The 72,089-nt window shown below is 32.0% G+C and overlaps 1 protein-coding gene and 1 long non-coding RNA gene across 2 annotated transcripts; one reads left to right on the forward strand and one right to left on the reverse strand.

The window, feature by feature from the left end:
- The first annotated feature begins 7,770 nt into the window (after positions 1-7,770).
- On the forward strand, positions 7,771-9,953 carry LOC114714744 (uncharacterized). Its single transcript, XM_028899512.1, has 4 exons — positions 7,771-7,792; positions 7,882-8,838; positions 9,560-9,620; positions 9,710-9,953. Exons 1-4 carry the CDS (start codon positions 7,771-7,773, stop codon positions 9,951-9,953), a joined length of 1,284 nt encoding a protein of 427 aa, XP_028755345.1.
- A 13,276-nt stretch (positions 9,954-23,229) lies between these two features.
- LOC114714761 (uncharacterized) lies at positions 23,230-50,781 on the reverse strand. Its single transcript, XR_003737477.1, has 3 exons — positions 50,700-50,781; positions 50,249-50,347; positions 23,230-23,278 (listed from the first exon to the last, which is right to left on the reverse strand). It is a non-coding gene; the product is annotated as an uncharacterized LOC114714761 (long non-coding RNA).
- Positions 50,782-72,089: the final 21,308 nt, after the last annotated feature.

Consider the following 72,089-nt stretch of genomic DNA (forward strand, 5'->3'; position numbering starts at 1 on the left):
CTACCAAAATGGCGTCGCCAAGGTATCTACTCATCCCCATCTTTCTAATTTCTCAAATCATCATTAGGTGTTTTACTGTGTCTGTATAAATATAGAAACATGCACGGGTGCATAACTGCACGTGTGTGTGCGTGTGTGTTTTTTTTTTAAGAGATTAGTGTTGGGTATTAGTTTGTCAATGCCCATATATATAAGATAGGATTTTTGAATGATATAACCTTATCAAAAAGGTTACGTTAAATTATTGTTAAATGAATCTTGAGGATGAGGAGATTTACATGTTTATAATGTATTGGTTAAAATAATAAAAAGCAACTATCCAAAGTGAGAACTTCATTATGATGCACTACTAGTAAAGAAAGAAAGAAATCCTACGTGAAATTTTAATTAAGAGGCAATGCTCCATTGGAAGAATCTCAAGTTTTCTTGATTATGTAAATTATTTAAATTTAATTAAGTAAATATTGCAACACCTTACTTTTATATACTATAGGATCATTTTTAATGTCTGTGAATCACTAACGCTAGGTTTCCTACTTGGGAAAAGACAGGAATTTTTTTTCCCCTAACATTGGAATTCGTCGATCAACAATTTCAACCCTTAGAATAATTAAAGAGTGATCCTGATTCAACTCTGCTTTCCACTTAATCTATTATCCCCTAGAATGATTTCATATTGTGCAATCTTATAATATTATATTAAAAATATAGCAACCATTTTGGTTGACTACACATATCGGCAGTGCTCTTCCGCTTATGAAGGATATAAAATAATATTTACACAAAGCAAGTAAAGTTACTTGCCCATACATTTTGCTATACAATTTACAGAATTATAATAGGTATCTCTGCTCTTCAACCAACCCACCTTCTTCTTAAACAACTTCCTTGTCCTTCGAGCTACTAGCCTTCACTATTCATCATAAATTGGAGGGTGAGATTCTGAAGAATTCCTGTAGTAGTAATTTCCATCAAACACATATGCAGATCACATAAAGCATGCAAAACAAGCCAAGGTGGAACATAACCTTGCAAGCTAATACAATTAAGCATTTATGCACAATGACAGATAGACAAGCTGAATAAATAATGCATAAATAATTGGCAAATACTGCTCTATGTCTATCAGCTACACGTGATCACGGCTAAATAATCCATGCAAGGAATTAAGGATTACATGTTCTCATACTTTAGAAAAGCAATATGGCACAAACAGACATGCAGCAATCATACATAAGTGTAAAGTAGGAAAGAACTACTACCTGGGCCGCTTCCCTCCAAATCAAACCTTACTGTTCTCCTTTCTTTCTGCTTCTTGGTGGGTTTGAGCAGACATATAAACCTATCATATTGGTAAAGGTAGATCAATACTTGATCCAATTGTATCTCATAAATTAAGTAACTCTTTAAATCTCAAATCTTCTTTAATCTCTATCCTTTTGTAGTAGCCAGTCATCCTGAACAATTTTTCTTGTTTAAACCATTTTCTTTGGAACGCTCCCTCCCTTATCTTAACCCATTCTCAACCCATGGTGTTACTTTACTTAGTAACTGGTCATCTTGGTCAAATATAATATATATTAGTTATTGTATTCAAGGACCATGTCGCATCCTTAAACCATACCAGCACCACTTCATCTGAAGTTTCTAAACTCAATTTAATAACTTAAAATACTTGTTTACCATTTAGAGATACTAAACAGGAACTATATATATTGAGTTTTCATAACAGCACATGCCTATATACACATATATAATTATTCTTTATGTTCTTAATCGTTCTTTCCATTAAACTCCATGGCTTTACTCCTTCTCCAGCAAATTTCCAGACTTTAATAAAATTTATTCACTAATTATTCCTTAATCCCCAAGCATGTTAGAATAATTAGGACAATTTTTTTCCCATAAAATATCAATGGAAATTATTACCAGCCATGATCTCCATAATCTTCTAAGTCCTAGCACACAAATATTCTATTTCCAACACATCTTTAATTACCCATGAATGTCTCGGGTAGCTAGCCTTATACCTTAAATCTCAAAAAGAATTTTCAGATTTGAAAATAGACTTCAACCGTTCACAATCTCCATAATTCTCACGGTTCACACTCATATGATATTCACATATCCTAAATCACTTTTGCTTTTCCAATCCCTTACAACCTTAAAGTTAAATCTGGAAAAATTTTCAGATTTAAGATTAATGCTTAAATCTTCCTCCCGTTAGCAATCAACTTAAACTTTCTATTCTTAAACTTACATCCCAACTTCTAAACTTAATTTTCATTGCCGTATGATTTAGCCTCTTAAAATTTAGTTCATATCATTGACATCTTCCTAATGTTTACCTTTGAAATAATTTCCAAACACTATAACTACGAATTTACCCATTTAAAATTTCTTTATATTTCCATCTCTTAAGTTCATAAAAATCACTTTTCATTGTATTAATTCGTTTCTAACTTCCTTCTTAACCCTTTCTTAATACCTTTTTTTTAAAGTGCTTTCAACAATCAATCAGCACCCTCGAACATCTTCCAAATCCTTACTTAATATTTATAACAGCAACAATATGTCTTCCATCCTTCCCTGAAATTCTAGCTTCATAAACATCTCTCCAACCATTACTTTAGTGCCCAAATCTTGACTTAAACATCTCAAATCAGTATTTAACATTTAAATGCATTAAGGGATGAGTTCTAAATTAACTCCAACAACTCTTCCTAATCTATATAATTTTCCAAGGTTCAATTTCCTCTATTCCTTCGCTACGTGCATAAGCATTTGGACATGTATATCAAATCTATAAACTAAGATTATCTCCCATGCTTCAAACGGTTTACATCCAAATATTACATGTATAAAGCACTTATATATATATGTATGTATGTATGTATGTATGTATGTAGAACCCAAAACTTCCACACTTGAAATAAAGCCACGGTTAACATAGCTTGGAGAAAAATATACACCTATCACACTAAAATATAAGGACTTGGTTTTACAATTTATCATACAAGGAAGTTAGATTACGTGCAGCACCATTCTCTTTCTTCTCTCTCTTCCTTTAACCATAACCGACGCCATATCATGGGGAAGAATAAGCTCTGTTTCAGACAACCAAAATAGAGCAGCAACCGAAGGTGTGTGTATATATATACACACATACATACACACTACACCGGATACCAAACTCTAGCTCTACAGATTCAACAGCAAGAAGGATCAGTCAAACCATCACATGAAATGAGATTTTCACTGCAATGGATCTTTGTTTAATTAAATACAGAGCTGCAAAATTGAACAGCAACCTTCCCTCTGTTTTAGCCATCAAAATCAGAGCAAATAACCAACGACCATGGCTAAACAATATACATACATATATATATATATATATATCAGTTCGGTTTTTCCCCATTTGGCTTCACGAATCCAAATTCCAAGTACCACTACCCATGCGCATTCAGTTCTGAAAGTAAAACAGAGGCAAAGAAAGAGACATGCAACTCAAAAACTACCACCACACACTTCAATCTTGCCATAGAACAATAACCAAGCGGTCCTCCTCTTCTTTCCTCCATTTTCTCTCACTAGAACTCCAACTCCAGCGACTCAAAACTTGATATCTAACCATCATTTGCAGAAAACAACAATAGAAGAGTGCTTAGGAGGCTCACCTTAGGCAGATTCGCTGATTGCATGCAAGAAAACTACCTCCGATCACCACCTCCGTCGCCCCCTCCTTCTCTCGGTCTCCCCCTCTCTCGGGCTCTCTCTCTCTCCTCTTTGAATGGCAGTGGAAATGAAGACAGGAAGATGAATCAGATGATTAATGAGGGAGGCAGCACGGGTGACTTGTGTAAGAAAAATTTCTAGACCATTTTGCCCCCAACATATTTATTTCTCCAATCTTATCCCTCTCCTATTTTTCTGAAATATGAGATATATTCAGAAATTAAACCAAAGTATCATGAATGGATTTTTCTTATCCATTAGCTTCTTTGACCCATAAAATAATTTTCCTAAAAATTTCAGATTAAATATAAATCTCTAAGTATTTCTCCATAATTTTCAGAGAAAATAAACCATTTTTCTCTTAAAATTATCTATTAAAGTTATTTAAGCCACTTTTTGGGGAATGAAATTTTCCAAAATATTTCTAAACCTTGAAAAATCAATATTCCATAATTTTCCCCAATTGTGATTGAGCTATTAAATAATTTTAATGAACTTTCTTTTTTCTGCTCATCCTAAGTCAGCAAATTCGGGGTATTACAAATATGCCTATTTTTAAGACTTCTTGACAAAATTCCATCACTAGCGTGATTTCCCGAACAATAATTTTGATTTTTCCATTTACAGGTTTAAATTGAACTCGAAAATTTACTTACAAAAAATATTGAGTTCTTTTTCTCTGACCACACCTTTGTTAACACATTGCTACAGTACTTATTTTTTCACAGCTCTTGATCGAAATGACACGCAAATAAGAAGAGCTTTTTTACTCATTCATCTGATTCTTCGTTTGGCCCTAGTGAGGATTGTTCTATCTCAACTAATTGTTCTCCAAACGTCAATGGTGAGTCAGGCGAACGATGATTTGCCGTTGCTTCCAATTTCTGAGTAAACCATTAAAACATAAAAGAAACTATGTAAAGCAGTTTTGATATACAAAACTAATTAAATGACTCATTTATACAACCAAATCAAGAAATAGCGTGAAAACCTCACTCCAGTTGAGGACTATAACAGATTGAGCAACAAGCATGGACACACAATCCATGAGGGCAAGTAACCATCAAGCGCCGTTGAAACCACGACTACAAGCATGGGGATAGTGCCCACGAATTTCAAGCGAGCTTGGTGTTAACCATGACGTACCAATACAAGCGCAGCTGAAGCCACGAATAACAAGCGCGACTGAAGTCATGAATAATAAGCACGCATGCATGGGATCAGTTTACTAGTGTTCTGTATCTCTCAAAAACATTTCCAAGCATGCATGGGATCAGTTTACCATTGACAAATAGAAAGGATCTTTTTCTAATGATAAAATCTCAAAAGCAATACCTTATAACAAAAGATCCCAGATGTAAGTTTTAAAATAACATAAACTTTTCTTTCCACGTCCAGGCATGAATGTTCATAAAAATAAAATATTGAAGAGGAAATATTCTCAAGTAAAGTTCTTGTTCTACGTAAGCAATAAATAATATCTTCCGAGAGATAAAACATTAAAAGTATCCAATAAATGAAAAGGAAAAGTGATGAAATTAAAAGAATTATTTGATAACTATTTTGTAAGAAAGCTGATAATTCAATTAAATTGGTATAGAACAAGCAGTAAAAATATCATTTGTGAAAAATATTATTGGACGCTATTCATCACTTGTTGCATAACCAAAAGTATAACCTACTCCTATTAAACAGCTTCTGGCTCATATGCACTCCTAATCTCCAGATACCCAGAACAAAACTATTATTTTTCTTCTTTATAAACCTATTGAATTCATAACATTATTCACGTCGTCCAGGTCTTAATTTCAATAATAAATAATTCTTACACCATAGGTATCTTAATTTCAATAATAAATAATTCTTACACCATAGGTGATTCAATGTTACCATTAACATGCTCAAGCAAGCAAAACCAAGTTCTTCATAATTTATAGAACATTTAATGATCCTCTCTTTCACCTAATCCATCAAACGCTTTATGGGCATTCAAAAATTAAATTATAAACAAATGTCTTAATTCATAAACTGCCATTCATGCACTCCCAAGCAATAATATTAATATAGTCTATTAAGCTTACTCAATCCAATTTCTTCACAAGGCTTATTTGAGTTCTTGAATTATCATCCAACTTCATTCCAAAACATCATAAAATTTCACTGCTTCCAACCTTATCTTTAAGCAAGATTTAAATGAAACTCCTTTGAAGACAATTGAAATTATGCTCCGCCGTGAAAATGCTGTAGAAACATATATTCAAGTAGGTCTCTTTCATTTAAACATTTTATTGAATACTTTAAGGGCATTCCAAGGCCAACACAAAGTAAATAACTACTTTAAAATTTCCCCCAATTGCTCTTTCTTATTTTCACACAGCAAATGGAGAAAAAGAGGAAGGAATGAATGACCAAAGCTTCAAATCACCTAGCATGCATCAACACAACCCAAAAAGAAGAAAGATTCAACTATACCACAGCAGCGCACTTAGACAAGCAAGGATAAAGGTTGACGGTTTTAGCATAGAACAGAGGAAGAAGGGAGACAGATATGGAAGCGGTCATCAAGAGAGAAACTTCTATAATCTGGGCAAGGCAGTACCAAAGGAGAAGAAAAAAATCAATGCTGAACAAGGGAGAGAAAATAGTAAAAATGGAACCTTGAACAGCAGAGGAGATGGCAATTGTGAACACTGGCGACGACCAGGACAAACGAAGGTGAAGGACTGGAACTGAATGACAGCTAGAGTCCCTCATTTGAGAGTCTCGAAACTTCCCTCTTCTCTGCTCCCCCCTTGTCTGCCCCGAGATCCCGCCTCCAAAAAAATCTCCCCTCCCCCTCCCCTTCTCTTCTGATTATATATTTTTGGGAAAATTATTCTTTTAATCATTTAACTTTTAACTCACTTATAACTCAGTCCCTCAACTATGACTTGCTGCGACTCAGTCCTTCAACTTTTGACTTGCTTATAACTTAGTCCCTCATCTTTCTTATTTTTTAGAAAATGATTTTTATCATTAATAAATCAGCCCTACTCGTCCAACCTGTAAGAAAACGTTATTTACTCCATTACTGATTGCTTATGTGGGTGCCAAGTCAGAGACATGTGGAATGTATTTAAGATTAAAAAAAATAATTTCAGTTAAGGTAGGGTTTTTGAAAAAAACAAGAAGGTGAAATAGAGGTGACCGAACAAAGACTAAAAGCAGAGGAACAAAGAAAAAGGAGACGGGCAGAGGAAATACTAATTGAGACAAAGTGTAGTGTAGACGCCAAGAAGACGAAAACTCCACACAACGAAAAAGACGTACGGACGCAGAGAACAATGAAGAAGAGAGAGCCAGAAAAGAAGAAGATTAGATGAAGAAGGAGATAAGACTTTAGAAGATTGTAAAGGAATATCAGCAGGTGAAAATTATTTACTTTGTAGCAGTTTATCTGTGTGCTTTATATGTTATAAGGGCCCGCTTGAAGCTCTCTTGTTTGGTGTGTCAGATGCATGTGCTCCTGGAATTTTTTGCAATATATACACATAACAAAAGTATTTCTGTTTCACATGGTAGAAGGCTTTAGTGGTCCCACTGGTTTATTTAAGTAATACTTGTTATATTCATCGATTTTGGCTCTATCTTGACTCTATTTGGTGGTCCCCTTTGTCTAATTTGACTGTATCAATTGTTTATCTAGATTAATGAGAAGAAAATATATATAGAAAAACACTGATGTGCAATACATATAAATAAAGCCTTTTGGATGATCATATGTTAGAGAAAAAATTGATGAATAATTCATTTAGCATCAGCATTGTCAATAGAGTCTAATAACACCATCCTATATTTTATGGTATTAACACAAAAAAATTGGTCATTAGTTTTTGTTAGTTCTTGGCTAAGATACTAGAGTGTAAGATGCCTACTTTGTGTCCCTTGGTTTATGTGATCCAAATTCGAGTTATATCGTTTTTGCACTGTAACTATTTTATTAATTTTTCTGTTTTCTTTTTTTTTTTTTTTGTGAATATATAGATTTTCAAATACATGGATGTTTCAACTAGCAACGGTAAGTGATGGGTACTTTTGATTTATGTTAATATTATAATACAATTTGTGTCACTTATGTGAGGCCTAACCATATGAAATGAAAAATAGGGGGTCATGAATGGAGTAGTGATGAAGACGACGAGTTAAGTATTGAGGAAGATGATGAAACTTATTTGGAAGAAGATAACATGTCATTAGATAATGTGGATACCTTAACATTGGTTGATGAAGATATGGGCTCTTTGTCATCTAATCTTAAAACTGATTCATTGAAATCTATAGATGAATCTGACTTGGATTTGGAAGAGGGTGTTGTGACTAGTAGTTACAAAAGATATAATCCATATGAGATGTGTAAAGACTTTATCTTCAAACTTGGAATGGAGTTCACCTCGATTGATCAATTTAGGGAAGCTGTTAGAGATTATTCACTTATGAATGGATATGAAACAATATATGTTAAAAATGATAGTGTCAGGTGTCGTATAAAGTGTGTACGTTGTAATTGGCTAATATTTGTAAGTAAAGAGAGGGATTCGATGACATATCATGTGAAGACTTATAATTCAAGACACACTTGTGGTGTGACCTTTAGTTCTAGGAATGTTTCTTCTAAATGGGTGTCAAGAAAGATTAAAAATAGAATGAAGATAAATAAGAATATGAGTCTTGGAGATGCGATATCTACAATTAAGGAGGATTACATGGTAGAGGTGTCAGTGCCTAAGGCTTATTGGGCAAGAAGAAGGGCAAAGCAAGATATTGAAGGTGATTTTGTGGATGAGTACAAGAGATTATGGGATTACAACAATGAGATCTTCTCTAAAAGTCCTGGAACTTCATTTACAATTTTGACAGATCGTCCTTTTATTGATAGACCACCAAGATTTAAAAGATTATATCTTTGTTTGGATGCTGTCAAGATAGGATTTTTAGCAGCATGTAGACCTATTATTGGCTTAGATGGATGCTTCTTAAAGGGGCCTTATGGTGGAATATTACTAGTAGCAGTGGGACATGATGCAAATGAGCAATATTTTCCTTTAGAAATCGCTGTAGTTGAAGGTGAAAATCGAGATTCATGGTCATGGTTTCTTGAGCATATTCTAAATGACATAGGAAGAACACAAAGATGAGTCTTTATTTATGATCAGCAAAAGGTACTTAATATGCATTTTTTTCCTTTTACTTAAATAGCATTTATCTTTAATTCCTTAACAGATTTTCTTTTTGTCATGGGGATTAATGCCAACATTTGAGTCACTTCTTCCTAAAGTTGAGCATCGCTTGTGTGTTAGGCATTTATATGCCAACATTAAGAGTAGATATGGTGCTGGAACTGTGATTAGAGATTTGGTATTACAAGCTGCAAAAGCAACACATGTCAATGGATTGAAGCAAAAAATGCATGAGTTGAAAAATAGATCAAAAGAGGCATAAGACCATTTGATGAAGTTCCCTCCTCAATGTTGGACAAAATCTCATTTCACTGAATATCCAAAGTGTGATATGATTATGAATAACATATCAGAATCATTTAATGGTAGGCTTTTAGAAGCTCGAGAACTTCCAATCATTGGTTTGTTAGAATGGATTCACACTTATATCATTACAAGATTTCAAGCAAATAAAAGAAAGGCGGAGAAATTTAAAAGTCGTGGAAGTCATGTATGCCCAAATCCAAGGCGAAGGTTGGATAAAGAAGTTCGTGAATCAAGAAAATGGGTTGCTTGACAAGCAGGAGAATTTGAATTTGAGGTCTCTTGTTACTCACATAAATTTTCAGTTGACCTTGCTTCTAAGAGCTGTGCTTGCAGATGGTGGAACTTGACTGGGATACCTTGTAGGTTTGTTACAATTTTTAAAGTTATGTTGGAGTTTTGAATCATAAGTCTATTTTAGATTTTACTAACATACTATTGATTATCTATTTCAGGCATGCGGTTAGTTCTATTTATGTAAAACGAGAAGACCGTTATGATTATGTACATTCCTACTTGAAGATAGATGCTTATGTTGAGTGTTACTCCCCCGTGGTGAAGCCGATTAATGGACAAGAAATGTGGGAAGCAACAAATAGGGAGGAGATAGACCCTCTGTCTTATCACAGAAGACTAAGAAGACCTCCAAAATTAAGAAGAAGAGTATCTGATGAGCCTTCACAACCTAATAAGATTTGAAGGACAAATGCACGACTTCGGTGTACTTCTTGCAAAAACTATGGGCATAATAGAAGAACATGTACTATTGGAAGAAACTCACAACAAGAGTCTACTAGTACAATACCTCCACCATAAACCTAGCAGTGCAAAATCAAGTACATGATGAAGTGGATGTTGTTTGCAAAGTTTCTTGTTGGATGACTTTATATCTTAACATATGGCGTAGGCCTTTTTGGATGTATTTGAAATATTATTTTGGGTGACATGTCAATGTTTTTTTATGTCAAACTATGGTCCAATTTAATTACAGTAGATGTTTTGGTATTGTCACTGGTATGATACAAATTATGCTAAATTTCACACTATAATTTAGTTTCGTGTTACACAAAAATGGCATCTTGCTTTATTGTTCACTTATTGATTGTTGCCAACTTGCTGAGGGTTTGAACCCTAGTACCATATATGTCTATGTGTGTGAATCTATATAGTCCTATCATATGAAAATGGCAAGCATTTAAGTAAATAGACACTGATGTAAGTATGCTAAATTGCTAATTTATTAATTTCAAATAACGTTCACATATGATATAGTACACCTTATCAATTTTACAATCCTAAATAATTGAGTTCTCTGTCTCTTGAAACAATTATTCAATGCTCGGGTGCAAATGGTGGTCTCAAGGTCAACTAATTCTTGGCAGACACCTTTAATGCTTCCCACTTCCTCTTTGATCCTCCCCCTTTCACTCTTCTTGCTCTTTGATCTTCACCAATGAAGCCTCTTCTTGTGAATGCTAAGTAGCCTCAGATAGTATTCCAATGATCATTCTTTTGCAAAAGATTTGGAACTTGTCCTATTGTACAGAATAAGCAAGATCACAAATCCAGCACGGTCATATAAACAGGGCAACAATTTTATATGAACACTTGTATATGCAAGTATTTCATCTCTCCAGTAATAAATATTTGATTAGAGAACATCTAGATACCCAAATGTAAAAGCCCGAATAGGTTGTGTATAGTAGCCTCTTGACGTAGAACCTTTCCATTTAGAATTGCTTCCTTCGACTTCCTCAATTTTTAAGGGAAATGAATTGCTTCCTTAACCCAATTCAAGAATTAATAAGAAATCTTTTGAAACACTATGTGACCAAAAAAATTGTTCCACACAAACCATACTATAATTCCGCTAGCTAATCTCATTTAGATGCATAAAAACACATTATAACTGATTCTTAAAAGTCATTACAGCAGAAAAAGTGAAGTACCCAAATTTTTCAGAGAACAACGCAAATCTCACCAAATCAATTAGAAATTAATTTAGAAAAAGAAAATTTTAATGAATCATTCCTATAGAAGATGCCAAGAAGGAATTTTCATGTCCATTTCCTTGATGCCTCAATCAGTCGAATGAATAGGATGATTTTTCAATACCCAGGTGAATAATAGAACCCACAGCTTACTTAACCCAACTATTGTGAGAGGCCATCAATAGAGAGAAGAGGACGACGTTCTATATATGCAAGTAGACGACCATAAGGAGGTGAGCCCTTTTCGACCCTCCGAACAACATGATGAAGACACAAGGGGATGAGAACGGTGTGAGATCTGGAACTTTCTCTCAACAAACAAAATTGAAATTTAAATAATATTAAAGAATATTAAATTAGTCTTTTTCTAAAAAAATAAAATTTAATTATGCTGATGTGGTATCTGATGTGGCAGTTACATGGATGTGAGATATGATGTGGCAGTTAAATAGGATAACAGATGTGATAGCAAAGGACAAACTTTATTAACGGACAAAAGATAAGGGACTGAGTTATAGACAAGTTAAAAGTTGAGGGACTGAGTCGCAGGGAGTCATAGTTGAGGGACTGAGTTATAAGTGAATTAAAAGTTGAAGGATCAAAAGAATAATTTTCCCTATATTTTTTTCCTTTAAACTATACGGTTAGTGTTACACCTCCTTTATTACTATATTATACATCAAATGGAACCATCATAACACATTTTCTAACCTTTACGATTGAAAAATTACAATTTTTTAAATATTTTTTTGACGTTTTATGCCTTTTATTAGTAATTTTATTGCTTTGTTTTCATTTTTTTTAATGAAAATATGAAAAATATAAAAAAAATGTATTTTTTTAAAATGGATCGAAAGCCCACGGGCAGGTCTTGAGCTTTCAAGCTTAAAAGCTGGATCTAGCAAAATAGGACATTTTTAAAATTTTGGCCATTTAGAACCAACCCGTTTAAGAAAAAAATAGAATTTTTTTCCAAAAAATCTCTGGGATCCCCCCTCCAAAAAAATCTCTCCCCCCCTCTTTTGATTATATATTTTTTTCCTTTAAACTACATGGTTAGTGTCATACTTTCTCTATTACCATATTATACATCAAATGAAACCATCATAACACATTTTCTAATGTTTATGAGTAAAAAATTACAATTTTTTTACTTTTTCATATTTTTATGCCTTTTTAGTAATTTTATTGCTTTGTTTTCATTTTTTTAATAAAAATATGTAAAATATTTTTAAAAATTGTATTTTTTTCCCCCTTAAATAGGCCTTGAGCTTTCAAGCTTAAAGGCCAGATCTAGTAAAATGGGACATTTTCGAAATTTTGGCCATTTAGAGCTAACCCGTTTTCCAAAAAAATCTCCCCCCTCCCCCTCCCCCTCTCTTTTGATTATATATATTTTTCCTCCATAAGGGTATTTAAGGAATTTAGAGAGGGCAAAAAGTTTAAAAAGTAAAACCCTCCTGATGCTAAGACTGGGTTCGAATCGGGCGCCCTATGATACCCAAAAAAGCCGTCAATGCCACCCATTCACTAACTTCTCTCGGTGACCGAGTTACCATCAATAGTAAGAGATATTAATTAACTCATAACTATTATTTTTTTCTCCATTCATTTTTTTCACTACTGTTTTGTATTTTTTTTCCACGGCCATTACAGGTTAATTGCACAAAAAAAGAAGTATAGATATTGAATTCAAAGGTAAAACAAGAATGAAATAATGCGTTAATTACCAGTCGATTTTGAGCCTTGGATGGATCCAACAAGCTAGATATGAGCGGAGATTGAGCAGAGTAGCAACAGTAAATATGCAACATTACATATTTGGAATATATGCTTGCTTGTGAACGTTTCCAACGAAACAACTCAAAATATGTTTTGACTCGAAAATCAGTACATTACACTGGAAAGGGGGGGGGGAGAACAAGGAACGAAAGAGAGTCTAAATTAACAATGCTTTGTCCCGCTAGCTTCATTTTAACTTGCATTCATAGGTGTCGCTCACTTTTCAAGTCATTAAACTCAGTATTAGTGGCGTTTCGTTTTCTCTTGATTTGTTTTTCTTCCTTTGGATTATGTTAAAAAGGATCAATCTTAATAGCCTAGAAGCAAAGAGAAATTGAATCCGTGATCAGGGCCACAAACAAGGAGAATACAATGCCACTAGGCCTATATTTATTCGTTAGAAAACATAACGATGCATACTGATGTTGCTGCAAATGCAATGGCAAGCTATAACCAATTATTCTTATAAAGCACAAATATCTATTATCTCTTGTCTTGAATATAAGACCTAACTTTTAGTGTAATTGTACTACAAGCTAAGTCTTATATTTAGGACTAGAGGTAGTACAATATTTCTCCATCAATTATTATTACTATTATTGTGTTGATAATAAACTACCTATCGGTATTAAATGCTACTAGTTTATACAAATTCAATCATTGAACGTTAGGTTTAGTAGAATGACCTAGTTTTTTACAACATACCATTTCAAATTCTTAATAAGCGATGTACCTATATTTAGTACCCGATAATGCTTTGAACATGCCTCCAATAAGAGTATATATACCTATGCTTAATGAAAAAGAGAGAGAGAATTAATACAAATTCAAGAAAGATAAAACTCTAGTTGGGAGAAAGCTAATAGTCTAATACTAACTGTATACACGTTGATCATCTTGTTTTGCTATGATTCATGGGGTCTTATTTAATGGGTGTTAGACTCCCATACTATATTTAACCTAACCATCATTAGTGATAAAATATCCTTACTATATGAGCCAAAAAAAAATGCAACTGTTATTACTCCTCCGATTCTTAATATAGGACCCAATTGTTGAGTTAGTTTTGGTCCTAAATATAAGACCCATTTCTTATATTTATCAATTTTCTCTAAATTATCTCTATGGATATTCCCTCAACTATAATCAAGTAGAAGAGGGAGAGGGGGTATTAAGAAAGATGATTACGGTGTTTTGGAAAAAACGTGTCACATTTCTTATAATTAACTAACTTACCTAACTTTCTTAATCTAATCAAATTAGTTAAATGAGTTTTATATTAAGGACCGGAGGAGTATTATTTTATATATGTGTGTGTTTATTTCTATATATGAAAAAACGAAATGCACTTACCATTCCTTTCCTTGCTTGGATCCTCCGCAAAAGCCCATCTCACCAGCAATATAATATTGCAGTGAAGGAATGTGTGTGTGTGTGTAATAAGCTTGCTTGCGTTACTTTCCAAGGAATCGTCTGTCACGTTATTTAACTAGAGAAATAGAGTTTACATGATCATCTTATGGGAGTGAGTTTGGGTGCTCCTCAAGTGATGAACACTTCAAACTTATCAAATCTTGATCATTCAAATTTGACCTAGACAGTCCCAATTTAGTATTTATTTTTATTTTTTAAAATATTTATTTTAATGGGTACAGCTAGAATAAAAAATAAAGATAATCTCTCTATCATCATTTTTTTAAAATAACTAATTAATTAAAAATATTAAATTTGGACCATCCATATCTAATTTGGATGGTCTAGATTCCTTATCAAGTGATAAACAACACCCAGCACTCATCACTTGATAAGCACCAAAACCCAGTCCTCATCTCATCTCTATGAATATAGCCTCTTTGTATGTAAACACACATATATCATGGGAACATCTTCAATCTATCGTATAAGAATCACATTCTCCCCGCTTAAAACAACAATGTAACCGATAGTATTCATAGTATACATGAATCCTATGATCGATCTTTGGAGAGAAGAGTAGTTATCAACATATCTTGAAAAAGGACAATGACAGAAGAAAAGAAAAAGAAAAAAGAAGGGAAAATTCAAGAAAAATAATAGTTGAATTTTAAAAATCTCAAAAGGTGACATGGATTTGAAAAATTCCAAATCAGTCATAAAAATTAAATTAGAATTTTAAAATATTGATGAATTTATAATGTTGCTCTTTATTTTATTAAACAAAAAAAAATCAAGTCACCCTCACAGATCAACTGAATGCCCATGATTGGTGTCGAAGCTCTGATGGGCTATAGAGTTATTATCTTGGTATTAGTTTTGTCTTATTCTTATTAACGGGATGCTATTCACCCGTAAAATTTATTTTGGCCTTAGATAGTACCGCTAACCTTGCACCTTCAACTGAACAGGGAAGGGGGGAAAAAAAACTCTCATTATTAATCAAAGCTTAAAACAACTGCTAATTGATGTAAAACTAAGTTACATTTATGTAATTATTTATTTATGGGTTTTAGATCCTCCACATAAACCCTTGCCTGTATTTGTTATTCTAAATGTATGAATATATGTTCGTATTGTTGTTAAGGGAAGCTCCTTATTGTGTTGTGCCTACGAGTTATTTGCAGAGTTCTATTAATGACCTTATATTTTGATTACAAGAGATATATAATATATTCTATATGAATGGTATCGTAATTATTATGGCAAGTGTTTATTCATACGTTTTAAGGATTTAGGAATATAAGTTCTCTCATATTTTGTGCTAGTCACCCCTAAATTTTTGGGGTGTGACATTAATGATATTTTAAATATTTAGTTATTATTATTTTGAAATTAAATTTCATAAAATAGTTTGATTTATTTTATTTTAGACAATAATTTGTTCAATTAAATTTTAAAAAAAAAGGGTTTGTTTGGTCTTTTATAATGATTTGATTTATATCATGTGTTGATACTTTTAAACTATACATATTTGATAAGAGAGTGTTTTTGTACTTATATAACTTATGATTCTATAGTTTGAATTAGAAACTCATGAGTTTCAACAATAACATATTTCAAACTAAAGTAAAATAATAGTTAGGCTGTAAAATTTAAAAGTGAAATTTTTATAAAGAAAAAAAAAACTTGATATTTTCGCCCCTAAAGAAGAAGATACTCATAAAAAAAAACAATTGATGATAGTCATAACAAAATTTCAGAAAAATGATGATAGTATTTTCCTATTTTACATTTGCAATGCTGATGAAACTTTTGAATGATATTCTCTTGTTAATAGATATTCTAGATGTTCTTGGATATTGATCGATATTTAGATATGATAATGTTTTGTGTTTGTGACTTAACTTTATTCATACTTTTTTATATTTATGCCTTTTATTAGTAATTTTATTCCTTTGTTTTCATTTTTTTTATAAAAATATGAAAAAAATTAAAAAAAAAATTTTTCTTAAATGGATCGAAAGCCCACAAGCAAACCTTAAGCTTTCAAGCTTAAAGGCTGGATCTAGCAAAATGAGACATTTTTGAAATTTTGGCCATTTAGAGCCGACCCTTTTAAGCTCACACTCCTGTATTTGTAGGGCCAGCCCATATTCCTAACTCGAAACAATAGTAGTGTTCATGGCTGCGATGTATTGAATTGGTGTCTGCCCTTGTCATCGGCCGGCATTAAAAGCTATTCTTCACATCTATCTGCGTATATCTATATATAGTCACGCCATATGACTTGATAAGAGCATCAAATTTGAAAAATATTGAGAAACAAGATATATCATGTTAACTAATTTAACTAATATCCTTAACCTACTCAAATTAGGTTTTATATTAACAATAAGAAAAGTAAAATATATAATTAATCCTACCTTGAGTCCTTAATATAAGAACTAGATAATTAATTTGAAGAGATTAAGAAAATTAGTTAAGTTGATTATTTGTAATAAATATATGTTGACTTTCCTAAATTATAACCTATTTAATCTTGTATATTGCAACCATCCTTAGCTTGATGGCAACCCATTGCAATCAATAAGGATATTTTGGAGAAGACATTATAAATTTAGGAGACAAAGTAGATTGAGATATTATTAGGAATGAATTTAACCCCTAACTAATTCTTATATTTAGAACCAGAGGTAGTATAATAGTAGATAACATGCCGAAACGTTGTGCATGGAAACAAAAAGGAAGAAGCTTGGAACCCCAACGGCCTGTGAGGCATTTTAATAGAGTGAAAGAATAAAGATAACGCCCGTCTCTTGCTAACCATTTGCAAAAGCGAATTTTGGGGAATGCGAACTATGTGGCTACTCTTATTTATGAGGCATTTTGTAACTTGGGTGATTCCAGTAAACCGACTAGCCAGCATAAGTGCTGTATCGCCGAACCAATCGAGAGTTTCAAGGAATTGTGGAGGCAGGAATAGTGACGTGCCCAAGCATTGCAGCCACATGAAGTGTTTGTTAACACATATTGCATGGCGCAAGTCCTCCTTCTATCCTCTTTCCTCTCCTGTAATAATCCACACAATATAAGCATGCAAGCATCAAGACGAGTACCAAACATCATGTTTGACTTATAACTACTCCAAAATCACTTTTTTCAAGCAAAACCACTTCTTAAAAACCTTATGTTCAATTAATTTTTAAATGCACCTTGAGGATGCGGAGATTCAACTTACGTGTTTATAATGCATTATACTGGTTAAAATAACGAAAAGCAATTAACCAAAGTGAAAACTTCAATTTGATGCACTAATAGCATAGAAAGAAAGAAAACCTTCCCGAATTTTTAATTAGGTTAATATAATCTTCGGTTCCTCATTGACATAAATTTTGATTTTAGTTTCTTAAGTTTCAAACCATAGGTTTTGACTTCTCAAAAAGCAGAATGATCCACATTTTTACTAAATTATAGGGAGGTTAATGTTTTAAATGAAAAGAAACTCAAAGGACTATAGGTACTCAAGAGACAAGAATCAAAATGAGAACAAACATAAGGGACCAAAAATTATATTAATTCTTTTAATTAAGCAAATATGCATATTAATTATTGTACCCAGCAAAAATTGGGGAAAAACCTTCCGTAACTTTTGCTCAGGCGCTAAACAAGATTCCATTTTTGTTTTCGGGAAAAACAAACAGTGTGATTTCCCAAACAGTATGGATTTTTCTTTTGCAACATTAAATTGAACTTAGCTAACAGAACGCTACGATATTTTTTCTTATTTACAGATATTGATCCAAAAATGACACAAAAATAAAAAAGAGCCATTGAAGTCATTCACCTGATTCCTCGTGTGGCCCTGGTGAGCATTGTTCTATGTCGCCTCATTGTTCTCCAAATGCCAATGGTGTGTCAAGTTTTGACCTTGCGGCTGCGCCGCCCTGGGAAGGGGAGAGCCAGCATGCGAAAGACGGTGCAGCACCTCGTGAGGGTCAAAGTCAATAGGTGAGTTCTATTCCAAGTCACCTCGAAATGTTGACATTTTAGGGATCTATATAATACAATGACTATGAGAGACATCTGGATGATCAATCGTGTTAAAGTTCTAATTAATTAGTCGCAAGAAAAGATGGAAGTATATATAATGAATTAAAATAGAAACAAGAAGAATGACATGCAGTTACCACTCGACCTTAAGCATAGGATCCAACAAGTTACGGCTGCAAATCAAACAGAGGAGCAACAGCAAATAATAAAAATTAAAGTTTCTGCAGCATGACATTTTTAGTCTTTTCTTTTCTGTGGCAGTGTGCCACCATATCGAAATTTAGAAACCAATTGTATTTTAGGTTGAATAACAAATATTTCATGAAACAGGGGATTCCAAGGTCTGCTTATTGAACTTAAAAAGAAAAAGAAGTTCATTAGAATATCAGCTTTTTTGGGAAAAAGAAAATGAAACTCAAAATCAGAGCAAGTCATCTACCTCACAACTCACCACCAACGAAGAGCAGAGAAATCCTTGTGTTTTGTTTATGGTTTTGCTAAAAGGCTGAGACTTTTTGTAACAACCCCCACAATTAAGGATAAATAAATATTTTTTTTCTTTTAAAACGATAATTACTTCAGAAGGCTAACCATGGTAGGAAGGACAAACAACCTAATCAAATAGAAATCTACCATAGGGAATAACAATCCAAATCTTTAACAAAGTAGTAGTTACTGTTCTAGAATAGTAAAGATAGTTAATCAAATAAAAATGGATCAATATTTGATTTTTCATGTATATATCAAATCCATCAACAATACTCTGGAATCTCAACTACAATTAAGCCCAATTATAAATGGGCTAGGACATTCGAAATCCACCAAAATAACTACCACTGCTGCCCGTTATCAATTGCAATCAAAATAACAATCACATATGTCCAAAAAGGGCTCCGCCAAATAGTACAAGTCTAGAATGCAACGGAAAGGCTATGATTATGTTAAGTATAACAAAAAGGCCCTAAAGTTTGGTAATATACACCAGTCAAATCATGTATACCAAAACAGAGGCTATACAGAGTCGAAAGAGTAACTCAAGCCTTGGACAACTTCCCCTTAGGATCAACACCTGAACCCTCACCTGAAAAATGTTAAATAACCACGGGGTGAGTCAAATTGACCCAATAACCACAATTCCAATTCAACAAGTATACAAGGAGTGATTACAAGATAGTTAAGCAGACAAAGTACAATTTCAAATAACATATAAGTTCAACATCTTTACAGAAAACAATATATAATAATTCGAAAAGTAACTTGCATGCCCAGGACTTCATCATCCATCCTTATAACCTCCTTGTAACCTCTGACAGAACCCATGGGCTATCCACACATAACAAGATTCGTCTCTTTTACAAGACTGCACCAAGCTCTCCAATAATGAGATGTAACTCGGCCAAAATTTACAGAGCTCATATCAGATCATGTGTTCCCTTTCCTTGGAATATGAAAATGTGTCATGTCTCTTGGACTGACCCTTGACCTGGCAAAAGGAAGGGTGATACCGAGGGCCCTAAGAATGTTAATGCCAACCACTGGACGTCAAGTGGCGGCTATACCACGTGGTATAAATAATCAAACCTCTCACAATTACATTTTAGCACAACCAATAGAGCACAATCCAACCATCCAATTCCACACAATTCAATATCCATAAAGTATTCTTAGATTCAATAATCAAATTCGCTCAATATCAACAAGATATTTATAAGATGAAATAATTCATGCCTACTTAACTAATAAATTTATCAAAACATAAATCTTGATATAGATATATAAATTACTTTTCATACAAAAACCACCATAACACATATTGATAACATTTATAATATCAACACATGCTTATAATCACATCAACAAGCATATAAGGTAAATTAGAAAGTGGTTACCTTAAGTTCTTGACACAAGAACTAAAAGTAGGAGAATTCAAGACCCAAGACCCCAAACCAAGCTCACTCTACAATAATAAATTGATAAACATATATTAATATAAAAAGACTAAATAATATAGCATTAAAATAGTTTATTAACTAAATCCCCATAATTGGCTTACCTTAAAAAAATTATCTTTAGGAAAAATAATAATTCATCTATTCTTCCAAGTGACAACTTCTAGTACTTCCCAACTCTATTTCTCTCATTCACATTATTAATAAGAATAATCCCTTCAAATCATCTAAAAATCTCCAAAAAGTGCTTACTTTAACTCTTAGAAAAATAACCATATATCAACTATGCCTTCAATCATTACTAAAATCCTATATGAAAGCTAAGAAAGCTAAGATATGTTCCAATTATGTCCAATAGAAGATAATAACAATAACAACAAGGACAACAACTAATGAATCTATAAATCATAATTATTCAAATAACACGACCAGGGAAATCAAGGGCTTGTTTGGTTTCTTGTTTTGAAAACAATTTTTTGTTTTTAAAAACCGAAAAACAAAAAAAGTTGTTTGGCAATTTGTTTTTAGTTGATTGTTTTAAAAAACAATAATATGTTTTTAAAAATTGAAAAAACCAAAACAACTTTTACATGTTTTCTTGTTTTTGCTTTTGTGTTTTTTATTTTTTTTTTTGTTTTGAAAAATTGGAGAACTCTTCTTCTCTTCTCCTCTACTACCGACTACTCATCACTACCGGTGATAACTACCGCTGGTCAAAGTGTAATTTTTTATATATTTTTTTCAAATATGATTTTTTTAAAAATTATTTTCCAGACAAAGTGTTTTGTTTTCTGTTTCCAAAATTTGTTCTTAAAAACAATTTTATAAAATTGTTTTGAGAATAAGAAAGCAAAGAACAAAAACAAACAGGCCCCAAATCACTAATTCCAAATACTATTCATGGCCACGTCCCGAGTTTCTCGCTGGAGATACTGACACATGTCACAAAAACAGAATGACGAAGAAGGGGGAATTGTGAGAGCACGAAGAGAAATATAGGAACACTTACAAGCATAATAACAGGGAGGAGACTCCATTAGTAGTTTGTATGATTCAACATGAGATAAATGGTGGAAAGAAAGGCGACCGTACGTCATGCCACTATGGAGATGAAAAGTGAGGAAAGACCCAAAATCAACTTTGTGGGTAGGGATTTGAGAAATTTTTCCTGTGAGTAGTGAGAGGTAAGAATTGCTAGAAACATCAGAACCGTAGTTGAAGAGAGGAGCGATAATATAGTTGAGAATATGAAAACCTTAAAATAAGTTTGTTTGATGAGTAACGGTAACCCAAAATCCTAATTATTTCCTCCTGGCACAGTAAAAGCTGCGGTAAACATAATGGTGATGATCAAAGTTCCAACGGCAGAACAATAAGGAGCTTTGTCTTTTATCCATCTTTCTCCTTCCTTCATTAAGTCTTTGTGGTTTTCTTTGAATAATTCTTCAGCCGTAATGCCATAGTTGTTTTGACCTATCCTAATAGTAGTAGGTGTTACTTTCTCCACCGCCTGCATGCATTGCAGTAGACAACTAATTTCGTTTTTGTTTTTCCGCAAAGCTAGACTAAAATAGACACAGCAACTAATTCAACATATGATTGAAATTCATCAAATGTCAACATTATTTTTGAAAAATTAAATCAATACTCCTCCTGTCTTTAATCTAAGACCCATTTAACTAATTTGATTATATTAATAATGTTGGTTAAGTTAGTTAATTATAAGAAATGATATATTTTTTCTAAAATACCATAATCATCTTCCTTAATATCCTTCTCTTCCTACTTTATTATGATTAAGAGAGTATTTATAGAAATAATTTAGGAAAAACTGATAAATATAAGAAATAAGCCCAATATTTATAACTATATTCAACTTTACAAGATCCCATATCAAGAATCAGAGGAGTAACTTCCTAACACCCTATATATTTGACTAATTTAAGCATCTTGCTCTACCTAGCTCCCTTTTAGAGAGAAAGAAATGGCCGTGCCAGCCCCAGATTAGCTATGACTCTCTCTCTCTCTCTCTCTCTGAAACATGTGCTTCTAGAACAAAATGAATTGATCCAATTATTTTTTTACAAAGAAAAAGTTTGTTTTTCCCTCTAACCTTGAACCATTGCAGTTCTCTTTGCATCTGTAATGTTGGCCCATAGATGCGATTAAGAAGGGAAGCAGAAGCTTGGCTAGCTGCAGCATGTAGCAAGCTATTTCCATTTCTATCTCTGCTTGAAGCAAAAACGTTCTTGAAGCGAAGTCCATGAGTAAGGTTGAAAACCCTAACCTGTCGATGCTTGATGGCATGGTGGAAAATGTTTTGATACGAGTTATCTCCAATAAGCAAGATTTCAGGATTTGCTTTTGATATTTGGACCAGAAACTCAACGTTCCCTTCTTTCGCTGCACGAAATAACGCATCTGCAAAAGTACTCACTTGATCTCTTCTTCTTGCATTCTCACAAACAAGCCCAACAATTTCATTTGCTTCTGCTTACAATAACTTGAGCTCTTTTATTTTCTCGGTCCCCACAATGATACGTAACACGTCTTTTTTGTTAGCTGAGTTGATGGGAATTGATTTCAGTACATATATATCAATAATATCAATCATCATTGTCGTCAATATCAAATGTGAGATATATATTAAGTTATACTGTTCATATGACATAAACAATGCAGTTCTTTTACTAGACTCCATCAAGTATACGGAATTTAATAAAAAGCTTCAGAGAGGTATGTAATTTTTGGAACAATGATGTATTATTTAGCAGATATGCATGCCTACCTATAAGATTATAGGAAGAGGAAACGAGCCATTGAAGCAAACGATGTCCTGCTGAAACTTGAAAAAGAAAGGGAAAAAGGGACCATTAATGCTTTTGTTTCGTGTCTTCTTCTGTAAGAATGTTTAATTAAAGATGAAGACACCTTGAATCCCCAAAAAAATTTTAAAAAAAAAATAAAAAAAGACGCATTTTGCTACGCATTCTTCTGTAAGTTTTCCCTGTGCTCTTTCCCTTGTGTCTTCACGTTGGATGGGTAAAGAAGCACGTTGGAGGCTTGGAGGTGAATTCGTATCTATATCTAACATTAGCAAATCAAGCAGGTAAAAGAATAAACTTCATTAAATAGATATATGAAATGAATCAAACAAGAAAACAAAAGGAGTATAGTCTCATGAATTTTTTTGCAATATCATTCTGTAACATCCCAAATTTTCTAACTTAGGAAAAGCAGAAAAGAGAAAATTTATAAAATTATCTAAAGCCTAAATGAAAATGGGGAAAATTATAGGAAATTATTTTGGAGGGTTTGTAAATTTTATGGAAAAGCCTATTTCCCCAAAAATGACTTAAATAATTTTAAAGTTAATTTTTGGAGTAGAAATGGCTTATTTTTCTAGAAAATTTAAGCAGAAATACGTAGAGGCTTAGTTTTGAGCTGAAAATTTTAGGATAATTATTTTATGAAGTAAAGAAGCTAATTGGGTATAAAATCCTTAAAATGGGTTGAGGATTAATTTATAAAATTAAGGGTTATTTTCTTAGAAAATTCAAGCAAAATAGTTAGGAGTTGACTTTTGATCCAAAATTTTTAGAGAAACTATTTTATGAGTCAAAGAAGCTAATGGATAATATAAATCCATATAAAAGATTATGGATTAATTTGAGTTTATCTTATATTTCAGAAAAATAGAGAAAGGGATGAAATTCAGAATAAGGGAAGGAAATGAAGGGCATAGTTGTCATTTAGCTTCACCACTTCCCTCTCACGTGCCATGCCCTTTTAATCTTCAGAAACTCTCCCCACCTCATTTGCATCCGAAGGCAAAGGTTGTGATCGGAGGTGCTTGGGTCACATGCAAACCGATTGACTTTGGAAGGTGAACTTCCTGATCAATCTCCTGTCTTTTTCTTTTCTGTTTTCAGTGTATTCTAGCTGTAATGGATGGGGGAGAGAGAGAGTTGGGGTAGGGAGAGAAAGTGAAGAAACGAGGAGGAGGACCGATGGGTTCGTGTCTTGTGGCTAGATTGAGGTATTTGACACTGATTTTTGAGCTTGCGTGTGGGTTTGAAGACTGCATGTCAGTCTGAAAATTTCATGCGCCTCTTTCGGTCTGAAGGTTTCTCTCTTCGTCTCTGTTTTCTGAATCCGAAACAGGGGAGAGTTTGGGAGCTACAGATGTCGGGATTATGGGAGAACAAGATAATAATGAAGGTTTGCTGTTTCATGTCGATTCTTGCTCCGTTCGAACTCGGCCGAACAGAGGAGTGTGTTCCTCTAAGTTTTAATTCTGAATCTTGTTCAGGTGGATGGATTAATGTTTGCTTAAGTTAGATATGGCCCTGCATGTGAAAGTACGAAAGAGGGATGCTATTTAATGTGCTTATCTTGCTTTGATTGTTGCTGGCCGAGAGTAACCGAATCTAGAAACTAAAACGTTGGCTTTAAGGCGTTGGATTGTATTGATGTTGGCTTGGTTTTGGTTGAAGGATAAGAATGAAGTGTGGTGTGTATATATTCGATTGCTTGTGTATACTGAACATGGGAACTGATAGTTAATGACATATAAATCTGGAAAATTTTCAGATTTGTCATATAGGAACGTTTGGAGTGCTTGGGTTTATATATGTATGTATATGCTCGGTCTCTAGGTGTAGTTGCTGCCCCTATGTGTTAGAAATTGATTCCTCAAATGCCGGGATAATTGTAAAGATCTGGAATTTCTAGATTTGAAGAGTGGGCCGAGGGATTGTTTGATTTCGGGTTCTTTGGGATTAAAAGTTAAGAAATGGGAGAGAGTTAGATAGTAAACTATGTGAAGCTTAATGTTCAGGTTCTAAATACTTAATGATTATTTTGTGAGACTAAACTATGCTTACAGATTTAAAATAAAGATTCTGATGCGGTTTTGGAAAGTGAATATAATTTTTGAACCTGTGATCATGCGTTAATATATAAGCATATATGTATATGATTTTGCAGGTTGCATAAGTGCATATGTGGTTGGATTAATTGGGTGGTGATGGCCGAACGATTAAGGGAAAAATTTACGTTTGAAATTTAGAAAGAACTGAACTTGGCTTGTGACTTGAAGTTATTGGGGAAAAAGGAGAAGAGAAATCAAATCGGAAAATAGCTACATAATAGGTACAAGATGTGAATGTGATAATAGAAAGATATTTGTTGTCAATTGATGAAGAGAAGAAACTGTCTTTGTTTCTTTAGAATATAAGTGTTAATTGAAGTTAAATGAGGGTTAAATTAATATATATAAATATGTATATATGTATATATCTCTTTAGTTTTTTCATGACGACCAACCACTTGATAAAAGTGGAGCCAGATTTGGAGAGGAGGAAGACACGACTTTGTCCTTAAAATATAATAAATAAAAATAATAGTTTTTTTACTAAGATGACCAGTTACTAAGTAAAGTAACTCTATAGGTTGAGATAAGTAAGAAAACCTTCCAAAGAGAACAGTTTGAATAAAAAAAATTATCCAAGATGACCAACTACTAAGTAAAGATAAAGATTAAAGAAGATTTGGGATTTAAAGAGTTATTTAATTTATGAATTACAGCTGAATCAAGTATTGAATGACCCTTATGAATATGATAAGTTTTGATATCTTCTCAAGCCCACAAAGGAAGCAAAGGAAGAAGAAATTTGTAAGGTTTGATTTGGAGAGAAGTGGATTAGGTAGTAATTCTTTCCTACCTTACACTTTTGTATGATTATTGCATCTCTGTTTGTACCATAATGTTGTTTTAAAGCATGAGAACATGTAATCCTTAATTCATTGTATGGATTATTTAGTTGTGATCACGTATAGCTAATAGACATGGAGTAGTATCTGTCAATTATTTGTGCATTATTTATTTAGCTTGTCTACTTGTTATTACGCATAAATGCTTAATCACATTAGCTTGCAAGGTTATGTTTGACTTTGGCTAATTGTGCATGCTTTATGTAATCTGCATTTGTGTTTGCTGGAAATTACTGCTACGATGATTCTTTAGAATCTTATCCTCCCCTCCATGATACACAGCAAAGGCAAGCAACTCTAAAGAAAAGAAGATTGTAAGAGAAAAAAGTGGGCAATTATGAAGAGCAGGAATGCTTGCATTATTCTGTACTTATATAGTTGCTTATTTTATTAGCAAAGTTAATTATACTGTTGTACATATAATCACAACAAGTAACCAATACTTGCTTTGTGTAGATATTCTCTTGTACCCTTTATAAGGATATTTGCATAAATTGAGCACAAGTAAGTGCCATCAATCGAGATGGCTTTGGTATAGCTATATATAATTTATATTCATTGCTAACCTTTGATCCCTGTTTCTACCTAGGGATAGTGACCTGTTAATTAATTAAGGCTTCAGGTCTCTTATTAAGCTACAAAAGAATAGAGTTTGATTGTAGGTCACTAGTCGGGGTTTTTGAAAGTTTTGAATTTCTTTAACAATGAATTTCAATGTCATTTATAGGTTCAATCTTGCATTCAAATTTTGTTTTCAAATGGTTCATGTTTTAAATGGAAAAAAAAAAAAGTATCCCACTTTTCTTAGGAGAGAAACCTGGCTTAGTGATTCACATGACCCTATTAGTATATAAAAGTTAGGTGTCGCACGTTCAATATATATTATTTTAGGTATAATTAGTCCTTTGTTGAGTGACAAAACTTTATCTATAATTAGTTTTCATACTATTCTTAGCGATTCTGTGCATATTTTGTGCCATATAATGCTGCACCCTAGAATCTAGACAAAAGAGAGCATATAATATAAACCAGTAAAAAATGTAAATGTAACAGTATAATAAGAAAGAAAAATTAGATCCTAGAAATATCCAAGTGGTGATAATACTGTTAGTCATGGATCCATCGTTACGTGCCGTGAATCGACGCAAAAAGCAATTCTTGGCATTGATCAAGCAAGTGGCGAGCAATATCTGTGTATCAATATCACTTAATGAACTGACAATCATTATTGGCAAAAAAAATATCCTAATCCATAATGTAAGAACTAATTAACAAATTTGGGTAAATTGAGAAAGCTAAATAAATTACTTAATTCTAGTAAATGTAATTAATATGGTCTTCCAAAAATACCTTTATGAGACATTAGATTTTAAATATATATATTTATATATATCATTTTATAAGTTAGATAGAGTAGTTTAGGAAACAAGTAATAAATAATTAAATATAAAGGATAAAATGGTCTGAGATCTTATATTTAGGATAAAAATCAACTTCTTAACTAGCTTGTACATTTAAAATCGAATGAGTGCTAAATATATAAGGGAAAATGACAAATAAAGAAGGCTGAATATATGACATATCAATTTGGGAAGATAAGGATTTCTTATCATAAAGAGGGAAATCCTTCCCAAATTAGAATTTTGAAATTCAGTGAAATGACAAACATGACCTTTTTTTTTTTTTAAAGGCCTCATACTAGTGGTTGGGCACCAGCTGCTGGTGTGTTGTCAGCCGGTGGATTTTTTTTTTTTTGTCATAGATTTTTTGTTGGCCATGTGATAATATTTCAAGTAGGGGTGAGCAACAAACCCATTACCCGCTAGCCCGCCCATAACCCATGAAATTTTTACCCATTTAAGCCCGCCCAATTAGCCCAAATAAGAGATTATAAACGGGCGGGCTTAAATGGGCGGGGTAGCCCATTAAACGACTTGGGCTATGGGCAAGGTATTGGGTTGCCCATACCCGCCCATTTAAGTTTTAAGTTTTTAAAATATTTTTATTCTTCATCTAATTGATGATATTGTTTCTCATTCATATTTTATCAAACCTTCATACTTGTCTAAGTTTTTATTTTATCCCTTAGGTAAAAGTTGGAACTTTCAAAGTTTATGAGACTTTATGATTGGTGACTATTTTTATGATTTTATCAGACTTTAATTGTTTGCGAATCTAAGTGAGGTTATGTGATTGAATATGGTTGATGTTATTTCATATTTGATTTGCTATTTAACATGCAAAATTTATTTACAGCTTTATAAGGTTACATATATAAAATAATTATACTGAAAAAAATTTTTTTTAAATAAATGGGTTACCCCATAACCCGGTCAGCCCAAACGAGCTGCCCCGTAGCCCATTTAATATGGGCTAAATGGGCTACTACCGGGTTATGGGTTAGCCCATGCCCATTTATGAATAAATGGGCGGGCTATGGGCTAACCTTCGGGTTAGCCCACCCCGCCCATTACTCAACCCTAATTTCAAGAAAGTGGTGGGAGTAAGATTTGATCCTACTACCCCCTGGTTATTTGGGCCAATAAAAAGGAAAATGACCATTGGGCCACTAAAGATTTATTAGCTTTATAATGCAAATAAAAATATAAGTTGACTTTTCTATTGTGACTCCAACTTGTGACAACAATTTATCTAGGGATAACAAGTCTAAATTTGATATTAACAAAACAACTTTTCTTGATACATAATAGGAAATAACATGTATATTAATTAAAAATGATGATATTTATTTGGAAATGACAAGTCTAAATTTAAGATTAACAATATGTTTTTTTCCTGATACATAGCAGGAAATAATAGGTGTATTAATTAAAAATGATAACAATTTATTTGAGAATGACAAGTCTTGATTATAAAATAACAAGTCTTAACTATAACTAAACTAGCTATTCCTGTCACACACATAAATAGGATTTTTAATATTTACACCAAAATGACTATGAGGGAAAGGACACATCAAAATAAGGTCAGATATAATCTTTTAAAGATAATTAAATAAATTTGGCACATACAATTCATTTAGGGAAGAAAAAAGAAATAGCACAAATTCAAAAAAAAAAAATTGTAATCAAGCAATCAAGACTTGTCATTTTCCAATTAAGACATGTCATTCCCAAATAAATTGTTGTCATTTTTAATTAATGTACATGTTATTTTCTGTCATGTATCAAGAAAAAACATGTTGTTAATCTCAAGTTTAGACTTGTTATTTTCCAATCGAGACATGTCATTTCCAAATAAATTATTGTCATTTTTAATTAATGTACATGTTATTTCTTATTATGTATCAAGAAAGGTTATTTTGTTAATATCAAATTTAAATGACTTGTTTCTCAATTAATACTTGTCATCCCCAGATAAATTGTTATCATAGGTTGGAGTCATAGTAAAAAATCAACTTATATTTTTGTTTGCATTATAAGGTTAACAAATTTTTGGTGGCTCAATAGTCATCTTTCTTTTTGCTGACCTAAATGACTAAGAGGTAGTGAGATCAAATCTCACTCCCACCACTTTCTTGAAATATTATTACATGGCCAAAAAATATCTATGACAAAAAAAATCCATTAGCAGCCACCCCATCGGTGGCCGGTGCCAGTACTCAGCGGCGGTGGCTAGCCACTGACGAGGGGTTGAGCCTTTAAAAAAAAACCCAAAAAAAACAAAAGGTATTTTTGTCATTTCACTAAATTTCAAAATTTAAATTTGTGAAGGACTTCTCTCCCTGTCATGAGAAATCTGTAGCTTTCCAAATTAAGATATCATATATTCAGCTTTCTTCATTTGTCATTTTCCCCATATATAATCCTCTATGCAAAGGAATATATAAAACTACAAAAATAAAAAGAAATAAAATATAAGCTTGAGAGAGGAGTGCTTGGATAATATTCTCTCTAGACAGTTATTAAGACCCTTATGATTTGATATTCCCTAACTAAATAAACAATTTCATCTAACTCATGAATTTGATCGAGATAATTTTAAATTTTTTAAAATTTTAACTAATTTTCTGAACCAATATAAAGTTATTAATACGTACCGAAACATTTTGTTTGCAAGCAACACCGAAGAAGAGCAGGACCAAGAGGTTGTTTGTTGCTTGGTTGGAGGTATTGCAATGGAGTTTTCTTATAAAGATAATGTCCCATTTCATGATGACCATTGAGAAAAGCCAATGTAATCGGAAGTTCATTGGTCGGATTTGGAATGCCAAATAGCATGGAATTCTTGTTCACTAGGCATTTGTCAACTTCAGTCATTCCAGTGACGGTGGCAATTAAGAGCGGCGTATTGCCAAAATTATCAACAATTTCTAGGAATTCTGGATTCTCTTACAATTTCAGTAACTCCTCTACTATGTGGGCATGCCCAAACAAGGCAGCCACATGAAATCGTGTTTTGCCTGAAGCAGTAATTTTTGAGGTTAAGGCATTTGGGTCTTTCTCTAACAATGCTTTTGCACCTTCCCATTTGGCATCACATATAGCTTTATATAATATATCCTCCTCTGCAATTTTCCCTGCCTCAACAGCACGTCCTTCTTCCTCTGTTGTCCCAACCGCATGTGATGTATCCTCCTCTGTAATCTCCTCCTCATCAACCAGGTCTCCTTCTTCCTCATCAGTCTCAGATGCCTCTGCACATTCTTCTTCCTCGTCCCTAGCCTTAGCCCTAGCTTTCTTTGCAAGTCCTTTCCTGGCCCAAGCACGTCTTGCTTTCCATCCAGTTTTTTCATCTGCAATATTTATGGAGGATCTAATGAGTACTTTTGTTTTGGGGGGATAGTGGGTGGAATCATAGAGAGATGGTGGTGGAACCCTTGTTTTATACTACCTCCAATTCTTAATATAAAACCAAATTGATTAAAGCTTTGATTGCGTGAGCATTTGGCACTTATTAAGCACGTTTTGAAGCCATAAGCACGATTGGCCTCTCAATGGGATGTTTGATATATTTGTCAACCAATCTCACTTATGGCCAAAAGTTACAATTTTTAAGCCCAATTGAAGAAGTAGGATCCCCTAATTTAAATCCTCTTAGTCGCCTCGGGGGTTAAATCAAGATAAAACCAAACATAAATACAATATAGTGCACAATCCGGATTGTCTCTCTTACGGAGTCTTTTTATTTGAAAACCTAAGCTAAAGTAAGTACCAAAAACATTGAAAGGGTTTTAAAACTGATTTTTATTAATAAAACTACTTCGTAAACAATGCAAATTAGATAAATCCTAATTACTATTTTTTTGGGGCTTTTTAATAAAATGATAAATGAAAATATTAATTCAGATTTTAAGAAATTTAATGATGAGATGCTCTTTGGAAATGAACCAATGATTATCCTAGCTTGATTACTGACGTGAAAGTAAATTAAGTGATAAGGATTGGTTTTGAGAAATTATTCCTTTTAAATTAATGCTCAGCTAGAATATTAATTATTTGTTAAATTCACTTAAAGCATAAACTAGCATAAAAATCATATTAATAATGAATTAACAAAGGCATAAACATATAATTAAATATATATTCATAAACCCAAGTACTCAAACTTAAAATTATCAATCCAAATATCAACAATTCCAATCCAAACCAATAATTACAACTAGCAATTCCAAGTTTTAAACTATACATAACAAATTTCAAGCCAGAAATTATCAATATATAGTTTAAACTAAAGATTAGAACTAGACTCCCTTTTGTCGCTCCCAAGCTTAAAGCCATTAAATTAAATTCAATCCCAAAAAGCACATTGAAACTCAGCCACTCATTGCTTTGAATACAGTCACAACGACCTCCCCAGATTCAGCAGCCATAAAGAAGCGGTGACAGCAAATCGGTGAAGCCAAAGAAAATCTGAACAGAACGACGGAGGAAGAAAGAAGTCTGGGTGAAGGAATAAGGGACGTCGACGTCGACGGTGAAGAGGTTAAACAGTGGAGATCGCCGATGGTAAAGATGAAGGGAAGAGAAGACGGGATTGATCAAGGGAACGTGCAGATTGGAGAAGAAGTCGAAGGCTTGTGCACCGCCTTCAGGGTCTGTGTGTGCGGCGTCCTACCTCCGTTCAATCCTCCATTCCCCTCATAATCCGGTGTCCCCAATGTTCTCGTGTTCAAAATGGTGAGCTTCACTGTCGATGATTCCATGGGGCTTTACTGCAATTTTGAAATCTTAGGTCCGTCTTTGCAATTCTTTTAGTTCTCAACAATAATAACTCATCTTTTCTTTCTTTTTTCCCAATTTCCCAGAATAACCTACAAATAATTTAACAAATTGTAGTATCAAAAATCTCAAAATGTATTAATTAAAGCCAAGCACAAAAATATGAACAAAAAAAAATCCTTTTTGCTCCATTTAATAAAATCATTTATTAATTGAAAATGATAATATAAATGCAAGTTAATTCGTTTTAGTTGTTAAAACCCCCCCAAAAGGCACAAAATAACAAGACAAATTAGAGGTTTATCATCCTCCATGCTTATAGCTTATGAAATCATGCTTTTAAGGTGATTTTGAGCATGAATGAGAGCGAGGACATCATGTAACTAATCCTCTTTTTCCAGCCAAAGGAATTTGTCAGTGGACTCAACATTGTCATCACAATACTATAACTTTTACTTTAAATATATTTTATTTATTAAATTTAAGGGTTAAGGTGTATTGAACATCCTAAAATATTTTATCGGGTGTATCTAGCACTCTCAAGTCTTTTGTAGTGTATCTAGTACCCTAAAGTATTTTTTTTTTGGACGCATCCAATACCATAAAATTTTATTTTGTGCATTCAATACCTTAAAATTTTTTTTTTCGTGCGTCTAGCACTCAAAAATATTTTTGGTGCATATAGCAACGAGGCAAAAAAAAGTTCAAATTGTTGGATGCACCTAAAAAATACTTTGAGATGTTGCATGTACCACAAAATTCTTTGGGATAGTAGATACATCTGAGAAAATATTTCGAAGTACTGGATGCATTTTAACCCTAAATTTAAAGTTAACTGCTTCCTATTAAAATAATTTAAAATTATTATATTATGTAAATTGATTTTTTTATTATTTAATAAAAGTCATAGCCATTTTGATAATTTTACAAACTAAACTTGTTTATTCATTTATAATCCAAATAATTTCTATTTTTACCCCATCTAATTTTTTCAAAAGCCAATCCAAGCATTAATCTCATTACCCAATCTATTTTTTTAAAAGCCAAATTAAAAATAAGCTACTTTTTCTAGTACTAATTCAAACGGGTACTAAATTGTGAAAATTAAGGATGTTACTAAATTACTTAATTATAACACATATTGCATGATCTCTTTAAAATACTTTCATGTATTATTAGACTACATATCAATTTGCAAATGAAGCAAATTAGCTGGGAGAAAAAGTGATAAATATATATAAATACATTAAAATAATTTATTAACTTTTTTAATCTCTCCGAATCAGTCAATTATGTGTTATATTAAGGACCAGAGCTACTGTTGCCTCCTCCTTTCCTAGGGTGACATGAGGTGGTTGATCTATTAATTAAATATATAGCCAAAATCATACGACGGTTTATTAAAATTCAAAGAAAATTAGTGGATTAATTTATGTAGTTTAAAGACTTCACGGAAAGTGATATCCTAAATAAATATTTTATAAACTGTTCAAAAAATAAATAAATATTTTATTAAAGGCAGAAAAAAAATTTATATTTTGTTACAATTATAAAAATTATTATTTAGTTATTTTTTTCATTATAATGTGTATTTCTTTTTTTTATATATATATTATACCATTAAACAAATGCAAGCAATGTCTGAAACCGAGGACCTTATCCAAGCATGATGAGTAGCGTTGTTGCTAGCCTTTGACCTATAATGTGTATTTCTATATTTTTATGATAAATAATCGGAAATCAGATATCAGATATCTGCTTTTTGTGTTAAGAAAAATAGTGCGGTTTTTTAAAAAGAGTAATGGTTGAGCAAAGCAGCCATCGCTCTTTCAAATAAGTTGAAAACCATTTTTTAAAAAAATTTTCCCTTAAAACAAACATCATAAAATTTTTCAAATATATTTTTTATTAAAATATTTAAACGAACAAGCCCTAAACATTTAACTGACTAATTAAGACTAGCAATCTTTCTATATTGGGATATTGTAAAATAATTTACAATAGTAAACAAACCAGTAAGAATAGAAACAAAAGCTATATATATACGTGCAGTCCCATGGAAAACAAAATAAATGAATAAAAATAAAGGAAGAAGAAGAAAATTCTTGACATGAGTCAGCTTTAAAACTAAACAATTATTATGATCAATTAATTAACTCTTTGTGTATATTGGCCATTCACAGCTGAAAAATAAAAAGCTTAATAATGTAAAGATTGATTTATTGGCAAGGAAAGAGAAAATTAAAAGGTTTTGTATAGAGTGATCTCACCCGGCTAAGGGTAATTGAGCCTCGACGCTGAAGCGAATAGCGGCATTTTGGCTATTGGCTATTACATTATTATTTTGTAACAAAGTTTTTATTGGAAGAAATGGGTCGCACAAATAATATGTAATGAATGGGCTTAGCATTAAGAAAGATTTGGGCCATGAGCATAGGACTATTGGGCCATATGCTTATTTGAATGGGCCCGAGAGAGGTGGAATAGGTTAAGATGAAAGTGTATATAGATGGGGGGCGAAAGACTGCTGAGTGTGAAGAATTTTGCTGAAGAATCTAGTCTCTCTAGCGTCTGCTTCTTCCCCTTTGCTTCTCTCTGAGTTATTTTCTACTGTCATTTCTTTTTCTGCTACTTTTTTTTTTTGTCATTGCTTCATCCCTAATTCATTGTCATGTACCCCAGTATATATATATATATATACACACACACACCTCAAGTGGCAGTTGGTCTTTGAATCTGATTTTGAGCCCTACGAATATACTGTTTTTGCTGTCTCTTTGTAAGGGTTCATAACATAATATCACTACATATACACTGAAAAACGCGATTACTTCTTATTCTTAATATAAGACCCAATTAATTTATTTGGGAATATTAAATAAGCTCTCTTTCAAAGAATCCCCATAGTAGCAATTTTCATCATATAATCATGCGAGGCCACTATAAGCACATAAAACAAGCCATAGAGAAACAAAACCTTGCAAGCTGTGTTATAAAACAAACGATGCATAAAAATGAGATAGAGAAACTAGAATAACTTATGCATAAATAAATGGCAAAGAATGCCCCATGTCCATCAGCTACCCATGATCATGCCTAAATAATCCATGCAAGGAAATGATTACATATTATGATGCTTAATTACAGCACTATGGCACAAACAAACATATGCAGCAATCCAAACACAAGCATATGATAAGAAACAGCCACTACCTGGTATGCTTTCTTCCAATTCAATCATGATTGAACCTCAATTTCCTTTTCTATGGCATCCTTTATTCCTAAATATATGCCACGTCAGCTCATGACATTCCTACTTTCCTTATCTCAATTTTTCACTTTATTCTTCTTTGATGTAAAAATTCTTGAAACGTTATTCCCCCACTCATTTTCTTTATAAGGAATTCTTTTTGAGCTCAAATTGAGTAAAAGGATTCTCCTTCCCTTTCAACTAATCAAAACCGAAACACAAGCTCCTTGTTACATAAAAATTTCATTTCGATTTCTAATGCTTCTAAACTTATTTTTCCACTTAAAACTTATATAATTTTCCATTTTAAACTCAAGGAAAGCATCAAAATTAACAAGGTCCAACTCTACACTCATGCCCCACGCTGGCTGAACTGCATCAAGAGAGGGAATAAAATGGTTTTTCAACTTTCCCTTCCATCAACCGCTAAGTTTCTACCATTTATCCACTTCTTGACCTTGACTAAGTCTTAAATCATGCTTTCTATAATTCCCAAAGATTTTGACAGAACCTCCCCTTATGTTTCTTGCTCTCCATAATTACAAAACTCATCAACAATCCAATCCAGCAACAACAACATCAATATTATCACTAACACCAACAAAACCACCACCTAGTCACCTATCTTAAGCTGAGCTTGACTTTCTTGCAATTTCCACTCTTAAACCCTAAGCTTCAACTTTCTTCCTTGCTAAATACAACATAAGAGAGATTAGAGACCAGGGATGGCTTCAAACACTGGAACTAGAGGAAGGAATGAAATCTAGGGCATCAACTTACCTATTTTCACTTGGTCTTCTTTCTCCTTCCTTCTTCTCCCTCCTTTCCCTTCTGCCCTCTTTGCTTTTGGTTTTTTCCCCTCTCTTTTTCTCACTTGGACGAAATTGATGAGGAAATGAGAGAGCTAAATGGCTTTTAGATGGTCTTCACCTCATTTCTTTAATCCATTTAATAATGTTTCAAATCCCCCTCCTTCAAAAATATTAATTTGATGCCCTCTTATGATCTAATGGCCACAAATGCCTCTTTATATTTATTTTCCCTGATATTAGGCCACTTGGGTTCCCAAGAAACCATGTAATTTTCTTCCCACATGCTTTATTGGATCATATAAGCTTAATTCCTCCATTTAAGTGAATTTAATTATTACAAATGCTTTTTGACTATCTTTTAAGCAGAGGACCAATGAGATATAATCGAAAATGCACATTTATTAGGGAGCAACTTCCTAATTTTTCTCAAGCTCAAATTTGGTCCTTAAATATTTTTGTCATAATTTCCAAAAAAATGCCCCTTTTGAGGGGGAAATTCCACCTTAAATATTGCTAAATATATATTCCTCGTATCTTTGGGACCAAAACAATTTTATAAATTCATCCCACTTTACAATAATTATTTCATATTTTTCATGAATTTTTGGAGGCCTTATAGCAATTTAAATAATTAAATCAAGCCAAATACCCCTTTATGTCACTAAATCTAGAAAATTAAATAAAAATTCATTCTAGGGTTATTTCTGTCATTAAAACTTGCATTCATTCTTCTATACATCATTTTTCATTTTGTAGAAATTTACAGAATTTTGGGCTTATTTTTTAAAATTATCCTTTTAGCCCGATGCTTTTCATAAGTACACTTTTGACCCTCATATAACTTGTCATTCATCAAATCATCTTAACTACCTCTTGAGTGTCTCAAATGGCTCATGATCTTTTCTTTTTGGCCCTTTTACCTTTTCTAGGGTCTCCCAAAATATTTCTACTCATACTTTTGTTTAAGAAAATAATTTAATTTGCAATTTAGTCTCTATAAACTATTCTATCTTTTCAGGATATTTTTGAAACTTTTGATTAAAAGGTGGTTTGGTAGTATACTATTTTAGACTTATTCTTAAGCTTCTAAATCTAAAATTTGGGGTGTTACATAGAACATAGCCAGTAGGCTAAAATGGAAAGGGTATATTAATTATAGTTATGGGTTCATCTTCAGCTAATAAAAAATAGGAAAAACTAATAATTGAGTTTTGAATGAATTGCCTTGTTAATTAGGCCCGTATCCTTTGTTCTGTTACGTCCATCCATCCTTAAGAGTTTAAACCATTATAAAACCATCAATGTTAATGAGTTGGAGGCTGACTTTAGCAGCCAGTTGGATTAATCTGGAATACCAATGTTTTAAGGGAGAATTTCAGTTAAGGATCATTGTAACAACAACAAAAAATTCCATCTGCCCCCCAAAATATTTTGAATCTTCACTGCAGCCTTGTAGAGGCTATGTGAAATTAATTTCTATAGCCAAAAGACAAAAATAACCATAGAGGAAGAAAGAAGAAATAGACTACAAATGAGTGAATGAGCAAATAAGAGCCAAATGGATACACTCCCCATGAACTCTGCCATGTCCCATCTCTATGAGTTGGTAATCAATGCAATGAGTGATGATTAGTTTGAAATCAAGTCACTTTATCATCTCTCTGAAACATCCTTCCTTTAACCTCTCAGAGTACGTACCTGGAACCGTTATGGTTCAAGTGATTCCCAAAACAAGCCTATAAATTGAACTTGGAATTTGTTCTCGGGTTACTGTTTACTAGGTATTTTTCAGATTACAGGTCCAACTTTGAGCAATCATAACTCTTAGCACACACATCCATTTTAAGTGGTCCACACTTATTTTAAAGCTTAGGATGTATACTTTATCATGTCAAATTTTATGAGCAGAGTCAATCATTTGCCGTACTTCTACTCTATCACTATTTTGTTACTCAATTAGGGATAGCTTATCCCTTGATTTGCACTAATAGTTCATGATTAAGACTTTCCATATATAATACCATTCCATTCATACACTAACCACTCCCATACATTATCATAGCTAATTACACAAGCCAACATCATCATTTATTATCATATACCATTAATGGCACATTTACAACATACATCGGTATATACAGTGTACAATATAATACAACAAATTTCCCTAAATCTTTTCTTCTTTCCTTGCTTCCACTTCATGCCTCCTTTGTTTGATCATATCACCTATTATGGTTGGTTAAGAGAGGGTGAGATTCTGGAGAATCTTAGTAGCAAAAATAACCACCCAAACATACATGGCAAGCTTAGCATTTATAACATGCTTGCAATTTAACATCTTTATAACATAATGACATGTTTGGCAATCATCATGTATTTATCATAAAACACATAGGCCTATGGCATATTTCAAATACATTCACAGTCACAACACACAAGTTCATAAAATCATATAACATGGAAACATGTCATAAATACAAGCAAATACCAAGCACATAAGAATAAGGTCACGTTTGCTACCTTGTGTCCTTAAGCTTTCTTCTTACTCCCTTTTGCTTCCAACCATTAAGGTTGCTTCCTCAACCACATCTAAACCTTGTCTTGGATGCCTCAAGGTCTTAATCACAGCTACAAGGGTCACATTACTCATTAGACCAAGAATTACACAATATGGATGACTTAAGTCCTTAAACTTAATCTCTTTTTCTTTAATTTATAATGTAGTGTTCTAGCTTTGTAAAAATTGTTCCCTTAGACCAATCCTACACAATTTTGCCCAAGAAATCCAAATATGAGCTTAGATTCATCAAAATCCAACTCCTTCCCTTGATTCTAGGCCAAAACTGAAATCTGTCACTTAATTTTCAGTTTTGATTCCAACGCTTCCAACTTCATTCTTTCATCTTATCCCTACACAATTTTTCATTTTAAACATATTGGAAGTATCAAAATCATCAAAATCACATCCTAGGTATAAGAACCAGGTCTGGCCGAAATATTTCCTCAAGTTACACAATCATGAAATTCAACCAATTTCAACATAAAACCACTTGATTCGTGTTCCTTTCAAGCCATTGAACATTAATTTAACATCAATTTCATCATATCGTAACCCAATCAAATTCGTGCAGCACCTCCCCCAAGGGTTCCAAGCTCCCAAAAATCATTAAAATCTATAACCAAGCTCAACAACAACAATAGTAGTGAAAACTACATCAGAAACCATAAACATACCTTGTTTTAGAACTTGATCTTGCCTGGGACTACTTGGCCTTTCTTTCTCCCTCTTCTTTCTCTCTCTAGAACCTATCTTGCCAGAGCTTCCCCAAGGTTTCCATGAGCTTGGACGAAATGAGATGGAGGGGAGGGGTATTTATGGAAAATAAGACTGAATCTGGGTCGTTGATCTTAAAAATGTGTGGTTCAATCTGGATCGTCCATTTTCCCTTTTGATCTTGCGGTGACAAGTGTCCTATGACATCATGCCTACCTCATCATGATGACATCATGCTTACATGTCTTTCTACCAATTCACAACTCTGAGAATCTATCTCCAGGTACCAATACTATTCATTCATCACGGGAAATTCCTCTAATTTTTCTTAAATCAAGAGTCAACCTCTAGACATTTGACTTTGACTTTCCCCATATAGTATGTAAATAGGCTTTAAATTCCATTAAAGCCAACCTCTTCGCTTTTTGAGGACGAAATTATTTTTAAAACCTGTGATAATTCCTCAAGTATTTCCCCCATTTTCTTTCCAATTATCTGAGACCTCTGTATACTTTAAATAATTTATTTTTAATAATATTCAAAATTAGTCAAAATCTTGGGAATTCCATAATTTCCTTCCAGGGGCATTTTTGTCATTTTTAGCCATACAGGCCTCTGAACCTTATTTTTATTTTTCTGAAATTTTTCTAAGCTATTTAGGCCTTAACCTACCATTTTCCATTTTCTGGGATTTTTGGGCATAATTTTCATTTTTACCCCTACCAACCCAAAACTTTACAAAATTACAAGTTTATCCCTGGTTTGGCTTAACCTCAAAATCCACCTCATTAAAGCCTCCAACATAACGATTGACCTACATTTATCTCTATTTCTCATTCCTGGGTCTTGAGACTTCTTCTGAATCTCTAACTTCCTCTTTTCTCAATCTCAGAAAACTTTCCTTTTGCGATTTAGTCCCTGGGAATCCCTCTGTCCCTCCAGGGAATCTTTGGGACCTCTGCCAAAAAGGGTCTAGTAGTCTACCTATTTCTAGCTAATTCTGGTACTTCTAGGCTCAAAATTTGGGATATGACACTCTCCATCTGAATCTGAGTTTTACGGGCAGTCCGTAATCGTGTTGCTCTGTCGTTAGGAGTCTTGTTGTCATTAAGCTCTGCAACTAGTTAGAATCGCATCGAGGTTGAGGCAAAGTCTACTCTTCCCTTTTAGATAGTCTCATCTTCTGCATCTAAACTGTCAAATGGGTGATATTAGTGTGCTGAATGGGTGAATGTGCTGACATGGTTGATGTTAGTGTGCTGAAGAAAGGGAGAAGAATTTGATACTACAAAAATCCATATTTGATGTTGTGAAAATCCACATTTGTATTGTAGGTTTGCAAATTCAAGTTGTCTAGGGAAATTATAATTGTGTGTAGTGAAAACTCATATTTCTGTTGTAAATTTGCAAATTCTAGTTGTAAATTCATACTGTGTTTAATTTTTAAAAATTGATTGAAATTGATACATGAATGATGTGTAGATTATATATGGCTAGTACCATTGAAAAACAATTATTTTCCATCTTTAATTTTACCCCTCCAAGTAGAATTTTCTATTGTGAGTTTATAACAAATGGAATATGCCAATTTGCAATAGGGATACATAGATTAACAAAAGAACCATGTCAATTTGCAAGGGGACTAATTTAATTCATAAGTTGAATATGAAAATTTACAAGGTTGGGAGATGTCATTCATAAGTGGAATATGCCGATTCGCAACAAGAATATGTAAATTAACAAGAGAAATACATCCATTTACAAGTAGACTAATTCAATTGACAAGTTGAATATGAGGATTTACCAATATAGGAGATATCATTCACAAGTGAAATATGCCAATTTGCAACAAGGATACGTAAACTAACTAGAGAAATATATCCATTTACAAGTGAATTAATTTAATTCACAAGTTAAACACGATGATTTATAAGTATAGGATATATTATTCACAAGTGAAATACGCTAATTTGCAGCTAGGATACGTAGATTAACAAGAGAAATGCGTCTATTTACATATTGCAAGTGTTGATTGTTAAATCTTATCACAATTAGGAGTAAATTTTTTTTATCAGCAAATTCACATTAAAATTCCCTCAGCAAACTCACAACGTGTTATTGAGTTGCACATTTTCATTATTTAAGTAATAAAAAAGTAAATGTTTAGATATACACACACATATTAGCAAACTCATATAAAAATTTCCTTAGTAATTGTCTTTCATACGCATCAATTTCGATTTAAATGTATCAAATAAGATTGCAAAGTTGGAATACAAATTTACGCACATTATATTTTCAACACTAATATATGACATGAGATGTTATCACTTTATTTTCCTATCTATCTTGATCTGTTCAAGTATTTTTGATGCAACATTTCTTCTTAAATTTCTTCCCCCTTCACTCTTCCTCCTCATATTCGACAAATAAAAAATCTACAACAATTACAGACATTTAGAGGATTAACAAGACAAATAAGCTTATGAACAATTAAAATAAGCAGTTAAAGCAACATCCGTTTTATCCATGGTTAATAAACAAACACCTATTTATCCATGTTTTTATAACAAAGTTTAACAATTGAAAAATTTACACATTAGCAATTAAAATTAGACAATTAACAAGAAGAGCAATAACAACATATGAAAAAGGTCCAATTCTTCGTATTTGGAACCACAACTCAAGCATGCATATTAACAACAACAGTACAATTATTAACAACAAAAATATGGCAATTAACATAAATTTTCCAGATTCCTGACTGTATATGTACTTCATGTTAAACCCATTACAACTCCGGTAAGCATATTTACAACATAAAATATATTTTTGGCAACAAAATTACACTTTTTCTAGACAAGTTAGTTTAATATCACCCATGTCTAGCACATTCGCCTACAACTTATTTGTAATTTATGTACAAATTTACAATTACAATTTATGAATTTACAACAGAAATACAAGTTTTTCACAACACAAAATTACCATTTATCTAGCAACCTAAATTTGCAAATTTACAGTACAAATATGGATCTTCATAGTATCAAGTTCTTCTCCCTTTCTTTAGCACACCAATATCACCCATGTCAGCACATTCACCCATTTATTTAGACCTCAAACTAGATGTAGTTTAATATCACCAATGTCCAACACATTCACCCATTCATTTAGACTTCAAACCAGCACATTCACCCATTCATTTAGACTTCTAACTAGCACATTCACCCATCCATTCAGACTTCAAACTTGATGCGTACCATACTATACAACTTGTGAAATAACTCATTCCTTTCATACCCATTTCCACATACTATGTACCCATTGCAAACTACAAGTGTTTGACAGTTTAGATGAATAAGACGAGACTATCTAAAAAGGAAGAGTAGACTTTGCCTCAACGTTAATGTGATTCTGATTAATTGTAGCGCTTAATGACAATGAGACTCCCAATGGCAAAGCGACACAATTATGGACTGTTCGCAAAACTTGAATTGAGATAGAGAGATGGCAAAGTGACTTGATTTCAGACTAATCATCAGTCATTGCATTGATTACCAACTCATGGAGATGAGACATGGCAGAGTTCATGAGAAGTTTATCTATTTGGCTCTCATTTGCTCATTCACCTCATCCATAGTGTATTTCTTCTTTCTTCCTCTAGGGTTATTTTTGTCTTTTGGCTGCAGAAATTAATTTCATTTAGCCTCCGAAGATTGCGGTGAGATTTAGAATCTTTGGGGCCAAATGGAAATTTTTTGCTACAGTGGTCCTTAATTGAAATTCTCTCATGTCTTAAAAGTCGAACCGGATATCAAGTTGGAAATCTAGCAAGTCATAGTTTCAAATAGTCGGATCGGTTGGATTGGTGATGTAATAATTAAATTTAAAATAATATTGTATACTTGTATAATAATATAAATAAAAATAACTATGGAAATTCTTATATGACTTGAGAATAAAAATAACAAACTCACATATAATAATATGTATCCTAATTCTCATACCAACACAGTAAAACTATTAAAATAAAATTTTCTTAGTGTAATACCTTTTGAACATCATATTATAATAGTACTAATTTTTTATTTTCTTAAGGCTTTGTTTGGTTCAACAGAGGCTAGGGGAGCAGAGGGGAGGTGAATTAAGGGGAGGGGAGTGAAGGGGAGAAGAGGTATGAGTTTTGTTTAGGTGGAGGAAAAAAGAGTAGAGGGGAGATTTCTTTTGGTTTAGGAGGAGAAGGGAGAGGGGCTAATTATAAGTTGACAAATATATCCTTACCTCTTTATTTAGATTTTTTTTATTTTATCATAAGTATTATTTTCTAATTTGTGAATATAAAAAAACCAAATACCTTGAGACACAACAAACAGATTATAAATAATCATATATCAAAATAAATGTTAATAAAAAATATATTATAATCTTTAGCATATTATTTAAATTATAAATAAATTTATGCTGCAAGTTTTGAACTATTTCATCCTTAATTATATAACATGCATAACCTCACATGTTTAATTAGATAATACTCAGATTTTTGTGTAAAAAATAAAATAAATTAAAATAAGTATATATGAACACATATATCAATGAATTTGGAAGATTAATGGCAGAGAGCATGGGAAAATCTCAACGACTTCAACTCAAACCAATAAGAATAGCTTTTACAGAATAAATGAATAAAACATACTGATAATACTAGTAATTAAGATGAATGGGATGGAGGATTAGACAAGAGGAAAATATATGGAAGATTAATGGCAAAAAGCGTGGGAAATGATGAAATCAGAGAAAGAAAATATGTAAGGAAAAAAGAGAACCTTTGAAGAGTAAAAAACATCCACAAGAATAGTAGGGGCTGAAAAGAAAGAAGAGTAAAAAAAATTTTTTATGAAAGGATAAACTTGGAATATTAAAAAACTAACATTGGTAATTTAGTCAAGATGAGACATAATATTTTTTTTCCTTCAAAAAAATTTCAAATTTGGAGGAAAGCAGAAGGAGGGGAGGGCAGTACTAAAAGATAAAATTTTTTTCCTCTCCCTCCCCTCTCTTCTTTTGAACCAAATACAACTTTTCCTCTCTTTTCTTCCCCTCCCCTCCCTCTCCGAGAGCCTTCCAACCAAACTGCACGTAAGTTTCAGCATAGTTTTTATTATTTTTCTTTAAAAAAAAATCATTTCACTCCATTTTTTGGGCCAACCTTTCACTGCAACTAATTATGTCAAGATGGCTTTTTTTTTTTATCCTTACAAGCAAGGATATCATTTCTTTTCAGCTTTCACTTCTTCTTTTTTCCCTATCGGTGCATAAAAGTGCAGTCTTTTCTGTCAGTCGTTCTTTCAAATTTTTGATTTTGACGCTGCGACACTGGGAATAAGTCCAGATGGCTTCTACTTTTTACAGCGTATTACGCACGGTGGTTTCAACTACTCGATTTGCTGAACAAAAGTTACAAGCTTTCTCCTCCTTCTTTCCGCAAGCATGACCTTTTCTCTTCTTCAATATTCTCCCTTTTCTTTTCTTCTTCGCATCTCAGGAAAGATACTGAGTGGGTGTGTGAGTGAGAATATGTATGATTTGTTTTTTCAAGCGTTAGTAGTGAGACAGGGTTTGGCCCAGAATACAATAAGGCATAATCATTCGAAAATATACGCCATCACGCTCTCGCTCTCGCTCTCGCTGATGGCTAGGGCCTGTTGCGGAAGAGGACGAGGATCGAAGGGACAAGAGCGAAGGAAGATGACCACGAGGATAAGGGACAAGACTGGACAGAGTCAAGAGTCAGTGGACTTTCATCTTAACGACGACAAGGACGAGGAAATGGTCTCTCAGCTTGATTATGACTGCTTTATTAGTGGATCTACCTGGCCTGCGCCGTATCTCATTATTATCAATATTTTTTCGCTTTTCCTATTCCGTCAAGGGGTGTTTGACAACATTAAAAAGTAATTCTTAAAAGTATTTTTTTTGATAAACTTCTCTACATATTTATTTTGTAAATCGTAAAAGTATTTTTAAAGCTATAGTTTAGTTTCTATCCAAACACCCCCTAAATAGCTCACCGTCATCTATGAGTGCTACAATTATTTTATTGTAAATTCTTTATAACCTCGGAAAAGCAATCGTAGATTTCGTTTATTCCTTTCAAAGCAGTGGCTTGGAAATGCAGGAAATTGCAAATTTATTTTCTACTTATTCATCGGAAATGATTTTCATTTCGCTTATGATTCTTTAACTTATCATATATTTATCCGCATCTTTCATAACATACAAATTTTGTTTAAAATATTAATTTTTTCATAAAATATATCCCTAACTAATTAATTAAACTCCTCTGACTGATAAATTTTATTGAGGTGACTTTGATATTTTACAAAATCTAATTAGCTTTAATTAACTAACTCTCATGTAAAACTGTTATCATGTTTTTATAATAATAATTATAAGAGGAAGTAATATATAATGACCATATGTACGTATAGTGAGCGGTTAAGGTATAGGCCAAGTGGCCATTTTCAATTCATCAACAACAACAATAATATTTTATTTATTTATTACCGAAGATATCCATGTAACTGGCCAAAAGCAGCTTAATTTTAATTATTCAAGCCTAACAATTTAGAACAATAATTGTGGGTAGCCAAACATTAGGCGGAACCAGACTTTTGGTTTTTGGTAACCCATTATTATTATTGGATCATGTTTGGAGGTTAAGGGGACTGACTGATAACAGTGATTGGAGACGAATCATGATAATTATTTTTTAATCAATTTTCTTCACTACGGATTCTTTTTTCTTGTTTTGCTTTCTTTTAGTTTACTGACTTTAGCTTTTAGCCAGTTGATCAGGAGATTAAAACTACCATTTGCTAACAGTTTTGAATTTGAAATCTATAATGTCTACCCATAACTTATTCACCCCTGTGAAAGCGGATTGGTACTCATTAAGAATGGTAAATACAGAAATTTGGACTATTTAAATCTAATCTAAAAGTTCAAATTTAATTTGTTTAATTTTATTTTGTATAAAAGATAATTTTAATGCGTATAACATTTAAAATAAAGATCATGGTTAGCTTTTTAAGAAGTAATTTTTCTTTAAGAAGTATACGTTAAAAATGCCCAATTTAAACTATTAAAATTGTATTTGAATAATGTAGATCTCTTTAGAGTAATCAGCACCATCACTGAGATAAGCTGAGTCTGGTTCCTCACCCTCTTCTAGGATTTTTACACTTATAGTCGTATTTATAAAGCTCTTATATTAAGCACAGGAAGTAGTATATTGAATCAGCTAGTCGATTCTTTTAACTTCCAATAAGTGAATTACCAATGTGTGCGTAATCAAGAGAGAAGAATCACAGTTATGAACTCTGGCAAAAGACTAACGTAAAATAAGGAGCTTCAAATTGTAAATATATATATGAGGTTGATTTGTAAATTTTGAAGTTCTAGTTGCAAAAACATATCCTTATGAAGTCCTTAATTGTGGTTCATAGCATTAGAACATGATCTATTCTAACTATTCCAGTTTATTTTCTAACATTTGCCATATTAATTTATAACTATAGATTGTGTTACTTGTTAAAGTTTTGGGATTAAGTTAAAACGGAAAATGATGTTTCATTCACCACTTCATAATTTAATACGACCAGTGCGCTTTATTCATCACTTTATTTTTTTTCAAATCACATTTAATTCACTTGTTTTTTTTTGGGTTAAGTATGTGTATTTTTCTATTAGAGAAACTCCTATTTGAGGCACTATCCTACCATTTTTTATTTTAATTCTAGCAATTATACTTTGGACCTCTGGAATCTTCTTTGCATTGCTTTTGTTACTTTTGGGTCTCTAAATCTATTGTGGGCCACACTTACGAAAACCACTATGATTTGAACAGTTCAACTTTATTGTTTGAGTCTTCCAAACTATTCAAGTGGACAATGATGCTTCACCCTATATGTGTTTAATATGAGACAAATCGAGAAGATGGGAGGATAGAAAAAATTTTTATGAGCTCGATTTAGAAAACTGAAAATGTGATGCTCTAAAATTTTAATAAAGAGAAGATGTGAATTAAAATGTAATAAAAACTAAATAAAAGTTTTAATCCTGCTTCTTCTATTTTTCAAATCAACTCATCAAAAGTTTCACTTCTCTCCCCTCTTCTTCATTTTTTCATACCAAACAGACCCTTAATGTACTGCCCTCGAGAAACCGAAGCGAAAGACTTCTCCTGCCTGGCATAAAAATCCTCCTTGCAATGGTGACATTAAGGCACCCTCAGTTGCTAAAAATGATCGTCCTTGTTGTATTGTTCTGTCATTCTTTATTGAAGAACATTGAAGGGTTCTGTATTTGGAGATCTATTTTTGGTCTTCCTTTTTACAGCTAACCATTGCCGCACAAAGGTTAATTAGTATGTTTAATAAATTTTGGACAAATTCTCTTTTATTTTAGCCTGATACAGTGAATTGAAAATAGAGGAAATCAATTGCAATTTTTTAAATAGGGTTCTGTATTTGTAAAATGATTCAAATGAACAATTAACCATTGTTTTCATTTTGTTCGCTTGCCCCTGTCTCTGCCCTAAGCCATTCTCTCCAAATAACCATAAATCAATGAGCCTTCTTGCTTCGTTTTTCTTTCAGGCGTCATGCCCAAGAGCAAATAACATACAACAACAACTAATGAATCCACAAATCATAATTATTCATGGAGCACAAACCTCCGAAATAATCAATTACAAGTACTATTGTGGCAAAAAATAATATCAATTACAGATATTATTCATGGCCACTTCTCCACTTTCTAGTTGAAGATACTCCCATATGTCGCAAACACAGAATGACGAAGAAGAGGGAATTGTGATAACACGAAGAGCACTATGGGAACACTTGCAAGCATAATAATAGGAAGGAGACCCCATGAATAGCTTGTATTATTCAGCATGAGACGGATGGTGGAAAGAAAGGCTACCATCATGCTTACCATAGAGAGGAAAAGAGAGGAAAGTCCCAAAATCAACTTTGTGGGTAGAGATTTGAGGAATTTTTCTTCTGAGTAATGAGAAGTAAGGATTGCTAGAAACATTAGAACTGAAGCTGAGGAAGACACGAGTGATAATATAGTTTGAGAATATAAAACCTTGAAAAATGGTTGTGTGATGAGTAATGGCAATCCAAACTTCTCATTATTTCCTCCTGGCACAGTAAAAGCTGCAGTAAACATAATGGTAACAATTAGGGTTCCAACAACAGAACAAGAAGTAGCTGTAGCCTTTATCCATTTCTCTCCTTGCTTCATTAGCCCTTCATGTTTATCTTTGAATAACTCTTCAGCAGTCATGCCATCATTGTTTCGAGCTTTTCTAATTGGAGGAGGAACTAGTTTCTCCACCTCCTGCATCCATTGCAAGAAACAATAAATTTCATTTGATTTTCTGCAAAGCTAATTGAAATGGCTAGCACCTAATTTGAAATATAACTTAAATCCAACAAGTGTTAATATTTGTTCTTTCAAAAAAAAAATAGTAATAATAACTTCCTAAAACCATACATAATCTGACTAATCAAGTATCATGCTCTAGCTAGGTCCCTCTGAGAAAGTGAAAGAAGTAGCTATAGTAAGGGCCCTATCTGTAACACACTCTCTCTATGAAGCATGTGTTTTTAAGAACAGAAAAAGTAAAAGGACTTGATCCAACTATTACGAGTTTTTATAAAAGATCAGGACAGTTTTTGGTTTGGCCCTAACTAACCTTGAACCACTGCAATTCTCTTTGCATCTGCAACGTTGGTCCATAGATGCGGTTAAGAATGGAAGTAGGAGCTCGTCTAGCTGCTGCATGTGGCAAGCTATTTCCATTTATATCTCTGCTTGAAGCAACAGCATCCTTGAAATAATCAAGCCTACGTATAAGATTGAAAACCCCAGCTTGTCGATGCCTAATGGCATGGTAGAAAATGTTTCGATATGACTTGTCTCCAATGAACAAGATTTCAGGATTTGCTTGTGATATTTGAGCCACAAACTCAAAATTCCCTTCTTTAGCTGCACGAAATAATGCATATGAAAAACTACGCACTTGATTGCTTTTGCTTGCACTCTTACAAACTAGCCGAACAAGTTTATTTGCTTCTGCTTGTAGTAACCTGAGCTCTTTTATTTTCTTGATTCCTAAAATGATAAATATCACATCTTTTTTGTTAGATGAGTTGATGGGAATCAACATCAGCTATATAAAATGATATATTAGTTAGAATATATGCTTACCTATAAAATCAGGGGCAGAGGAGATGAGCCATCGAAGCAAACGATGTCCTGCTGAAAAAAAAAAAGGAGAAAAAGGGAAAAAGGAAGAAAGAAAAGCTCAGCTTATAGAAAGGAAAAGATTCAAACAATGTTTTTTCTTCGTGTCTTTTACTATAAGAATGTTTAATTAAACATAAAGAACCTTGAATTAAAAAAAAAAAAAAAACAAAGAAAGAAAGACACATTTTGCTACCTAGGCCTGTAAGTTTTCCTCGTGCTCTTTCCCCTGTGTCTGCATGTTGGATGGGCAAAGAAGCACTTTCGAAACTTGGGGATGAATTTGTATCTATATCTAACATCAGCAATCAACAGAGAAAAGAATAAACTTCATTGAATAAACATATGAAATGAATGAAAGAAGAAAATAAAAGTGTATAGTCTATGAATCTTTTTTCCAATATTATTTTATTTGAAGTAAATTAATTAATTAGTGGAGAAACTTTATCTTTCATTAGTTTTTCATACTTCTCTCAGCAATTCTTTGGTTATATATTTAGATTACTTGTGCCATATAATGCTGCGCACTAGAATCGAAACAAAGGAGAGCATATAATATGAACCAGTGAAAAAAGGTAAATCTAATACTAGTATGATAAGAAAGAAAAAGAGGATCCTAGAAATATCTAAGTAGTGATAATACTGACAGTTATAGATCCACCGTTTCCAGAAGACAAGTTCAGTTGGACTAGGAATTGTAGAATTCATAGTTGCGATGCCATAAATTGGCTTCCAATGCTCCTTATCACGCGCAAGAAGCAATTCTGGGCATTGACAAAGCAAGTGGCAAGCAATATCTGTATATCATATATGTTCAATTAATAAATTGACAATTACTATTGGCAAAAAGATGATCTCTCCTTGTGCACAACGTAAAAGCCATTATATTAATTTGGGTAAATTAAGAAAACTAAATGAATTACTTAATTCTAGCAAATATAACATGATTATGTTATAGAGTAGTTTAGAAAAAAAATAATAAACCTAAAAGATAAAAAGGATTAAGATTCTATACGTAGAATAAAAATCAACTCTTTAACTAGCTTCTACACTTAGGGCCGAATGACTACTAAAACACATTATGCTCTATGCGATTGAATATATACTATAACACTACAAAAATAAGAAGAAATAAAATATAGGCTTGAGAGTAGAGGAGTACTTGGATAATATTCTCCATTGCTAAATTGTTATAAGACCCTTATGTGATTTGATATTACCTAAATAAATAAACAATCTCATCTAATTCATAAACTTGATCGAGATAATTTAACATTTTAAAAAATATTAACTAATTTTAACTAATTTTCTTAACCTATATAAAATTATTAATACCTACCGAAACATTGTGTTTCGAAGCAACACCGAAGAAGAGTAGGACCAAGACATTGGTTTTTGTGGGGTTGGAGGAATTGCAATGGAGTTTCCTTATAAAGATAACGTCCCATTTCATGATGACCATTGAGAAAAGCCAATGTAACGGGAAGTTCATTGATCGGGTTTGGAATGCCAAGTAGTTTGGAATTCTTGCCCACTAGGCATTTGGCAACCTCAGTGATTCCAGTGGCAGTGGCAATTAAGAGTGGGGTATGGCCCAAACCATCAACGGTTTCTAGGAATTCTGGATTCTCCAACAGTTTCAGCAACTCCTCCACCATGTGGACGTGCCCAAACAAGGCAGCCAAATGAAATGGTGTTTTGCCTGTAGCAGTAATCTTTGAGGTTAAGGCATTTGGCTCTTTCTCTAACAATACTTTTGCAGTTTCCCATTGGTTTTTAAATATAGCTTCGTACAGTTTATACCCCTGTTCTGTCATTTTCCCTACCTCAATAGGGCCTCCTTCTTCCTCTATCGTCCCAGCCGCATGTGATGTCTCCTCCTCCTCCTCAGGCTCGTATGACTCTGCAAGTTCTTCTTCCTTGTTACTAGCCTTGGCCCTTGCTGCCCCTGCAAGCCCTTCCTTAGCAAGTCTTGCATCCCATCTCGCAGGGCTTCCAGTAAGTTCGATAAAGGCTTCCTCTGGTTCATCCTTTGCTAATCTGCCGTGTGGGCTTGCTCGTGCCCTATCAATATATATGGAGAGTCTAATGTCTGGTAGTGGTGGAAGCGTTGTGGCTTCATCTGCAATATTTATGTCGGAGAGTCTAACGTCCGGTAGTGATGGAACCCTTGTGTCTGCTCAATATAAGAACCACTTTATTTTTTTTTTGAGCAAAATAAGAACCACTTTATTAATTTGAGTAAATTAAGAAAATTAATTATTTTAGTTATATTTATCAGAAATATGAGTTGATTTTTCTAAATTACAATTTTTAATCATGATTATTCTTAGATGAAAACCCATTGACATATATAATCAATAAAGATACTTTTACAGAGTAAATTATAAATTTAGGAGATAAAATTGATTGAAATCTTATATTTAAAACCCAATCAAATTTCCAAGTAATTCTTATATTAAAAATTGGAGGTAGTATATATGCATCCAAGTTCCCTTCCCCCCTTCTTTCCTAGGGTGACATGAGGTGGTTGATCTATTAATTAATTATATAGCCAAAATCAGACGACGGTTTGTTTAAATTAAAAAGAAAATAAGTGGATTAATTTATATAGTTTAGAGATTTCACGAAAAAAATGATATACTAAATAAATATTTTGTAAAAAGCAGAAATAATTTTGCATTTTGTTACAATTATAAAAAAGTATTATTTGGTTAATTTTTTTTTATAATGATATCTCCGTGTATATCTATATTTTCATGATATACTTTTTTTTTCAATTATTGTATCTGATTATTTTCAAAAGCTACGTAGAATAATCAGAAATCAGATATCTGTCTGTCGTGTTAAAAAAAATAGTGCGCTTTTTTAGAAAGCGTAATGGTTGAGCAAAGCAACTGTCACTCTTTCAAATAATTTGAAAATCAATTTTTTAAGAAAAAAAGCGCCCTTAAAACAAACATCATAACATTTTTCAAATGTATCTTTTCAAAACAATATTTTTTATAAAAATGTTTAAACAAACAAGCCCTAAACATATAAAGAACCAGTTTCAATACTCATTACTTTAATAAGCACCCTAAACTCATCAGATCTGAATCGCCTACATCTAATTTAAACAGTCCATCTTTAAAATCTTTAATTAATTATTTTTGAATAGAAAAAGCTATTTTTTGAGAGAATGATGGTTCAGAGATTATTTTTATTTTAGATTCTATATGTATTAAAATAATTATTTTGAACAAATAAACAATCTGAATCATCAAAATGAGACATGGATGATTCAAATTTGATGAGTTTAGGGTGTTCATCAAAGTAATGAGTACCAAAGCTAGTTCCAAACATATAACTGACTAATAAAGCCAAGCAATATTTCTATATTCAGATTAAAAAAAAAAGCAATATTTCTATATTGAGATATCGTAAAATAATTTACGATAGTAAACGAACCAGTAAGTTCACTGGAGGCTTTCTCTAGTTCTTCCTTTGTTGATATGCCATCTGCGTTTGTATCTGCCTTCGCAAATGTAGATTCTACAGTTTGTTCATCTACAATATCTATGGAGGAGGGTCTAATGACTGGTATTGGCGGAACCCTTGTGGCTTCATCTGCAATATTTTTGGAGGACTGTCTACTGACTGGTGGTCGTGGAACCTTTCTGGCTGCTCCATATAAGAGCTATTTGGTTAATTTGAGTAAATTAAGAAAATTAGTTATATTAGTTATTTATCACAAATATGAGTTGATTTTTCTAAAGTATCACCCTTAGGCAGAAACCCATTGACATGTGTAATCAATAGGAATACTTTTCAAGAGTAAATCATAAATTTAGAGAATAAAATGGATTAAGGTCTTATATTTAAGACCAAATCAAATTTTCAACTGAGTCTTATATTAAAAACTAGAGATAGTATATATGTATCCAAGTTCCCTTCCTTTCCTAGGGCGGCATGAGATGGTTGATCTATTAATTAGTTATATACCCAAAATCATACGACGGTTTGTTTAAATTAAAAAGAAAATAAGTGGATTAATTTTATATAGTTTAGAGATTCACGAAAAAATGATATACTAAATAAATATTTTATAAAAAGCAGAAATAACTTTGCATTTTGTTGCAATTATTAAAAAAAATTATTATTTGGTTAATTTTTTATTATAATGATATCTCCGTGTATTTCTATATTTTCATTATACACTTTTTTTCAATTATTGTATCTCATTATTTTCAAAAGCTACGTGGAATAATCAGAAATCAGATATCTGTCTGCCATGTTAAAAAAAAAAAAATAGTGCGCATTTATAAAAAGAGTAATGGTTGAGCATAGCAACCGTCACTCTTTCAAATAATTTGAAAATCATTTTTTCTATAAAAAAAAATACGCCCTTAAAACAAACATCATAAAATTTTTCAAATGTGCTTTTTCAAAACAACATTTTTTATAAAAATATTTAAAGAAACAAGCCCTAAACATATAACTGACTAATAAAAACTAGCAATATTTCTATATGGCTATTGTAAAATAATTTACAATAGTAAACGAACCAGTAAGAATAGAAACAAAAGCTACTTATATATGCATGTGTGTGTATGCAGTCCCGTGAAGAACAAAATAAACGAATAAAAATAAAAGAAAGAAGAAAAAAATTCTTGACAGGAGTCGGCTTTAAAACTAAACCAATAGTATGATCAATTAATTAATTATTTATGCATATTGGCCATTCACAGCTGAAAAATAAAAGGCTTAATAATGTAAAGATTGAGTCATTAATTTGCAAGGAAAAAAAATTAGAAGGTCTCGTATAGAGTGAGCTCACCCGGGTAATTGAGCTTCGACACTGGAGCGAATAGCGGCATTTTGGCTATTGGCGTCCCTTTTGTAACCATGAAACAAAAATTATTATTATTGGAAGAAATGAAATGAGTCGCACAAATAATATCACTACATATACACCAAAAAATAAATAAAACCGAATTGATTAATTTAAGGATATTGAATGAGCTAAATAACTTAATTACAGCATATCTTATATAATTTCTCTAAAATATTTATTTATAGCGTTAGATTATATACCAATTTATAAGTCAAACAAATTGGTTCGCAGTGAAGGTGGGAAGTTGTTCAGTAGAAGTGGTTGAAGCTTGGGGAGTAAAGAGAGGATCGGAAGTAGCTTCGAGCTTGGGGATTAGAAAGGTGATATTGGAGGTACGTAGATGAAAGGGAAGTTGCCAGAAGATTGAAGGGGAAGGAGAAAGAAGGAACCTTTATGTGTTGTCTGTGGAAGGAAATTGCAGACTTGATGGATCCAAGGCGGGAAGTCAGAGTGGATCGGGCCCGTAGAGAGGCGAAGCAGATGCACTTGCGAAGCTGAGATTGGAGATGGTTGGGACTCTGCAGATCTGGAAAGAGGAGCCAGAGATCTTGAAGGTGCTTTGTGAAGAAGCTAAGGTAGGAGGAAGAAGGGAAGGTCTGTTCACAAATATGCAGATCGTAATGCCATGATTAGTCCTTCACAAAACCTATGTGCACAACTGACTCCATCAGACCGCCAACATGTATATGCGAGGAAGAAGGGAAGGCAGAGGCCTGAGTGATGCAGGAAGGACAGGTGAATAGGGCATTGGGCTTGGGCCTTCTCTTGTTTACCGGGGGAAAAAGTAACAATACAGTAGAATAAACATGGCATTGGGCAAAGCATAAATGCACTGATGAGCTTAGTCTTCAAGGGTCTGTTGGGTGCCCCAAAACCATAGTTTGGGAGGCAAAACTATGATTTGGATGGGATATCACCCAAACAGCATTAATTTTGAAGAAATAATTCAAAACTATGGTTTGGGCTAAAACCATGGTTTTAGAGCCTAAAACTATAGTTTCAGGATAAGTAAATCTATTATGCTTCTGGCTCAAATTGGAGAGTATGATTGGCCTGTTAGAGTAGATCTCAACAATAATATGACTTTAACATCTCTCAATTATTTTTTTATAAACATATTTAATCTTCTATCTTATAAATATATATACAGATATTAATTATTTATTAATTATATTATCTTATATATTATTAATTATGTTGGTAAAAAATATATTATTAACAATTTGATTCCTTCAAATTAAAATATATTATAAAATCTATCTTTTATGTAATTATCATATTAACTTATACTTTTTTTAATAATTTCTACATATAAAAAGTGCTTCTGATAACAACTATCTGAACACTCTCACTTCTCATAATCACTCTTTCACAATTCTTCTTAGAATCTATTCTTCAAACCATGGTTTGGTTTCATCCATACACCCCCCGATACGGGAATTGTAATAGAGTCTCATGTGAAAAAAATAATTATAAAAAAGTTTTAATAACAAGTAAATGTGTTATTTTTTATTCTGAAATTTGTCATTACAAACTGTTTAATTATTTGCCTTGAGCTGTTCTGTGCCGCTCCAAATCCAGACCCATACTTTAACAAATTTCTAATCAGCCTGACTGAACCAGTTTAGGATAGCAGTGTCACTCTTTTTTGCCTGGATCCTTCTGATAACATCTATGCACATCATATTGATTATTCAAACACTACAACATAGTGACTACAAATTTAGCTGCCGTTTTTGTACAAATTTGAATTGCATATTGCAAAAATAATTAAGACCAGTACCATAGGAAGGACTTTTAAAGTCGGTTTTAAAAGTGACATACGTACAATAAGACAACATGGATTTCCACACATTTTACATCGATCAAAGTGCAACTGGAAAAACAACTTTCTTTCTACGTCCACTAATATATCAATCTGAGATAATAAATTGTTATTTCAATAAACTATTTATTTTCTTATTAGATGAACCGACAGTTAAACAATAAATCCAACATCTAGAACCAGCAACCATAAGTCAGAATTAAATGTCTTATTATCTATTTAACCAACAACCAACAGTCTGCAAGAATGAAATGCACTGAGCTTTAGTTCTTTGCTTCGGCCTCCACACGCTGGTATCCAGTCAAAATGAGTCAGCTCAAGAGCCTGGCCAAAAAACAGGACATAGCAAGCGAGGTAAAATGGGAAGGGTATATTAATCATAGTTATGGGTTCGGGCCAATAAATAATATAAATCTCCTAAAATCTCAACTATAATTATAACGAAGATATGATGAATTTTTAAGTCAAGTAATCAGTAAATAAATTAAAATTAATTAGTCCCAATAGATTATAGAACTGAGTCATAATCACAACATTTTCAAATGTTATATATCTTAATGCATATGGATTTTCTTAGGAAAGATTAGGGATAAATATCTTATTTAGGAAGTAATTAGAAAATTCCCTAAGGATTTTGTGCAACTTATTTTTTATTGTATATAACTTAACTTCTTTTCTGTACAATCTATTTTTCCTCATACAGATATCCTTCTTGTGTGCAAATAAACTTCCCTTATCTACAATCCATCTTCCTTATATACCTCTATAGTCTTATTTATAAGTCACTTTCAAGATATTTAATTTCATAGAGACCAAGAATGACCTTAAATTTCATTAACTACTCTCATTTAAAATTCAACAACTTTTTAACTTTATCTCCATTTAATACTCATTTGTCCTCAATATAAGATCTAACTAATTTGAGTAGATAATGATGTTAGGATTATGGTTTTGATGATAACAAAGTTAGATTAAAGTAGTTCAGTGTGTTGATCGATCATCTGATCGATCAAATATTAATCGATAAGCTGTCAAATAAATTGTCAATGCAAACCAGTAATATGATTGATATTTTGATTGATAAGTTGTTCGATAATCCGTTGATTGATAAAATGATCGATTATCGCTAACATAGAAGTTATACAAGTTTACAGTTAATTATCGATCACTTGATCGATAATGTAAGATAATCGAACAAGTAACAGATAAAGAGAACCAAATCCAGAGTACATTTATCGATGACATTATCGATAAGTCAGTTATCGATGAAGAGTCCGATAAATGGTAATACACTATACTCATTCTGCACATTGATTTTGTCACCATTTATCGATCACATTATCGATAATATGATTGAACATTGTTCGCTAACTCTCTGAATGCAGGTGCTCATCATAGATGCTGATCGATAACCTTATCGATCACCAAGTTATCGATCACATGATCGATAATCAGTATCTTATTTGCTCATACTTAGTTCTTCTATAACAAAGATATCGATAACATTATCGATAATTTAATCTTTCTAAATAATACTTTTTCATATAACATGATCGATAAACGGCTTCATAACAAAATCTTTATTTCACAGTTTATCGATAACCTGATCGATCACCTATTCGATAAATCCAATTAATACTTGCTCTTCACAGAACAATTTTCACATGGTATTTATCGATAACATTATCGATCATGAGTTTATCGAAAATGTGATCGATCAACATGAACCGAAGTCTCATTTCTGTAACACTTGAAATTATCGATTATCTGATTGATCAACAAGTATTCGATAAACTGTTCGATCACGTTACTTTTCCAGTTCTATTCAAATTAGCTATGATAGTTCTCAAATTCAACTCTCTATTTTCTTCCAAACTATTTTTAGCATGCATGACCATCTTGACCATTTTGCTAAGAGATTTGTAATCAAAGTGACTCTGATCTTTCTCTGGTTCACATATCAACATAAGTATCTCTGCTGCATTTTATCGATCACTTGATCGATAAATCAATGATCCGTCACTTAATCGATAATCTTATTTATCCGTTTCAAAAAGCTTTTACTCTGATTATCGATAACCTGATCAAACAACCAGTGATCGATCAACACTTCGATCAAGAATGTCTAGATTATTATTTTGCATATTCAACAGACTTTTTGATTCCATCTGAAAACAATGAATAATCATTTTATCATCTGTTCAGTTCTACCCTAAGGTTTATATTGCAAAGATTAACTTATTGAAGTTAAAAGTGTGGTTGCAGAATACGAAGAGAATTCACAACGGCTCTTCAACGGCTGATTACGTAGCCTGTACCCTGCTATGTCAGAAGCCCAGAAGCATTAATGGCGGAACTGTTGTAACTAAGAAAACACACAAACGGAGTCACAATGGCTAGAAGCTCTTCCGTTTAACGATTACTTAACAACCTCAACTATAAAAGGCGCGAAGAAGCATTAATGAACGGAATTGAATACCCCGAGCTACCATCTATGATCATTTACTATTACATTCAATACTCTGTTCTTTCAATTTTATTGAGCATCAATGTTTATCTTATATACACTCTGTGAGAGAGATTATTCACTCATCATTGATTACATTAGTGTGATACTCAAGAGTGTAGACTCTTGAGTGGGCTTGTAACCTTACGGGAAGTAAGGGAGAGTGATTGAGTAAATCAATTACTATACTGAGGCGCCAAGAGCCCGATCAATCTTGGAAGATAGTGAAATACTCAGAGGTGTTATGAGGACTAGACGTAAGTCAAGTGGTTAAGACCGAACCAGTATAAACCTTGTGTTTGTCTCTCTACGGTGAAATCTTTCTAAACTTACACTCTTTGTTTTCAATAGTATTTATTTTTAATTCCACAAATTTTTTTAACTCACCCAATTCACCCCCCTCTTGGGTGAGACTACCACTAACAAATGATGTTAGTTTAATTAATTAATATGATGTGTTTTTTAAAACACCCTAACTATCTTTTTTAATTCCTGTCTCCTTCCCTTGCTTGATTATTGTTAAGAGAATATTAATAAAGTTAATTTGAGACAAAATTAATAAATATGTGAAATACGTCTTATATATGGGACCAACTTCACCTCTCAAATGAGGTCCTACATTAGGGACAAGAAGAGGATATATTACATCTCATGAGAACAAAATCAACACAATAATAAATGAAAGGCAAAATTGTATATTCATATAAAAAAAAATTTCTCTTTACCTTATAAATAAGAACAAGGAATTTCTTCTCTCTCTGTCCTATAAATAGAACTAAAGGATTATGTACAAATTAGTCCCTTGGATCCAAATAATATTTTGTACAAATGATTTTACCTTATGCAACTTAACTTTCCTTATTATAAATGAACTTATATTTTCTTATACAATCTATCATCCAATTAATTTTTAAATGATGGATTTATCCTCAAGTTTCCTATTTTCTTGTGTGGTGCTGCATCAAAATTTTGTTAAATATGCGTATGTTGTTTTCGAAATTTTGTGATATTCCTTTTTTGGGGAATGAGTACGTTTTTCTCTTTTTCAATTATATGTTGCTTGACCTCGGGGCGGCGAATGGCAATATAATGGAGGAAGAAGAAAGGATAACTAAGAGCACTTTAGTTTTTTTCCTTCCCTTACAGGGGTTGCATTAATTGATGCAATAACATCTTTCAAACTAATTTTGGATTTAAGGAAAATTACAATATTTAATGTAATTATAATGCTTTACCTCTTGGTACGTCAACTAAAGAGGAATTTTCGTTCTCCTTTCACCGGGAAAAAAATAATAATAAAGAGGAATTTTGGTTAGGAACATTTTCGATACATATTGTATAGTAATCACATTTGTCATTGCTTAAAACAATAATGTAACTCATATATTTTATAGTATGTATGAATATTAATATCGATTATTCGATAGAAGACTAGTTACCAACTTTTTCTAGCTAAAGAAAAATCCACCATAATTATTGATTTACGCTTTCCTAAACTTGTAGTTGAAAAAATATAAAGAAAACTATAAAAAAGAAGTCTTAGATAAGTAAATTAATCATTAATATTCCTCTCGCATTCGAGTTATTCCGGTGGGAAAACAAAAACAGAATTTGAGTTATTACTAATTAATAAATTTTGACCATCCTGGGAGTAATTTTGAAAAAAAACGTGTGAAATTACTCAAACAAACTTTGACCATGATCCCAAGTTTGACTTTTCTCCTTTGACTGGTCAACCAGAGTACGACCCCGGACGGACAATCGGCAGACTATAATATATAATAGTCTGCCCATCTGTTACTACTAAGTTAATATAAATATTTTGATATATATTAAGATTTAAAATTTTTACAGGTCAACAATATAGAGGTTAACTTGCGACATTTACGTGTGTTAATTTGTCGCCATTTAAAAATTTAAAATGTTAATATTTTAATAACACTTTATACCAATATAATAATTTGCAGCTCAAAACTAAGTAAAGGAGCGGAGTCAAATCAAATTAAATGACAATTGAATAATTAATTAAGTTTTAAGTAATTTTTTATTCAAAAAATTTTATAAATTATAATTTCACATAAAAATAATTCAAATTATCTATAACTGAAAAGTCAATTCAAATGATTAAATGCTTCGTGGTCCTGGTAAAAAAAAAAAAAATGCTTCATGGTAAAGCTGGTAATGCGAACTGGCGGTACGGATATGTGCAAGCTTACAACGATGCAGATTGAAGTAACTCGTACCTTTTTACCAGCCTGTGCCAGCCTAAATATTTTTTTTTAAAAAAATTATTATTAGTTGTATAGGTTGAACTTAGTTTGAAATATTGAAATTGGACTTAGAGTTTTGAACTTGAGTAGTGGGTTATAATAAAATAATGTGAGGATTAATTTATAATTTCAGAAGATATTTTAGAAAAAGGATTAATTTATAATTTCAGAAGATATTTTAGAAAAACTAACTCATTTTTTCTAAATAATTAATTTTACTATTTTTCTTATCCAAGTTAATTAAGTAGATTTTTTATGTGTGTATTACATATGCAATTACATGAATGAGGAGATGTCAATATGGAATTTGAGGGTCAAAATCCTTCAACTATGTTATATAATATATTGGGAATTGTTTGAAAATAAAAATAAAAAAACAAAAGAAAGTAAAGCGGGCTAGCTCACCAACCCCTAGACTCAAAGAGGTGTGGGTTCACTACAAAAAAATAGCGAATTAGCGATGGAATTTGCGACCAAAACAAATTCCGTCGCAAATTAGCGATGGAATTTGCGACGGAATTCATTCCGTCACTAATGTTTTTGACAGATTAGCGATGGAATTTATGTCCGTCGCTAAACCCTATTTAGCGACGGAATCTTTTTCTGTCAGACAATTCTGTTGCTAATCCGTCAAAAAAATTAGCGACGGAAATTTCGTAGCAATTCTGTCAGAAATTAGCTACGGAATTTGTTTCCGTCGTAAAGTTTAAGAAAATAAATTACATAGGATATACATACAAGTAGGAAAATACTGTTTATCATAATCTATTTAAATGATTTAATTTTTTATATAAAATAATTTATTAGATTTTATTATAGTAGTTATTTTTTGAATTTTTTGAATAACAAGATTTTTTGACTAATTGTAAATGATTTTCCTCAAATATATAAACCACATATACATATATAATATAATGTAATATAATATATAATTAAATTGTATATCTTATCAATGTTAATTAAAAATAAATTTATATTTATGATGTAAAATTCAAAATTAGTGTCGTTAGAAATTAAAATTATATTAAAAATATTTTTAAAAAATAATAAATTATAAAAAATAAGAAAACAAATATTTAAAAATTATTTTTTCATTAAAATAGTTATTATTAAAATTATCATATAGTATATTTTTAGTTTTTAATAATATATATGTATATATAATTGTTTGTGTAAAATAATATAATATATATTTAATTTTACATAATAAGTCAACAGGTTCATTGCAGCTCAACTGGTAAAGCCGCACATGTGCACGGAGGAGGTTTTGGGTTCAAGCCATGGAGAAGTCATTTTGAGAAGAGAATTATGCAGAGGTGTGACACGTGGCGCACATGTGGCAGTAGATGTGAGGTGGCAGCGACACGTGGAGGTGGTCTCAGTGATGACAGAGGAATTAGCGATGGAAAAAATTCTGTCGCTAATTCCGTTGTTAAATGCAAAATTCCGTCGCTAAAACCATGTTTTTTTGTAGTGGTTGGAGTAGCCCGCATCTTAGTAGGCTGGCATTTTGTCAACCCGAGTTGGTCAAAATAGGCCCAACCTGTATTACTGGCTCTACTTGGTAGATCCTCTAGGTTTGGTCGTTTGCTTTATACTGTAGCGAAGGCAGTCCATAACATACAAAAGCCCAAATTGGGAGAGACACATATTCCAGATGCGAAGATTATTAATGTACAGACTAAAATATAACTTTAATTGTTTAACCTTAAAATCGCTATTTTAAATAATAATTTTATGGATCAATCATAATTGTTTTTGAAGTTAAACTTAATATGTTAATATTTGAAAATGTTTTATCAACATTCAATATTTTAATATCATTATTTGTCATAAACAGTTTTAGAATTAAATAACTAAAAATATTTTTTTTAAAATACTAAAATCTTATATAAAATTAAAAGATTAAAAGTATACTTCAGTCTTATTATATATTTATGTTTTCAAATCTTTAAAATACACTGAATAGTTACTACAATGATAAGTACACAGATATAATTATGCTTTTGTACTATTTGTTTCCTGTATAGTTATCAGTTTTCTCAAAGAAACATGAACAGTGACATTAGAGATTTGATTTCTCACTGCCTCTTTTTTATATTTTGTATTTGTTATTTAAGAGTAACTCGAACACAAGAATAGACGTATTGATAACATGTCCCAAAATATATGAACAGCATGTCAAAAGAGGTTACTCATTGTCTAATGCATATTATATATTTATCCGCATCTTTCGAAACATAACAGATTTTGTTTAAAATATTAATTTTTTATAATTAATATTCCTAATTAATTAATTAAACTTCTCTAACTAATAAATATTAGTGGGCTGTTTTAATAATAATTATAAGAGGGAGTAATATATAATGATCATATAATATATACATATAGTAAGTGGTGAAGGTATAGGCCAGGTGGACATTTTAAATTCATCAACAACAATAATGATATTTTATTTATTTATTTCTTGCCGACAATATCCATGTAACTGGGAAAGAAAAAAACAGCTTCATTATTCAAACCCAACAGTTCAGAACAATAATTGCGGTTGGCCAAATATGAGGCAAAGGGTGACTGACTATTATTATCGATGGTAGGCGAATCATGATAATTATATTTAAGGAGGATTACAAGAAAGTTCCAACAAAATAATTATAAAAAAAATCTTAAAAATTATTACTTTCTTTTCTGAAACTTGTCATTACAAGTTGTTTAGGTTATTATTAAAACTTTTTAATAATTATTTTTCTTTCTTAGAATCTCATTATTATTCAATAAATTTTCTCCACCGCGCTTTTTTTTTCTTGTTTTGTTTTCCTAGTTTAGAGAAAATCCAAAAAAAAAAAAAACCTCTAAAATGTCAAAATCTCAAATCAAGAATGATTACAGAAATGTGTTGTCATCTGGTTTTCAACTATTGTCAATTATTATTAAAGTGTAGTAAACAAGATTAATTTAAAATTTTAAAATTTAGAGGTATTTTTTTGGGATCTCTTTTTGAGTTTAGTGACTTTAGCTTTTAGCCAGTTGATCACAAGATTTTCTACCAATTTACTAACGGATTTGAATTTGAAATCAATAATTTCTACCTAGAACTTATTCACCTCTTTGAAATCAAAGTGGGTTGGTACCCGTTAAGAATGGTTTATATAGAAATTTGGACTATTTATCTGATGTGCGTAGTTCAAATTAATTTTGTTTACTTTTATTTTGTGTAAAAAATAATTTTAATGTGTATAAAATTTAAAATAAATGGTTTTTTTAAAATTTAATTTAAAAATGATAAGTTGAAAATTTTAAACTCAAACTATTGAACTTGTATTTGAATAATATAAATCTCACCCGAACAATTAGCACCATCACTAACATAAGTTGATTCCAGTTCCTCACCTGGGATTTTCATGCTTGTAGTCTCCATAAAGTTGCTTTTGGTTACCCAAAAGTATCTTTTTATTAGAAAAAATTTTATTCAAGGTACTATCAGGTATCAATGACAATTTTTGTAAGATTTTTCCGATTTTGTAAGACTGGAATGATATTTGTAATTTGTAATTATTATTGGAATAAACAAGAACCTAACTAGCTTATCAGTAAAGAGATGAGCCATTATTAGACGGTTACCAGCTTGACTTGGTGGTACCGCGTCACAATTTGATGCCCGCACTTTATTTAATTCATTGTGAGGGGCCTTTCAACCCCACGAGGTACGAATATACTCTGCTTAATTAATTTGATTAGATTTAGAAACTTAAGTAAGTTAATTAATTATAAAAAATGTGAGATGTTTTTTCTAAAACACCATAATCATTTTTCTTAATATCCTCTCTCTTTCTTCTATTTGGTTATAGTTGAGAATATATCATTTAGGGTAATTTAGAAAAAACTGATAAATATGAGAAATAGATCTTATATTTAGGATCAAAACTAACTCAACAATTAGATCCTATATTAAGAACTGGAAGAATGTATATATATATAATTCTGCAATTAACTAATCAAAAGAAAGTTTAGAGTGACATAATAGAAGGGTCTTTTTTTTTTTTTAACTTTTTTGCGGACCAGGTATTAAACATCCATTCAGTTCAACACTTGCATTTCGATGTGCACATGGAGGGCAGTTCTGTCACTTTATGAGATCGGCCGAGTGAAAGAATACCCAAATGACAAAAGTCAGATTTAAAAAGCTACCATGCGTTTTTGGAGGTCATTCCAAAATATATTAAAGCCTCAAAGCACAAATATGCCACTTGCGTACCATATGCAATAATAAACGTACCGAGTATTAACTATCATTTCGCATTTGCTTTGTTCCGAAGATGTGTATGTGAAAACTCTAAAATTCCTCCTATTAATAACTAGAATACTCTGATTTGTTGGTGAAAACAAAATAATCTAATATCACTCATCAGTTAGATGGATTCCTTCATTGATGGTGGTGACTTCGCTCTGCTCCATTGCCCTGCCTCGGTCTCTGTCCTAAACCTTTTTTTTTTTTTTTGTGGGAGTGAATGCCCTTAACCATTTTTCTTTCTCTGCAATCAACAATTAATTAACGGATCATCTTGCTTACCTCGGATCATCTTGCTTACCTTTCCTTTCTGTCGACATGCCCGAGAGCAAGTAATAATACTCCGTCTTGTCTATCATTGACCCTATCTATTGTTCTCTATTTTTCTGTGTTAATTTTCGAGAATGGCTGAATTGGAGTGCGAAACACCAGCCAGTCACCACAAAATTCTCCAGGTGGTCATGGATGAAAATTTTTGGCCTTGTCTTCTGGTTACTTTGGAAAAACAGGTGTTAAAAAAGGCTGTAGGAGGAATCAGCGCACAACCAGAAGAAATCAGTCGCTGTCTGATTCATCAATTGAAGGAATCATCAGATCGAGAGAGATAGAATCATGAACTCTTCAAAGTCTCAGACAGATCAGAGAGTAATTAAGTGGAATAAACCACCAAATGGATATTTGTTCGGGTAGATGTTGATCTGAAAACCCTACAATTGATGTAATCATTTAGTATTTTGGATACCAAGAAGATTACAAAATTCAATGTGGAATTAATTACCACATAAAAATGTAATCAAATATGTAGTTAGGAGGGCCCGAGGGTAAATTTTTTGACTCATTTGATCTGATAGGAGAGCTTTTAAGGAAAATGGAATAGAAAAGGGAATGGGAATGGTAGGAAGAAGGTGAATGATAATGGCTAGATTTTAATCAGATGTTTGGTATGGTAGATGGTGTTATGAATAAAGAAGAAATAGAGAAGAATCATACAGAGGAAGAGAGGATTAATAAGAGAGAGTATTTATCATTCCATTCAAGAGTATTCAATACATTATACATGGCCCCTATTTATAGGCACAGCTTTACACCTTTCATAGAATCTAGGGAAAGAAAAAGAGTATATCATTCATTGATACACTATGCAATGTTGCCTCATTAAAAATCTTGCTAGGAAAACCCAGTGGGACAAAACCATAGACAAGAAAAAAAGAGTACAGCATGTATCAACTCCTCCTCTTGGCAACATCAGTTGACATTTTGAAGCTTGCAAAGTCTAATATAACGAACAACCCTTCCAAATATTGTAATGAAATAAAAACGTCAAATATGAATTTCATAATCTTGTAAAAATTATGAGACAAATAGTCTTTTTATGGTTTACCCACACATAGATATGATCTCTTGATATGAGGATCAAACAAAAATACTTTATCTATATAGCCATTAAGATTAGTCTTGGGTACCTTCAAATAAAATAATATTACCTTCATGGCACCCTTAAAGTAACGAAGAATATTTTTAATTCCATTCCAACATCTTCATGTTGATTAAAAAAACTATATCATGCTAATTAGCAAACGATATATCAGATTATGTATGGCTAGACATACAAATGCTTCAGTGATACTAAGATATGGTACTTCTAGACCAAGTGTTTATTTATTGCATTATGGAGGTCTAAATCGATCTTAGTCCATATCTAAAGATCTTGTAACTAATGAAACATATAATAGATGTTGCTCATCCACATAATAGATGTGACTTATCTATATGTGTTCTTTTCAAAGGTTTCATTTTAAATTTTTTAAATTTAAGTAATTCATAACTATTGAAAACTCATCAGGAGTTCTGATATTATCATTATAAATAGTACTAATAACAGACTCATTTTGAATCTTTTCATGAACAGACAAGTTGGAATAAGTTTACATCATTCCTTCAGTTGATATTAACCACATATATCTCATATAGAGATTCACTTCAATGGTGTTCTTGAGAACATAATTGTATGCTCCTAGAAATTTAAATCCTTCAAGGATTTTCATACATTATGATCTATATCTATTCATGTATTGGATCGTTTATATTCATACAAGGATTAGAATCCTTATGGGATTCACATATAATTTCACTACATAGTGATTAACTGTATTTTTTAGATGCATATGAGATATTTTTATAAATTATCAAACTGCCAGATTGATAAGATATATAAAAATTTTAATTCACCGCAAGATCGTATTTCTCTTTTCTTGTACAAATGCCCATTACACTTTAGGTGCTTGGGTTAGAAATATACAAATATCCTGTTGTAACGTTATGTCTTTTCTTTTCTGTTGGCCAACCATTTTTTTGTCAGTATCTCATAACAGGTTTATATATAAGATCCTCACTTGATCATGTGATATCATTAATCAAATTATTGTCAACAATTGTATTCCTTTATCGGTTCTATTTTCTTTTATGACATAATATATCGAGATCTCTTTATTACTTTTAGACACTTAGACCTCTTCAAGGGTCAAAGAGTTATGTCTTAACCTCTTTTGCAATTCATGCCTCCTTAGTATGATCATCATGATCATTTGTTCCTTTTTCTTTTCTTTTGGAACCGATCATAATCTCATACTTTTAGCATGTCTTCAAGAATGGGAGCATTTTTAGCTGGAATATAAGAATTAAAAACTCTCATTTAGGTCAGTAATTGTATCTGGCAAACATTAGTAATGTTTTATAAATGCAATACTTTATGAACTTCTAGTTCATACTATTATATTTGAGGATCTACATTTGATAGTGAAAGTGCATTCTATGTGCTTTTTTTTCCAGCTATACATTTTCTCCCCCTTATATTAGAAATATGCAATGTAGGTCTCCCGAATCCATAAATCTCCTTTAGAAACATTATTTTGTTTTATTTAGAGACAAACAAGAATAAGGAGGTTCTTATCCAATATTGATCCCAACTTACTTTTAATATCTATCTATGTGCATTATTACAGTGGAATAATAAATATTGCACATTCTAAGATGAAAAATGTCTGGTCCCTGGCTAAAAGCCAATTATAATGGGAGAATTCACAATACATTGTTGGCTTGATGTATTTATGTGAAAAAATATATAAAATCAATCATCTCAATACTTAAATGGGAATTCTGTTCTCATAAACTCTAATCTAGCTACTATGGAGGCTTTTACTAAGCATATAATCATCAGCAACATGAGGAACAGTCACTAGCAATCTCAACAAGAATCATATTAATTTCATAATCAAGAACTTATGTACTTAATGTAATTATCTAACATATTTGCAAACTTCAGGTTGCAAGTTAATCATAAATACTTGTGACCATTTTATAGATGCATCTTTTACTTATGGAGTATTACTTTGGTCCACATGGTGTCTAAATGGGCCCATATATAAAGTTGATACATTATAAATCTGTACGGATTCGATTTTGAGCATAGCTAGTGATGTGCTCTTTGAGAACAAACAACACATAAAAATTATTGAATCATGTATCATTTTTAAAGAATCTTTCGGTTCTTTAATAAATGACAATACACATTTTTCATGATATTTTGTATCATTATGATTCGGGATGATCTGACCAGTCATGCCAAACTATGAATACATGAACTTCTGGTTTTTTGTAAAATTATTCTCAATTATTGGTAAACTTCTTGTTACCATGTTATATTATTTATTTTTCTCATTAATATTCCATAAGGAATATGTTATCAATTATGAATTTTATCTTCAGGATAATAAATTATAATATAGCTCTTCTAGAGCATTAGTTTTTATCTTTTATCCAAATGGTAGAAACTTGTGCACTCATGGAAGGTTGAGCACTAGTAGCTGTTCTGGAGCTTCTTTTTTTTTTTTCAAAAGGAACATGAGATATAAGGATTGACATTAATATTAATAATAACAAATTCCATCCAACATGTTTCACACTTGTATTTCAACAATCTCTCCCTCAAGTGTGAGTCATATAAATATATTTTTCTTATTTCTGTATTTCAAATACAGTGAATAATATATAGTAAGCTAATAACATATCTTTAACTTGAAAATCCAAATGCTTCTTGATTCATATATAATAATAAATTTCAATCCAATTGAGCTATCACCTTAAGACCCTTTGATGAGCAAATTGCTAATATAAATATTTGTGGGTCATAATTTTTCATTATCAATTTCTTTTCTGCCCACAAAAATAATAGGGGGAACTACATTAGTTATTCAAGAACTATATCGACTTTGTTACTAGTTCTTCAGGAACTATATCAACATTTTGCTATTAGTTCTTCTGGAATTATATCAATCTTTTGTTATTAGTCCTTCTGGAACTATATCAATCTTTTGATTACATATAGTTCTTTAAAAAAATGCTATATATTGTTCTTCAAGAACTAAAATATATTATTATTTCACTATATGATATACTTTACTTTTTGTTATACTTTTTTTTTAAAATATGAAGTATTTTTTTCGAACAAAATATATATTTTTTCTTGATATTTCGTTATTCAAAAACTTTATTTCTTTGTATATATTATGTAATGCTTCAAAACTTATTCATAAATTTATAAATTCAACAAAAAAAATCTATAAGGACTAAAATCAAACTATCTAGTTAGGAAGATTTGAATCATAAGCCTTCAGGGCTATTTATAAGTAATTAGTCTTCAAAACTCTATATTGAAAATTATATATATTTTTAAAGATCATTTGTGTCACTTCATATTTAAATCATAAGCCTTCAGGGCTTTAAAAACATCATAAGTTATTATTTTCATGTCATTTGATAACATGAGTGTAATGGCTACTGGCCATTTAGTAATAAGAAAATTATAATATTAATAAATATCAAATTGAATGTCAAAAATATATGAGAATAAGATAAAATAAAACTTGAATTTCAAATTAATTAAATGTAACATGAAATAAAGAAAAAAGATAAAATCTTTTACCAATACATCGTTTACTATATAGTCATTAGTTTTCTGGGCTACATTATTTATAATTCTAATTGTCATAATTTTTCTTTTATAAACAAACCATATAATGATCCTTCTCATAATCAAAACTATATGGCTTCAGGCCATTTAATAAAGAAAACAAAGATACATGGCATCTAGCTATTTAATTTCAAAATAAAAAAATTAAAGATATATGGTTTCTGACCATAAGATAAAACTTTGATGTTATATAGCTTCAAGACAATTAATAAAATAACAAAATTAAATATTTATGACTTCTAGTCATAAGATAGAAAATCAATTATATGAATACAAACCATTTAATAAGATAAAAGAAAAATTAAATATATATAAATGGCTTCTGGCTATAAAATAGAAAATTCAACATGATATATATAAATAAAGAAAAATTAAATATATATATATATAGCTTCTACCCATAAAATAGAAAATACAAATTATATCGCTTCTAGCCTTTTAATGAGATTAAAAAAATTCAAATATCTATGGTTTTTGGACGTAAGATAAAAAATTAAATTTATATGGCAACTAGCCATTTAATAAGATAAAACAAAATTATATATATATGGCTTCTGACGATAAAATAGAAAACTCAAATTACATGACTTCTAGCCATTTAATAAGATAACAGTAATCAAATATATATGGCTTCTAGCCATAAGATGGAAAAATTATACCTAAATACTTCTAGTTATTTAATAAGATAAAATTTCAAATATATATGGCTTCAAGTCATTTTAAAAAAATAGAGAATTAACCCCATATATATATATATGGCTTCTAGCCATGAGATAAAAACTCAAAGTTGTATAGCTTCTGGCTATAATATAGAAAATCAAAATCATATGGCTTTTAGCCATTTAATTTGAAAAGAATGGCTTCTAGCCATTTAATTACAATGAGATGAAAACTTAGAATTATATAGCTTCTGGCCATTTAACTTTAGATGGTAAATCTTTATGGATACTGCTAGTATCTATTGGAACTTTGGGTTTCATCAAAATAGTCACGTCAGGTCAATAAGAAATAGAGGGGGGGAAAATCTCCAATCATAGCCATAGAACCGGATGTTTAAAACAATAGTAGATAATCCTTTTAATTCCATATAATGGCTTAGATTATCCTAGATAAATTGAATAGGAATACAGATACTCTGAAACACCATATATATAATGCTCGAGGTATTTTTATTTGAACAGAGGAAATGATACTCTAGAAAAATAATAAAGATGATACTCTAAAATTATGATAGGGTAGAAAA

Source organism: Neltuma alba, unplaced genomic scaffold (genome assembly GCF_004799145.2).
Source record: "Neltuma alba isolate B1F8T4 unplaced genomic scaffold, ASM479914v2 tig00011541_pilon, whole genome shotgun sequence".
NCBI lineage: Eukaryota > Viridiplantae > Streptophyta > Magnoliopsida > Fabales > Fabaceae > Neltuma > Neltuma alba.

Excerpts from the sequence above, each read along its gene's own strand:
- LOC114714744 (XM_028899512.1), top strand. The coding sequence starts at position 7,771 with ATGGATGTTTCAACTAGCAACG. Across the intron at positions 7,793-7,881 it reads GGATGTTTCAACTAGCAACG|GGGGTCATGAATGGAGTAGT; the intron begins GTAAGTGATGGG and ends AATGAAAAATAG. Across the intron at positions 9,621-9,709 it reads TTGACTGGGATACCTTGTAG|GCATGCGGTTAGTTCTATTT; the intron begins GTTTGTTACAAT and ends TATCTATTTCAG.